Source organism: Myotis lucifugus, unplaced genomic scaffold (genome assembly GCF_000147115.1).
Source record: "Myotis lucifugus unplaced genomic scaffold, Myoluc2.0 scaffold_212, whole genome shotgun sequence".
NCBI lineage: Eukaryota > Metazoa > Chordata > Mammalia > Chiroptera > Vespertilionidae > Myotis > Myotis lucifugus.
Genome location: NW_005871260.1, coordinates 1,660,919 through 1,733,007, shown reverse-complemented (window position 1 = coordinate 1,733,007; position 72,089 = coordinate 1,660,919). Strand labels below are relative to the sequence as shown.

At 39.9% G+C, this 72,089-nt stretch overlaps 3 protein-coding genes across 3 annotated transcripts; 2 read left to right on the top strand and 1 right to left on the bottom strand.

Annotated features, from left to right (window-relative positions):
* Positions 1–30,966: 30,966 nt before the first annotated feature.
* Positions 30,967–35,251, top strand: IL22 (interleukin 22). The gene is made up of 5 exons (XM_006097883.2): positions 30,967–31,191; positions 31,594–31,659; positions 31,787–31,930; positions 32,824–32,889; positions 35,174–35,251. The coding sequence occupies exons 1-5, from the start codon at positions 31,006–31,008 to the stop codon at positions 35,249–35,251; spliced, it is 540 nt and encodes a 179-aa protein (XP_006097945.1). The 5' UTR covers positions 30,967–31,005.
* A 3,665-nt stretch (positions 35,252–38,916) lies between these two features.
* On the bottom strand, positions 38,917–39,696 carry LOC102439571 (DNA-directed RNA polymerase I subunit RPA12). Its single transcript, XM_006097882.2, has 2 exons — positions 39,642–39,696; positions 38,917–39,514 (listed from the first exon to the last, which is right to left on the bottom strand). Exon 2 carries the CDS (start codon positions 39,493–39,495, stop codon positions 39,124–39,126), a length of 372 nt encoding a protein of 123 aa, XP_006097944.1. The 5' UTR covers positions 39,496–39,514; positions 39,642–39,696; the 3' UTR covers positions 38,917–39,123.
* Positions 39,697–51,183: 11,487 nt separating this feature from the next.
* On the top strand, positions 51,184–67,654 carry IL26 (interleukin 26). Its single transcript, XM_006097881.3, has 5 exons — positions 51,184–51,380; positions 51,466–51,522; positions 51,696–51,824; positions 67,410–67,475; positions 67,563–67,654. The coding sequence occupies exons 1-5, from the start codon at positions 51,210–51,212 to the stop codon at positions 67,647–67,649; spliced, it is 510 nt and encodes a 169-aa protein (XP_006097943.1). The 5' UTR covers positions 51,184–51,209; the 3' UTR covers positions 67,650–67,654.
* Positions 67,655–72,089: the final 4,435 nt, after the last annotated feature.

The following is a 72,089-nucleotide window of genomic DNA, read 5'->3' as shown; positions in this document are numbered from 1 at the left end:
GTTGTGTTTTCATTGTCATTAGTGTCCAGGATTTTTTAATTTCTTCTTTGATGTCATTGGTAACCCAATCAATATTTAATAACATGCTATTCAGCTTCCAAGTGTTTGAGTATTTTGAGTTGTTTTTATTGTAGTTTATTTCTAACATTATGCCATCGTGGTCTGAGAAGATGCTTTTTATGATTTCAATCTTCTTGAATTTGTGGAGACTTTGCTTGTGACCCAATATGTGGTCTATTTTTGAATATGTCCCATGAGCACCTGAGAGGAATGTATATTCCATGGCTTTGGGGTGAAGTGTTCTGAAGATGTCAATTAAGTCCATCTGATCTAGTGAGTCATTTAGGATTGCTGTTTCTTTGCTGAGTTTTTGTCTAGCGGATTTATCCAGTGATGTCAGTGGTGTATTAAAGTCCCCTACTATGATTGTATTGTTGTCGATCTCTCCCCTGATATCTTCCAGGAGTTTTCTTATGTATGTGGGTGCTCCTGCATTGGGTGCATATATGTTTATCAGGGTTATATCCTCTTGTTGTATTGATCCCTTTAGTATTATGAAGTGGCCTTCCTTATCTCTTGTTATGGCCTTCACTTTGAGGTCTATTTTGTCGGATATAAGTATTGCTACCCCAGCTTTTTTTTCATTTCCATTTGCCTGAAAGATATTTTTCCATCCCTTCACTTCCCTTCTAATGAGGTGGGTCTCTTGTAGACAGCAAATGTATGGGTCATGTTTTTTTATCCATTCAGCCACTCGATGTCTTTTGATTGGACCATTTAGTCCGTTTACATTTAAAGTTATTATTGAAAGGTACTTGTTTGTAGCCATTTCTATTTTTTTGTGGCTGCTTTCTTTCTGGGCTTTTTATTTCTTCTTTTTACACCAGTCCCTTTAGCATTTCTTGCATTGCTGGCTTGGTGGTGATGAACTCTCTTAGCCTTTTTTTGTCTGTGAAGCTTCTTATTTCCCCTTCAATTTTGAATGATAGCCTTAAAATTGCTCTATTTTTCAAAAGGTGAGGGATTCCAGGAGGAATAAAAATTATTTTAACTTAGTATTTTAAGCAAGTGAGACAGGAATTTAGGGCAGTGGCCAAATTGCCAGGAGGGCCAACCCTAACAGGTGTGTTACAGCGTTGGCATCTTTTTGTCCAGACCTCAAGCATTCACTCCACTGACTCCATCTTACCACCCACCTGAACAGGACTTGAAAGAGTAGTTAGAGAGAAGACAGAGGATGCTTTTCATATTGAAAACAAATACAGCAAATGCATCTACTCTGGAGATTAATCAGAGAGGTATCCAGTAAAGAGGTGTATTATTAAACCGGCTACCATGCTGGCTAACTGGAGCGTAGTACCGCTGAGAACACTCTGGGAGCTCATATCTCAGCACCGAGGGTTGGGGAGCCTGTCAGTCACTGGCTGAAGGATGCTGGGATGGGGAGGGAAGTGAGAAAGCATTAATAGCGTAAGTGCCCTGGCAACTGCTGCCGGAAGAAAGGGATGAGAAAGCCCTCAGGCCGAGGAGAGCAGGGGCTGCAGTTGGAGGTCAGCAGAGGTGCGCTATGAAATCTGGGGGGCAGAGGGAGGGGCACTCCTAGTGTCTGAAGTCAAGTTCTAAAAGTCTGAGGACTATCCCATATCTACCGGCCTTGTGAAAATTGGTATATATATTTTTAAATATTGTATTAGCTTGTTAGGGCTGTCATGACAAAGTATCATAGACTGGGTGGCTTAAACAACAAAAAATTATTTTTTCACATTTTTGGAGGCTAGAAGTCTGAGATCAGCTAGTTTGGGGCAATGGTGTGCTGGAGCTGGCTGCATCTGCTCGTGGGAGCCAACTGTGGCACCTTCAATATTCTCACTTTGAGAGCTTGAAATTGGCCATGGAGGGAATCTTTATACTGCAGACATTGGAAAGTTTAACAAATCAAGACTTCTCCTCTTGGAGAACTGATTGATAAACATTTACCAGCACACCACTGATTTGGGAACTATGAGAAGAAAGGGGATCTCTGTTTCACTCCCTAGGTAGAGTCTAGAGAAGTGGCAACCCCTTGGAAATCTGTCTAGCTAGCCCATGTTTGGCAAAAGGTAGGAATGACTGTGGCTGATTTCAGTAGAAAGGTTGTAAGACAATTAAACAGTACCCCAGAATTTCCCATGGCCATCGATGGCATGAGAGAGCACTCAAATTTATCCTGTGCTTTTGAGAAGGGCTCAGACGTAATTGAAATGGAGCCATGTCTGTGGGCTTTGATGATCACCAATCAGTGAGGAAGATGTATATCTCAGCAGATAAAAGAGTGGTGATGACAGAGGACTTAGTTTCCTCCTTGCCCTCACTGGTGAGCAGGAATGATAGAGAAGTGAGAGAGATTCATAATTGATTGTGATGGCTTGGACTCCATTCTACCACCCACCTGAATGGGACTTGAAAGAAAGTTAAGTCCCATTATAGAGAAAAATGAGTGAAATATTATTTTTTGCACACATGAGTTTGTAGCCTGAGCTTTAGACTCACCACTTGACCTGTTAAGAAAGTCATAAGAGCCCTAACCGGTTTGGCTCAGTGGATAGAGCGTCAGTCTGCAGACTGAAGGGTCCCAGGTTCGATTCTGGTCAAGGGCATGAACCTTGGTTGCGGGCACATCCCCAGTAGGGGGCGTGCAGAAGGCAGCCTCTCGATGTTTCTCTCTCATCGATGTTTCTAATTCTCTATCCCTCTCCCTTCCTCTCTGTAAATAAATAAAATATATATGTAAAAAAAGAAAGTCATAAGACCCCTTGGGGTTTCTTTGCATCAACTAGTTGAGAACCACTTCTCAAAGCCTTTTAGTTGATAAAGTTCTAAACATTTGGTAAGTAAAAGCAACACAGTATTAATAAACTTGGGATATCTTTTTGAAAAAATCATTTCCTTGAGTGATGTGGTGGTTTAGCATATAGGCTGTGGAGTTTGACTTTCTGGGTTTAGGTCTTCATTTTGAAATGTTGATGTCATCTCTTAGGCAAGTTATTGAATAGTTCCATACACGTTATTGAATAGCTCCCATGAGTAGTTCCATACACAGTGCCTTGTACACAGCAAACTCTAGCCATTATTAGAAGAGAAGTAACAGTAATCAAGGCATTTTATGTGACTTGTCCTTGGCCTACATTATTTAATTAAATTTTCAGAACAATCTTATGAATGTTGTCTCTCTTCTGCAAGTAAAAATTATTAAGGCTGACACTGTGGAAAACAGTATGGAATTTTCCAAAAAAATTAAAATGGAACTCCCATTTGACCCAGTAATCCCACTTCTAGGAATTTATCCCAAGAAATCAGAAATCCCAATCAAAATGAATATATGCACCCCTATGTTCATAGCAGCACAAATAGCTAAGATTTGGAGAGAGCCTAAGTGCCCATCAGCAGATGAGTGAATTAAAAAAACATGGTACATCTACACAATGGAATAATACGCTGCTGTAAAAAAGGAAGAACTCTTACCATTTGCAACAGCATGGATGGAACTGGAGAGCATTATGCTAAGCGAAATAAGCCCGTTAGAGAAAGATAAATATCACATGATCTCATTCATTTGTGGAATAAAATGAACATAAACGGATGAACAAAAATAGAGCCAGAGACATAGAAGCATCAAACAGAGCATCAAACCTCAGAAGGAAGGCAGGGAAGGGAGGAGGGGGTAAGGGTAAGAGATCAACCAAAGGACTTGTATGCATGCATATAAGCTTAACCAATGGACACAGAAAATAGGGGATGAGAGGATGTGCTGGGGGGTGGGAGTGGCTGGGGAGAGGTCAATGGGGGGGGAGGAGACATATGTAATACTTTAAATAATAATTTAAATTAAAAAATATTGAGGCTGAGAGATATTGAAATCCAAACTCAGACTTTTAAATTACAAAACCATGTAGGTTCCTCTCCACTGCAATGAAGAAATAAATGGACAAGGGGCACTTACATCTCACATCAGTGACAAATTGATAATTAAATTGTTGTTAAACTGCCCTAGCAGGTTTGGCTCAGTGGATAGAGCGTTGGCCTGCAGACCGAAGGGTCCCAGGTTCAATTCCAGTCAAGGGCACATACCTGGGTTGTGGGCTCGGTCCAATGTGCAGGAGGCAGCCAATCAATGATTCCCTCTCATCATTGATGCTGCTATCTCTCTCTTCCTCTCTGAAATCAATAAAAATATATTTTAAAAATTGTTGATAAACTAACTGCAAGACATTCTGATTCTAAAGTCATGAGGAGCTACATAAAATCTTTTTAACTTTTGAAATATAAATGAAAAACTAAAAGGTTTTTACTAGAGAAGAATATAGAAACCAAGTTTATTCTAAACAAAGAAGCTCAACCACTCAGTCTAAGAGAGGTGTTACCACAGACTCATGTATTCATTTTTATTTAAAATAAATATCATAAAGCTTACTCTAAATTATATACTACTTTGTTTTTACAAAGAATTCATAAATTAGTGAAGATAGCCACACTAGGTATTGCATATAGCTATATTTTTGCCATGCCTGGGGAAAGCCCAGCTGGCTGTTCTGTGGAGCCTGAGACTAAGACACCACTACTCACCTGGTAGCAGCTACATGAATGCCAAAGGAGTGACATCCATAGATACATAGACACACCCAGGCTGAGGGGCTTGTCCTTAAAAGTACAATCCCATAATATTACCCATATCTAACAGGGAAAATTCCACTTGCTTCTCTGAGACAAGGTTTAAATGAAAGGAGGTATAAGTTAAATAATTAGGTTGCACCGTAAGAAATTGCCAGTTTTTCAGATCCCAAATCAATTTGTGTAGTTCAAACTACTGGTTAGGTTAGCACTTCAAACCCAGACTAACCCCTCTTCTTCTGCAAAGTAGGACTGGATTATAATTACGTATCATAATAGGACGAGGAGTCCTTGTTGCTGTAAGCACTTATACTAACTGAGCTTAAGGGTTTTATATATATTAATTCACTTAGTACCACAATAACCCTATGAAGTAAGAACTATTATTATTTCCATTTGAAAGGTTTATCAGGTTGTATATATGGTAGCTTTGAGCTTTGTATTAAATGCTCTACATGAGTGAACTTATTACCTATAAGATAAATATTACTGTTTTCCTTATTCTTCAGAGGAGGACCCTGAGGTGAGAGAGGTTCAGGAACTTTCTGAGGTTCTCCAAACTAGTAGGGGGCAGAGGAAGAATTTGCAATGAGGCTGATTCAGTTTCGGGCCTCAGAGTGTGACCATGAAGCTATTCTTGTTCATTCCGTTGCCTTTCTGTCCTGCCTCTCCCAATCAAAGCAGCCTCCCCCATCCTCTCTGTGCTACCACCAGTCTCACTACGGGGGTGATAAACATCCTTGCACACACATACATTGCAAATGCTTTTTGAAAACTCAGCATTTCCAAACTGCTTGGAAAACTAGGTCAATCAAGGGCATTGATTCCAATAAAGGGCTTACTAAGTTTGGCCTCCTTGCAAAACTGTGAAAGGGCCATAGACATACCACTGGAGAGAAGTGTGCTAAATGGGATTCCCAGATAAGCACCAGCCTCTTAGAGCTTGTGATGTCTCAGACGATAACAGATAAACGCCCCTGCACTGGTGTGTCAGTGAAGTGATTTCTCTGGGTAATGGTTCAATTCTTAGTCACAAAGTGTGGTATTTACTGAGTTACCTCTAGGATACAGATATTACTGTTACCATAAACAATGGAATGAGATAATTGAAAAAGCAAATTGAAGAACAATGCAACAGCTAAAGCCAAACTGCTCATAGCTGTTATATGACTCGTATTAAAAAGATAAGAGACAAGTGTTTGTCAGGCCATGCAAAAAAAGGGAACCCTGTGCACTGTTGCTGGGAATAGAAATTGGTGCAGCCACTATGGGAAACAGTATGGGGGTTTCTCAAAAAGGTTAAGTTAGAACTACTATATGATCTAGCAATTTCACTCCTGTGTATGTATGTAAGATGAAATCACTGCCTTGAAGAGATATATTGTACCTCTAAGTTCATTGCAGCATTAGACACAATAGCCAAGACATAGAAACAACCTAAGTGTCCATAGATGGATAAATGCATAGAGAAAATGTAGTGTATATATACAATGAAATATTATTCAGCTAACAAAAAGCAAATCCTGCTTTTTATAATGATTTGAATGAACCTTGAGGGCATCACACTAAGTGAAATAAATCAGAGAAAGACAAATACTGTATGATCTCACATATGTGGAATTTAAAAAAGCCAAACTCATAGAAATAGAGAGGAGAAGAATGCTTGCCAGGGGCTGGAGGGTGGGGGAAATGGGAAGATGTTGGCCAAAGGGTACAAACTTTTAGCTGTAAGATTAATAAGTCAGGGGACCTAATGGACAGCGCGGTGACTATAGTTATCAATACTGTATTATATACTTGAAAGCTGTTAAGAATGTAGATCTTAAATGTTCTCACCTCAAAAAAAGGTGAAGTGATGGAGATTTTAACTAATCTTACTGTGTAATCATTTCACAATATGTACATGTACAAAACATCACATTGCATACCTTGAACATACATATGTTATATCTCAATAACGTATTAATAAATCTGGGGGGTTGTGGGGAAGCCAAGCTGCTATTTGCACTTGTTCTTAAAAGATTTTCTTTTTTTCACCCAACTCTCAACCCCCACCAGCAAAGAAAAAAACAAAACAAAACTCATAAACACAGACAATAGTATGCTGATTACCAGAGGAAAAAGGAGGTGGGGGAGGTAAAAGAAGGTAAAGGGGGGATAAATGGTGATGGAAGGAGACTTGACTTGGGATGGTGAACACACAATACAATATCAAAATGATGTATTACAGAACTGTACATGGGAAACCTATATCATTTTATTAACCAACTAGTGGCCTGGTGCATGAAATTTGTGCACATTAAAAGGGAATTAATTAGAGGAAATATTTTAATATTGCTATTTGTCCTTTCTCTATCATAGAAGTGTCAGAGATGAAAGAAAATGTATATGAAAATCTTTCTTCTGTCAGAGTCTGGGGCGTGCTGCAGGACCAGAGTCAAGTCCCCGTCCACCCACGCATGCCTCGAAATTGCACAAGACCCAGACCTGGCCGGCCCCACCCCATCAAGCCCCACAGGGCAGGGGGCTCAGCCTCAGGACCCCATCAAGCCCCGTGGGGTGGGGGGGCAGCCTCAGATTCCCCGTCAAGCCCTGCCAGGCGGGGGCGGAGGGCACGGCCTCAGGTCCCCTGGCCCGGCACTGGGGTGGGGGGGGCGTCACCTCAGGTCCTCTGGCCTGGTCTCAGGTCCCCTGGCCCTGGCGCTGGGGTGGGGACGCAGCCTCAGGTCCCCAGCCCCAGTGCGAGGGCGCGAGGGTGTGACAACCATTTGCATATTAGATCTTTATTATATAGGATGTCACCCTGATAAATTCAATAAAAAATAAAAAATATATAGATCTTTGATAAACTTTTTTATGATTGATAACTTGACTGGAATGTGTTTTGAGATTTGATCAGTTATTAATAAAGTTGAAATATTTAGTCTTTTTCTTAAAAAAAAAAGATTTTCTGAAGCCAAATGATTGAACTGCTTTTAAAGGCTTAACTGAGTTCAAAGATGTCTATCCTCCATTGAGATTTTCTCCCACACATGGTTAAATTGCTGTAAGTGGCTTACTCCTCCTTAACGGAGTAGCCTTCTAGGCCCGAAACATAAAGAATAGGTTTCTTTGAAAGAGTTGTCACACTAAAAACCATATCTTCAATCCAGAACTGTGCAAATGAGGGCTTCACTCTCTTCAATTTAAATCTAGGTTGACATGAAAAATGAAATGACAGGGAGATTGTGAAATTTTCGGTAGCCTTCTTTCAAAACTGCATTGCCTCTGCATGATATTTTACCTGACAAGATAGAGGACAACAGGCCCCCTGGAGCACAGGCCAAATAATATTGATGGTTACTATTTACTAAGTCCTGACTATGTAGCAGGCATTGTGCTAAGTGTCTGTATGTGCATAATTTAACCAGTTACCACCTTTATTTTGCAGTTGAGGAAACTGAGCTTTACAGATACTGAGTAACTAAGCCAAGTTCACATCCTATAATTAAGTCTGAAATTTAAGCCCAACTGACTTTGGGGACCTCAGTCTTGGGCAGCATGGTATATTGCCTCTCTTAGAAAAACATAACCAGTAAACAATTAGACTGAACCCACCAGACTGTAGAGTTCTGCTTTGTTCAGCATTCCTACCCAATAGAACCTAGATTCCTTTTCTTGGGTGAGGGATTGCAAGCGCAAACCCAATACTCCCATATCCCGACTTCCCTTCAAATATGGAGTCTTCCTTTGATCACAGTCCTGTGCTTGAAGATCCTTGAACAAGCCCATCCTACAAGCAGGGACTCCTATCTATCTGGCATGTGATAACCCCTCCTACAGTGGGAAAAAGAGGTTTTTAGGGGCTTGGTTAGAAGTTTACCTGAGGATGTGATTTTCATTTGTTGCAATAAAGGAAGAGACAGAAGCATGGGTTATTTTTCAGTCTCCATATTTTATTCTGTGTCAATATTATATTTCTTTTTTATTTTTTAATTCTTTATTGTTTAAGGTATTACATAAGTCTACTTTTTCCCCCACTCCCACCCCCCAGCACATGCCCTCACCCTCTTCCATCTGTGTCCATTGGTTATGCTCATATGCTTGCATAAAAGTCCTTTGGTTGATCTCCTACCCCCCTCCCTCACCCTCCTCACTTTCCCTCTTAGGTTGGACGGTCTGTTCGATGCTTCTATGTCTCTAGCTCTATTTTTGTTCATCAGTTTATGTTGTTCATTATATTCCACAAATGAGTGAGATTATATGGTATTTATCTTTCAACTGGCTTATTTCACTTAGCATAATGCTCTCCAGTTCCATCCATGCTGTTGCAAATGGTAAGAGTTCTTTCTTTTTTACAGCAGCGTATTATTCCATTGTGTAGATGTACCATGTTTTTTTAATTCACTCATCTGCTGATGGGCACTTAGGCTGTTTCCAAATCTTAGCTATTGTGTATTGCACTGCTATGAACATAGGGGTGCATATACTAGTATTCTTCCTGATTGGTGTTTCTGATTTCTTGGGATATATTTGTAGAAGTGGGATCACTGGGTCAAGTGGGAGTTCCATTTTAATTTTTTGAGGAAACTGCATAGTGTTTTCCACAGTGGCTGCATCAGTCAGCATTCCCACCAGCAGTGCATGAGGATTCCTTTTTCTCCACATTCTCTCCAGCACTTGTCGTTTGTTGATGATAGCCATTCTGACAGGTGTGAGATGGTACCTTATTGTTTTGATTTGCATCTCTCCGATGATTAGTGACTTTGAGCATGCTTTCATACGTCTCTGGGCCTTCTGTATGTCCACTTTTGAAAAGTGTCTATTTAGGTCCTTTTCCATTTTTTGATTGGATTGTTTATCTTCCTTTTGTTAAGTTGTCTGAGTTCTCTGTAAATTTTGGAGATTAAACCCTTATAGGAGATAACATTGGCAAATATGTTCTCCCATGGAGTGGGCTCTCTTGTTGTTTTGTTGATGGTTTATTTTGCTGAGCAGAAGCTTTTTATGTTGATGTGAAGAGAAAGGGAGAGGCAGATTCAGAAACATCATTGATGACAGAGAATCATTGAACCGCATCTCCCCCACCGGGGATCAAACTTATAACTGGGGCATGTGCCATGACCGGAATTGAACTGTGACCTCCTGGTTCATAGGTTGATGCTCAACCACTGAACCATGCTGCCCGGGCATATTTTTGTAATATATTATTTTATTTTATTTATTTTTCTTTTTAGGACACAAAGTTTTCTTTAATTATTTTTTTGGGGTAAGGGATGCCATACTTCTACTCAATTAAGGGAAACATTTTTATCAGCACAGAAGTATTTTTCCCCGCTTATCATGCCATGAATTCATAGGGAATGGGTTCCAGCAGCTCAGGCTCCTTTCCATGGGTTCTCACACAGTGTGCTTCTCTGGGTGGAGCAGGCTGACGCTTCAGTTGAACCCAGGTACCTTTCTCTTTGGCTTCCTTCTTTTTCTGATCATTTTCCTTCACACATTTCAGGAAGCTATCTCAGCTCTTAATGTGCTTAATATGCTCAATATGTACATTAATTCTCTTGGCAATTAATGCCCTTAACTTGCTTGTTCACAACAATGCCCACTGCCATGGGAACACTTGTGGGGCATTCCTTTTTGAGCAGTGGCCATTCCCCTGATGTCCACAATATCACCTTTCTTCTGGATTCACATGTATGTGGCCAAAGGAACAACTCCATGTTTTCTAAAAAGCCTAGAGAACGTACACTACCCAGAGCTAGTGCAGACTGCATAGGCTAAGGGCCCAGTCCTGCAAGGCTGCCCCCATTTCAGATGCCAGCTACAAGTAGAGGGGTCCCAGGTTACCCAGAACACCCTCTGTTCATTTTGGCTACAAATAGAGTTCCCATAATGCCCTTCTCAGATTCAATAATTTGCCATTATGGTTCACAGAACCCAGGGAAACACTTCACTTATTACTAATTTATTGTAAAGAATATTATAAAGGATACAAATGACATGCAGAAGAAGAGGTACATAGGGAGAGGTCTGGAAGGGTCAAGCATAGCAGCCTCTGTCCCTGTGGAGTTTGGGTAATGCCATGCCCTCAGTAGGTGGACACAGTCACCAGCTTAAAGTTCTTCAAACCCCTGTGTTTATATGGAGGCTTTATCACATAGGCACAACTGGTTAAATCATTGGCCTCTGATGATTAACTCAGTCTCCAGCCCCTCTTCCCTGCTGGAAGGTCTGAGGGATGAGGTTGAAAATTTAAACCCTCTGATTCTGCCTTGATCTGGTTTCTCTGGAAACTAGCCCACACCCAGAAGCCATCTTTGAGCCCAACTAGAGGCATCTTATGAGCATACAAAGAAACATTTGTTCTTATCACTTCTGAGATTTCAAGGGTCTTAGAAGCTCTTGTGTCAGGAACCTGGGACAAAAACAAATAATATAACAAAAGATGCTCCTGTCACCCTTATTTTTTAGGAAATTACAATGGTTTTCAGTGCTCTGTTCCAGGTACCAGGGACCAAATATATATTTCTTACTATATGACAATATCACATCTGGTGATGTTTCTGTATCAATATGTAGAAAGCATACACTTTTTATTGTTTACATCTGCATAGTATTCTATTTGTGTGGCTATGCCATAGTTTATCCTAACTAGTCCATATTAGTGGGCTTAAGGGGCATTAGGATAATGTTAATGGACATTAAGTTTGTTTGAAATATTGTAATTACAAACAGCATTGCAATGAATAAACTGGTACAAATTATGTTTTCCTTATGCAGCTATATCTGTAGGATTAATTCCTGGAAGTGGGATTGCCAGGTTGAAGGGCAAATGCATTGTTGATGATTGCTGTCAAATTTTCCTCCACAGGAGTCTCCACTGCCCTCCAGCAGTGTGCTGTCACACTCTTGGATTGATGACAATCTAACGGGTGAGAAATGGCTTCCCAATACAGTTCTGACTTACAGTTAGTTGTCTTTTCTGTGACTGAGGTTGAGAATCATTTCATGTGTTAAAGGACATTTATAGACCCATTCTGTGAAAAATATGTAGTGGGGAGATTACGTTGCCTGAGATATGAATTATAAATATCTTTCCTAATTTTTCACTTATCTTCTGACTTGCTCTTGGTGTATCTTTATTATGACTATTATTTTGCCAGTTAGAAGGCTTTTGTTTGTTATATAGCTGAGTGCATCATTATTCTCTCTCATAACCTATGGACTTTGAATCACAGAAAATTCTTCCTTACTTCAAAGGAATTCACCTGCATTTTCTTATATTTTTGAAGTTTCTTCTGTTTACCCCCCATGTTTAAATCTTTGATTGATTTACAGTATTCTGATGAGTATTATTTTATTTAAAAACTCTTTTTGCATGTGACCCTCTGATTGCCCTAGCCCTGTTTTAGTAAAAAGTCCACCTTTACTCCACTGATTGGAGATGCTACCTTTATCATATGTGAAAGCCCAGTAGGCATCTAGCTCTAATTCTCACTCTATTCTTTGTTGTTGCTCTATTCATCTAGTAGTACTACACTGCTTCAATTATTGACAAGTTATAGCATATTTTAATAATTTGTGACATTTCTTTTAGGGAAGAGAAGAAGACCTCATCTTAGTGCTTCAAATGGGAAAGTTGTTCCTATCAATTATATTAAGTATAAAAGTCTCACCTTTATACACATCAACATATTAGTTAGTACCAGGGTGCCTCCACCACTAACTTCTTGGCAAGGGAGGCAACAGTTGTTGTGTACCTGGAGTTGGGTGCTCTTTTACAACTTCTAATTTGTAGGGGTAGGGGAGGGGTGGTATGAGAATTGCATGGGGTTGAGGGTGAGAGGGGAAGTGATCTCCTATTCTACCTGGTACTTGGATGTTTGAACAATTCCCGAAAAAGCAGTTCAGAGAATATCTGTTGCTATCCAATGATATCTAAGTTGAAAGTCTTATGCATGATGCCTGTCTCTTAGAATTCTAAACTTTTTGCTCACTTTCTGCTGGGAGCCGGTCCATCCTTGCTGCTTGACACAGTCGCTGCAGAGAAGAAACATCTGCACAGCATATGTTTCAAGGGACATGGCCTATATAGCATACTGTTCTTAATATGTTTGCTCCCCTTCTTGGCGCTATGTGTTTTAACCAAGGTCACCTCTCCGAGAAAGGTTGTTTCCCCAGGTAGGAATTTTTCCCTGAAGTTAGGGAGGGAATAAAACCCCTTAACTAAGTGCCAGGCGGGTAGTTAATCACTTTAACTAAGAACAATCACGCTTAAGCTACATAATCTTTACTCCCTGGAATGGAGATAAGAAACAACGCCCTAACCTTTGGAATGGAAATTGATGGGATTAGGGTCAACTGGTATAAATACAGATGTAACAAGACAACAGGAGACAGAACCTAGAGACAGAACTTGGCTGGAGATCCTGGCTAGGCTGCTGATCAACTGAACGCTGTCTCCGTGTCATTCCTTCTTCGCCAACTCCGTCCACACCTTGGGGAACCCCTGGACCTGTTGGGGTTGGACCCCAACAACTTTCAAAACGATGTTATTATTTTAGAGCCTGGAAAAAAGGGGAAGTACCCCCTGACCTTTGGCTAACAAGCCCCCTAAACCATCTTTTGTCCACCATGTTCTCAAAAAACAGAACCACTGTGTAAGAGACTCTCTAGCATCGTCTTCAGGTAGACACGTGTACACCCAACTTTTCCCAATTCCAAATGATGCTACAGAATGGCGTTGAATGAAGAGAAAATGTATGAGCAGCAGAAAACAAATCTGTGAATCTCCCCAAGGTGCAGGCAATATGAAGACCGCCGTTGTGTTCAGCCACCATGATAATAGGCTATTATGAGCCTGCAGCCTGCTTTACTTTCTGTACACCTCAGCTTGTTGGATCCTCAGGCAGCCCTGATGAAGAGAGCTCCAAGGGGTTTAGTAATTTACAAGCTGTGCAGGCAGCAGGAGCACAGCGGGGCTGTTTTTGCTTGTATGTGTGAATGTGAGCTGGGCAAGGAGGTGGGTGGGGGTGGGAGTGGGCAGGAAACCCTCTGTTTATGATACTACAAATCTCTAAGTCATTTTCTTTCTCAGTAGGTGCCCATGTTATTAATCCCTGGATTATTTGTGTTTTGTTTTTAACATCTCTTGCTTCCCGCGCCCCCTCCCCCGCAGTGGAAATGCCTCTCTATTTCTTCCCACCACCTTCTCTTTCTCCTACTTTGCAGTAGTAAGTTCTATCTTCTCTCATTTTCCTTCTAGATCCCTATGGCATTTGAAGAAAACTTCCATGGCTGTTCCAGGCAGTGGCAAGCGTCCTCACAAAGCTTGTTCTACATATTGGCCAAAGAGCCACTGATCTATGTAGACAACATTGTACAGTTCTAACCGTGGTGGACTCTTCTCTGTGGCTGTCAAAAGTATTTCTTTTATTTATTTATTTCTTAACAAAAGTAATAGATACTTAGATACAATCCAAATAGTGCAGAAATATGTACTGTTAAAAGTGAAGGTTTTTTTTTTTTTTTTTTTTTTTTTTTGGAATTCTACCCTGCAGAGAAAACCACTTTAACAGTATAGTGATCCTCAATTTTTTTTCCAAAGAGTATGCTGCCTGAATTGTTCTTATTTTACAAAAATGGAGTCATGCTATATATACTGTTTTGCAATACTCTTTACTTAGGAAGCCTGCTAGCCCCTCCATATACTGAAATCCCTGTTGTTAGTGAAGTGGCCAAATACTTTTGCTTCCTCCCATTTCCACTCTCCTATTTTGGGCTCCATAGTGTAGGGAAAATGTACACTGAAGTAAGAGTGAGGTCTTGAGTTTCTAGCCATAGTTCTGCCACTGGCTAGCTGTGGGCTGTAGACAAATTGTTCAGCCTCTTTGGCTTTGGATCTTTTTCTTTGTAAAGTTAGGGGGTTGGGCACATGATGTCAAAGGTCCCTCCCAGCTCTAACAGACCAGGGCTATTGGGAACAATTTGTATTGAGCACCTACTATGTTCCATGCATTGTCCCTGGCACTGTAGAAGCAGGAATAAACACAAGAAAACCCTACCCTTATAGAGCTTACCTTTCTTTTTTCTTTTAAAAATTTATTATTATTATTATTTTTATTGATTTCAGAGAGGAAGGGAGAGGGAGAGATAGAAACATCAATGATGAGAGAGAATCATTGATTGGCTACCTCCTGCATGCCCCCTACTGGGGATCGAGCCCACAACCCAGGCATGGGTTCTTGACTGGAACCCAACCCAGGACTCTTCTGTCCGCAGGCTGACGCTCTATCCACTGAGCCAAACCGGCTAAGGCTAGAGCTTACATTTCAATGTTGAATGTCTTCCCTTCTGAAGAGCAAAACCAAGGTTCCTCAAATGATGCCTCCCCTCCTTTCATTTCTTCATCCCCCACCCCAATTATTCTCCAACTCATACCAATCATACTCTTGCTTCAATCACCCCCACAAATGTGCTCTAGCAAATGCCAACAATTACCTTATGTTCACAACATATGGGGGATCCTTATTCAGTCTTTGTTTTACTTGAGCACTATGTGGACTGTGAAACTGTTTTTTGTTCTCTCCTTTTACTAGCAACTGATTTCTTTTGAGAATGACTATTTCTTCTTTTGAATATATATTAAATCCTCATTATTTGCAGATTCTATATTTGAGAATTCACATGCTTAAACATTTTTGCAACCTCCCAGTCAATACATGCATTGAATGTTGGTCATTTGCAGGCATATGCAGAGTAATGAAATTTTGAGTTGCCCTACGTGCTGATTCTCAGCAGAGGTCGAACAAGGTGAGGGACTCTCTGCCTTCTTTCAGCTCTCACACTGTAAACTGGTTTCCTTTTTGTGGCCTACTTAGTGTCACATTTTTTTTTGCATATTTGTAGCTTTCCATCGATGACTTTGCTATTTCAAATGCTCCCCCCCTCCCCCAGGGAACTGCTGAAGTGCTGTCTGGTGTTCCTCCTAAGTGCAAAAAGGCTGTGATATGCTTAATGGAGAAAACGTGTGTTACATAAGCTTTGTTCAGGCATGAGTTACAGTGCTGTTGGTTCTGAGATCAAGGTTAATGAATCAAAATATATATTAAGTAAGATATCTTTAGGCAGAAACACACATAAAACAAGGCTATGATTGATAAGTTGATAAAAATGATATGACCAGAGGCTTACAAGAAGCCAATCCTGTAGTTTCCCTAGGAGCAATGGTTTAGTGTTTGCGAATTCATGTTAATGGAGACTTTATAGAACACAATTACAGCCCTCTATGGACAACAATATGGAAGTTCTTAAAAAGTTAAAAATGTAACTACCATATGATCTAGAAGTCCCATTGGTATATATCTGAAGGAAATTAAATCACCATTTACAACTCCCACCCTCTGTGTCCATTGCAGCATTATTCACAATAGACAAGACATTGTGGAGATGACCTAAGTGTCCATCAGTGGATGAATAGATAAAGAAAATGTGACACACACACATGCTGAATATTATGCAGCCATAAAAAGAAGAAAATCCTGCCTTTTGTGACACATGGATGGAACTGAGGGTATTCATCATGCTAAGTGAGATAAGTCAGACGGAGAAAGACAAATGCTGTATGATCTCACTGGTATGTGGAATCCTAAAAAGCCGAACTCATTGAAATAGTAGAATGCTGGTTGCCAGAGGCTGGGGGTGGGGGTGGGAAGATGTTGAGGGTACAAACGAATCAGATGAATAAGTTCTGGGGATCTAATGCACAACATTGTGGTTGTAGTTAATGATACTGTATCCTATACGTGGAGGTTGCTGAGAGAGTAGATCTTGACACACTTTCATAAATGTCCCAGAGCCAGACCTTTAGAAACCATATGAAACTATGGTTCATCAAACTAAAAAGTTTTTGCACAGCAAAAGAAACCACCAACAAAATGAAAAGACAACCTGCTTAGTGGAAAATCATATTTGCCAGTTCCACATCTGATAAGGGGTTAATACCAGAAATTTATAAAGAATTTATACAATTCAACACCAAACAAACAATGCAATTAAAAAATGGGCAAAGGACCTGAAAGGCACTTCTCCAAAGAGGACATACAGATGGGCAACAGATGAAAAGATGCTATCATCACTAATCATCAGAGAACTGCACATTAAAACCACAATGAGAAGTCATCTCACACCTGTCAGAATGGCTATCATCAATAAATCAATAAACAACAAGTGCTGGTGAGGATGTGGATAAAAGGGAACCCTCGTGCACCGTTGGTGGGCATGCAGACTGCTGCAGCTACTGTAGAAAGCACTATAGAGTTGCCTCAAAAATTTAAAAATGGAACTGTTTTATGACCCAGCAATTTCATTTCTGAGGATTTATCCAAAGAAACCCTAAACACTAATTCAAAAGAATATAAGCACCCCTATGTTCATTGCAGCATTATTTACAATAGCCAAGATTTGGAAGCAGCCTAAGTGACTATCAGTAGATGAGTGGATAAAAAAATGTGTAGTACATTTATATAATGGAATATTACCCAGCCATCAAAAGAAGGAAATCTTACCTTTTGCGACAATATGGATGGACCTGGAAATTATTAGGTAAGTGAAACAAGCCAGAGAAAGACAAGTACTGTACCATATTATTTCTCTTATATGTGTAATCTAATAAACAAAATAAACTAACAAAATGGATATAGAGAGTAGACTGACAACTCTCAGGGGGTGGAGGGTGGAGATGGATGAAGGGATTAAGCAAAGAATAAAAAGGAAGACTCTTGGACACAGACAATAGTATGGTGATTGTCAGAAGGAAAGGGGTGGGGGAGTAGAAGAAGGTAAAGGGGGGATAAATGGTGATGGAAGAAGACTTGACTTGGGGTGGTAAACACACAATACAATATACAGATGATGGACTTCGGCGCCGTGGCTTAGTTGGTTAAAGCGCCTGTCTAGTATACAGATGATGTATTGTAGAATTGTATACCTGAAATCTATATAATTTTATTAACCAATGTCACGCTAATAAATTCCATTAAAATAAATAAATAAGTAAAAATTTAAAAAGAGCTAAAAATCATATGAAATAACAAATGTTTTTTTTTAAACTGCTACGTTTTGGGGCCATTTGTTACATAGCCCATATATAATGAATACAAAAATAAAATAGTGAATATATATGCTGGGTGGTGTTGGCAGTTGCCAGGATGGTTGGGGAAGGGCCTTATTGAGAAGGAGCCTTGCAACAAACACCTGAAGGACTTTGGGTAATTTGGGGTGATAATGATATGTCTATGTAGGTTCATCAATTATAACAAATGTACCATTCTGGAGGAGGGTGGTGGTGTTAATAATAGGGAGGGTACGCATGGGTGAGGGCAAGAGGTATATGGGGAATCTCTGGATCTTCTCCTCAATGGCTGAGAACCAAAATTTACTTTATTTTTTTAATATATTTTATTGATTTTTTACAGAGAGGAAGGGAGAGGGATAGAGAGTCAGAAACATCGATGAGAGAGAAACATCGATCAGCTGCCTCCTGCACACTCCCCACCGGGGATGTGCCCGCAACCAAGGTACATGCCCTTGACCAGAATCTAACCTGGGACCCTTCAGTCCGCAGGCCGACACTCTGTCCACTGAGCCAAACCGGTTAAGCGCCCAAAATTTACTTTAAAAGGAGAGGAGATTGGAAGAGAGAGAGAAGTCACCCGAAGGAGGCCAGGGAGTGGGTCACGTGCCCATTGGTGACGACTTCTTGTTGCTCTTCCTGATGCAATGAGGTCATATAGAACTTAACATCAGGTATTTGATTGCACTGTTTTCATTCTCACCTCCAGGCCTTCTCACATGTTATTTCCTCTACACATAACCTATCCCTCCTCACTCTTCCCTGCCACCCCATCCCACCCCACTTCAAATACCAGCCTCCTCATCAATTCCTCCCTTGTCAGTCAAGTCTTAAGTGCCATTTGTCCCAGAAAGGCATTCATATCTGTATAGCCTGGAACAATCAAAGAGGAGTATTTTACGAATAAATTTGCACATGTACTTGTTTCTCACCCTGATCTGAATCTAGATCACAATTAATGTCCACACTGTTTGTTACTTTAATGCTCCCTAATTGAGTCTTTGTGTTTGTCTTACTAATTTGACTCTGAAATGAGGAATCTTTTCTTATGCTTCTTTCCTCCTACACAATGAGGACTAGCACAGGGCTGGGCACACAGAAGTCACTAGTAAATGCTCTCTGAGAAACTGACTTATGGGAAAAAGCAGCTGTTGGTAAAGTTGTGGAAAGGTCTTTTGTGACTAGATCAGGATTTCAGGACAGAACTTGTATTAGAATAAAACTCTTAATTTATTATGATGCATGAAGCTCTTGTCAGCTTGACTGTTGTTGAACTAATTCATGAAATAAATCACCCAGATACACAGTGTGACGAATGTGGACATCTGGGAAAGCAGATTATCTCAAAAGATCAAGGTAAATTTTTGGTTCTATCTGTGGGTGCAAAAATGAAAGAAGGAAGCATTTGTGGCTCTTGAGGTAAAGTGATGCTAGCTTCCAGTTCTTTCCCCCAATCCTCTTCACTTCATGTCATTGTCGAGAATACTAAACCACCAGGTGGTACAGGGGAATCCCATAGGCAAACATGATATTAGACTGTGTTCTCAGAGGGGTCTCTGGACATCCTGGGGAGGTTAATTAACGGCTACCTGGTAGTAATATGTGGAAGGTCCCTGAAGTCAACCTTGGATCCTACGCAAAAATATCAAAATGCTCTCTATTCTTCCTCAATTACAGTGAATGCAACCAACCACAAATATTTCCAAAGAGGTCACAGAAATGTTAAAGTTATGGGAAAGTTAGAGGGTCCGGGGTAAGGCTTAGCTCAGTGATAGCAAACCTATGACACGCGTGTCAGAGGTGACACGCAAACTCATTTTTTTGGTTGATTTTTCTTTGTTAAATGGCATTTAAATATATAAAATAAATATAAAAAATGTAAGTCTTTGTTTTACTATGGTTGCAAATATCAAAAAATTTCTATATGTGACACGGCACCAGAGTTAAGTTAGGGTTTTTCAAAATGCTGACACGCCGAGCTCAAAAGGTTCACCATCACTGGCCTAGCTCAACACATGTAACAGGTGCAGGAAGTTGCCAAGAGACATTCATCCAAAAATCTTTCCTCTACAAGCCTGTCATTTTGGCCAAATTTCCCATTGGGCACTCCTTTGAGCTAAGATGTTAAAGAATCCTGCAAAATGTCTATTTGCATTTAGAATGTTTTTTTTCAGCTCTTAATGCCTAGGTATGGATTGACTGGCCACTAGTCTCAGTGACTTGGTGCCACCTTGTGTAGTAGCAACAAAGGCCAGGAGCATTTTTGATAAGGTTGAGGCAGGATGTAGGGTCCAAAGCATGGGGTGTTATCCCTGAGGCTGTGTCTCTGTGGGGGAAATGTTGGAGACCCTGACTGGCATGGGAGTCAACATAGAATGACCAGGGCTGGTGGAACAAGAGGTAGAGAACTGAACTAGTAAAGATGATGTGTGTGGTTGCCATAGTGGTTTCCATGAGAGTCTTCAACTGGTGTGGAGAGGGCAGAACAGTGGTGAAGTTGGGTAACCATTGCCATTGAGTCACACTAGAGGCATACATGCCTGTTTGTGGGAGGAAGAATGGGAAGCTCTTGAGAGAGACACATCTTCCTTTCCAACCTGACTTTCCTTAAGTGAATCTTCCAGGCCCCATCTTAGCTCAAAGGATGGGCCACAGAGAGGTTGCATGGGTCATGTGAGTGCTCACAACATGAGCAAGGGGGTGGTTTGCTCCTCCCTTCCCCTTGATGCCACATGGCACTGTCCTTCTTAATAATGATCAGAATTGCTGTTTCAAATGTAAGGGGGAGATTTCTTATTAAAAAACTCTTCTTGTTCTGTTTGAATAATCATGTAATTTATTGGAAATTATGTACAGTAGTCACATTCTTACTTTATGGTCTCTTCATTTTACTCGAGGCCATCCCCAGGCAAAAGAAAAAGTGGTGTAGTGTGTGTGTGTGTGTGTGTGTGTGTGTGTGTGTGTATGAGAGAGAGAATGATATTTAATGGAATTATAACAGAAGCAAGTAAGAATTTTCCTGTCCATCTTCCTGTCATAATGGAGCTAGTAACCTATAGTTGGGAAGTTGAAGTAACCAGGGTATTTTAATTCAGATTGATATGTGCCATATAGGAGTAAATACAGGGTACTATGTGACTTAGTGGAAGGGCAAGTGGTATGGTTTCATGAATTCCAGGAAACCCCTTTTGTTGGCCAAGTATTTCCTTTGTCTGGATATCTCTAATGGCTGAAATCTTATAATTGCAGATGCATTTAGCTTGACACTTCACTCTGAAATAACATGGTGAATGGAAAACATGCTTTATTAGTCCTGAAGTTGTCATTCTGTAGCAATGTGACTTGGAGAAAGTTACTTCACCTTTCCGAGTCTCATATTTCTTATCTGTAGAATTGGAATAACATAATTTGACAGGTTATTATGAAGATTAAATGAGATGAAATCTAGGGGAGCAGCTTGAAAATTACAGATATTAGTTTTATAATTTATGACTTGGTATGAATATAAAACAGACTGGGTAGAAGGTGGGAAATGGAGAGCAGGAGAGAGCCAATGGTGAGTAAAATGGTGTACAAAGAAAGAGATGAAGGTCCCAAAGCACTCTTATTTTATTCCACAGTTTTGTTTCAAAACAATCCTAACTGAAGGTAATAGTAATTGACAAATGCAAGTAATTGACCTGGTGTTAATGGAGAAAAGGAAATAAAAACTAGAAGTATATGACCCAGTCAGTGTCATAGTTGTGCTGACAGGTAAACCACCTCTTTTCCTTCTAAAAGAAGCCATGCGGACCTTACCTCACTTCCTTCTTATTGCTCAGCCCCAAGGATCTGGCGGAATTCCTGAAAGCCCATCAGGAGCACATTTCCAGGACTGGCTAAGAACAGCATGAGTCTGTAAGTCATACTCAGAACAGTTTGGTTCAGAGACCAAGATGATGTCAAGTGTGGAAAGAATGTTAATTAAGCTCTGAGGGAACCTGAAAAGAGAGGTCCCTTTGGGGCTGGAGAATTGGGAATGGGGAGAAGAGACCAAAGGTGGACTGCAATTGGTGTGTTTGTGGGAAAGAGAGTACAAAAGGTCATGTCAAAGATACTACTAAAGGAGGAACATTTCTGATTACTTTCTTGATGTTTTTGGATAAAGTCTTAACTTGAGTTAAAATTCAGCATAAACCACTTTCCTGTGGCTTCTCTCTACTGGCTATGTGTGGCGATGAGGGGAGTCGACATTGAAACTGAAGGAATCAGTTTTCATCACTCAGCTGCCTCTATATATTGTTTGAATCTCTGATAAAGAATAGTTAAGTTTTGATCTTACTCAACACATGATCTTGCTCAGACTGTGTGAAGTTGTCAAAACAACTAGCTGAGAGCACAGCACCCTTCTCAACCAACATATTATTTTGTCTTCACTAGTAGTTTTCCAGCTTGGATGCACAGACCATCTCTACGAGGGCAAAATCCAGGAGCCACCAATTTCCTTTTGCCTCTCTTCAAACACATGATCTCCCTGGCCCCCAGCATTCCCATTCTTTGTGGTAAGTACAGACTGAACAGAGGAAACCTTGAAAATTATTGCTTAAATTAGAGAAAATGTAGACAGGGTCATAGCTGAAAGATTGAGTTGATTCAGAGGAATAATGACATTAAGAAAACTTTTATTAAACTATAAAACACATACAGAAAATGAATAAATCATGAATGTGTAGCTCAATATATTTTTACCGGCTAAACACACATAATCAGCCAGATAAACAAAATATTACCAGCATTCCAGCTGCCCCTTTTATCTCATACCTGTGTCTGACCATCCCTACAAGTGGGTACTCTTCCAACTTCTAACATGATAGACCAGTTTTGCCTGTTTCTAAACTTTATATGAAAGGAATTACATGAGTTGGATATTTCTATGTTTGGCTTCTTTTGTTCAGCATTTGTTTGTGAGATTCATCCATATTGTCTGGGTAGCAGTATCATGTATATTAGCATTGCTGTATAGTAGTCTAGTGTATAACTATACTGTAGTTTATCCATTCTTTTCCGCCCTCAGTCATGTTTACAACTTATTGAAAGGCTACCATATCTCTCCTGAATTCAGTAAACTAGAAATCAACTGAACAAAAGAACAGTATTTCACAAATCTTATAATGACATTAACAAAATAAGTATTAACTATCTCACAAAAAAGACCAGAAACAAAAGGAATGAGTGGATAGACAAAAAACACACAAAACATTTATAGCATTTTCCTACCCAGTCTGTGGCTCTTCCACAGCAGGTTATCATATCTTGAAAAGGGAATATCCATCACCCCAAAGCAGTGATTAATTAGCTGTAACTTACAAAGAAAGCTGAAAAGTTGGACACCTTTGAGAAAGGGTTTTTATAAATTCACTATTAATATCATCATGCTAAACTGTAAACTTTTTTTCCCATATGTAAAGATCTTTTCTCAGTCTTTGTAAATTATTTTCTGACCCCTCTCTATAGATATGCTATTACTTTTTTTACTGTTGGCATGATTTTCTGAGAAGCCCTGCAGACACAAATTCCTATCCCAAAAGTTTTTGCAGTGTGAAAGAAGTTTCTCCCAAATATTTAGTTATAGTGCATTTCTTGTAAAACTGTATTCTACATGGTTTAGTGTAAAAAGAATTCACATTTATAAATTGTGAGTTCATTCATCAATGACTCAGTTCAAAAGAAATTATTTACAGACATCTCTTTGACACTGTAAGGGGGTCCAGTGTACTTTATCCAGTCTAATGTTTTTGGTTTGACATTACTCTAAAGAATGCTATTATGCATCTTTTTTGTAAATGTCTCTTGTTAACAAACTCATTTCTGTTGAGCATGTAGCTAGGATTTAAATAGTTGGGCCATAGAGTGTGTATCTGTTCAGCTTTGGTAGATATTGCAAAACAAATTTCTAAAGTGATTATAGCAATATATACTTCTACAAGCAATTTATGAAAGTTCCATTTGCTTTAAATGTTTTCCAACAGTTGGTATTGTCTTTTAAAAAAATTTTAGTCATTATGGTAGGTGTGTGGTTTTAGTTTTGTATTCCTTATTCCTTATTCCTAACTCTTCTCATACGTTTATTAAATATCTTCTTTAGGAAAGTGTCTTATCCATTTTTTCTTCAGGGTGGTCTTTTTCTTTTTGATTTGCAAGAACTCTTTATATATTCTGAATTAGAGCTTTTTGTCTGATATACTACAAATATATTTTCTGGGATTGTTTTTAACAACTCACACTTATAGTGGTTCTAATAACAGATAGTGTCAGTATATATTTATTTATTGAAGATGGAAAGATCTAAATAAAGAGTTATTTCAAAGGAAGAAACAAAAAGATTTAGGACAGTTTGATGACAGAAGATGAAGGAGTAGGGAACCTCATTAAAATTTCAACTCAAGATTCATTAATTCATTCAACAGATTTGGTCTGTCCAAAATAAAATATCTAGTTATGTTGCAGAATCTTTATTTCCCAACTTGTGACTGTTTTCATTTTCTCTTGGTTGCTCCATATTTTGTCCACAAAGAGGGTCCTTATTGTTAATAGCTAATGACTCTTGAACAGTTATTATATCAATAACTCTATGTAGTTGGAACTATTATTATTCTATTTTTACAGAACCTTTAGATAGCTTAGCTAAGGCCATCCAGTTAAATAAGAGGCAGAGCCAGATTCAAATCTAAGCAGACCGACTAAAGGGATCATAGTCTTAATGGCTATCTCCCTGCTACAACACAGGTGGGGCTCATGTTGACCATGGGACTTCAGTTCTTTAATTCAAACTCAGTGCCAGCCATATCAAATCCATGACCCCAAATGATTTTTAGTAATAAATGTGAAGAAGAAATAAGACTGTGGAGGATGAAAATGGAAAGAGCTCAATAGGGTGTAAAGGTAGCCATTGTTGAGTCAGAAGACCTGAACTCAAGTTCGGCTTTCTCAAGATGACTCTGTGGCTTTGGGTAAGTCAGAATCAAATCTCATTGTTCCCAGCTATAAAGAGGGGATACAACTTCTTGCCTTTTCAATATTTGAGGGTGGCTGCAAAGATGAAAAGAGATAAAAATAATGAGAGTTACTTTTTCAAGAAATATTTATTTGTCCCTTCATCTAGGAGAACAATCATTAAATGCCTGCTGGATGCTAGACACTGTGCCAGGAGCTTATAAGAGAAATGGTCAAAAGGTAATTAGTGCAATAATCATGAAGTCACCTTTGCTTGTAATTCATTTAATCATCCAACTAGACCTTATTCCAAGGATTGTGCCAGATATAGGCTGTGCTCTTCTGGAGCTCATGTTATAGTGAATGAATGGATGAGTAAATGAAAGATAAAGCATGTTGCCCCTTTTCTCGTACCCAGCACCCTATGCATAGCTTCAGCTCTGCTCCATTTCCTAGACAAAACTCACTCAGATACATTTCTTATTAGACCATACAAATGGACATTCTAATAGATAATACCACTTGTTTATGGCTTTGTTATTTATAATAACTCCTCCTTTGGCCATCCTGTTAGGGATATCAAGCACTATTTCCATTTGGTTCTTATATTTAATTCCCTTCCTACTTAGTCAAGGACCGGTAAGCACTTCTAATTTCTTTACAGGCATGTTAATTAACAAATATGAGTACAATTTAAATTCCAGTTCTCTAATCAGTGCTTAGGGACATTCAATGTTTTCTCTCAAAATTAATCTCACTTCAGATTAATCCTAAAACTGCTACAACACAATTGTTAACTATTACTGTACTTTTTAAGTATAAAACATGGGTCCAAGAAGCCTTGTGTGGTAAAATATTCAGAAACAAATAGATATTTGTTAAATAGATTGAGATGCTATTGGCTTAATATATTTGGTTGTGAGAATTTGGAAGTGAAAATAGAAGTACTTTTCTTTTTAAAACAGTGTGTTTCAGACTTTCCACTGGTTCAGAGTGACATCTTGTCCAACTGACCTAAATTAGTGATGCTTCAGCCTATTTATAGTACACACTGCTTTTGAATTAGGGCAGTGACAAGGGGAAGGGAAAGGGGACATTTTCTCAGGATTGATGTTTGTGAATTGGTTCTGTGTTTGATCATTTGTATTCAACAGGGTCATGAGAACATGAGGGATGTCTGGTTTACTGGACATTTACTGGCCCACGGTTTTCCCATCAGAAACTGAGAGAGTCTGATAAAATTGCACCAAATATAGAGTTTTGAATATGACTTTTTAAAGTTATGTTTTAAAGTGGTATTTAGCCCATGCAAATGATTATGAGAAATATTAATAACCCAAACTTATTAGAGATTTGGTGTATAAGATTCACTGATGTTAGTTAATTAGCTGTGACTTTGAATATCTGGTGTGATAAGCAAGTGTGAATTATGATATTTTAATACTTACTAGTCAAAAAAATAATGAAATGAGAGACTCAAAAATCTATGACACTGGAGGCAGTCATCAGGAAGCCAATGTCAAATTCTGTTCATAAGCATTAGAACAGTGAGGAATTTGTATAAATATTGCTTTCTTCTACAATTGAAATTGATTTTAGTACTACTTGTTATTAGTAGAGAGGAAAATATAATCATTTATATTATGACACATTCCTGTGGTAGAGTCTTACCTTTAAGATGAAATATAGTACAGATTTACAAGTTTCAATCCTCAGGAAAAGAGTAAGGTGGCTATGGTTAACAAGTGTTTTTGTGGGCAAGGTGTTAGCAGATTGAGGTAGCCATGGGAGAAAGTTATCTTGGGCACTGTCAGTGTTATCTTCAAGCAGCACTGGGAAATAAATAAAGTTTGTATTTGAAAACCCTAGTCTCTGGCTTTGTTCTTTGCTGTGTACCTCTATCTCACCTTTCCACTGACCTTAAAAAAAGACCATGCTCTTCATGTTCTCAGAAGAGGAGGACCCCAATAGTCTCATTCTCCAAGTCAACTTGGTACTCACACACACCACGTTGAAAGTTATTACTAATAGCTTAATATCTTGCTTCTTCTATAAAGTAACTAGGACTTAAAAATAATATACAAGACTTCAGTGGAGAAAAATTTGAAACATGATCAAAGTATATAAAAGAAGATCTTAAGTAGTAGAGAGATAGTAAAAGCTCTTGAGTGGAATGAATTCATATTATAAAGATGTTAATTCCCCTAAAATTAATATTTGAACTAAATGATAGCTGAATTAAAGTTTCTACATTTTCTAGGAACTTTAACAAATTTATATAAAATATATATATATGAAAGTCTAAGAATAGCTAAGGCAGCCCAGAAAAAAGTAGAGCAAAGAGGGTAGACTTTCCTGTCCAGATATAAAGACACTCCTCAGTAATAAAAATATTATAAAATTGGCTCAAGGATAGTAAGAAAAAAGTAAATAAACCAATGCAACAAAAGAGAGAGCTCAGAGATAGAGAGAGATAACTATTTATTATAGGAAACACATACGATAAAGAGCTCACTGTTTAGTAACTGTGTTGGAAAAACTGGCTCATTTCTATGTGGAGAAAATAAAACTGGCTTTCTACTTTCCAACATGTACACAAAGAAATTAAAAACCTGACTGTGAAAGGCAAAACCACAGAACAGGTAAAAGAAAAGATAGATCAACTTTGTGACCTAGGGAGAGAGATTTTTTCCCCACAAAGCTTTGAAAAGTGCAAACCATAAAAAGAAAAATAATGTCTTTAATCCAAATTAAATTTTCTGTTGAACAAAGGACATATAGACAAAGTCATTAGAACACCAACTGGGAGAAGAGCTTGTTATGCCTGCAAACTAAAAGAGTAATTTATAAAATATAAAGGGCACTCTTATAAATCATCAACGACAAAGCAACAACAGACCACAGCCCTCTAGAATAATAGGCAACTGATATTTATGGAAGGGGAAACCTAAGTGGCTACAAGGGTATGGAGAAAAATGTAAATTAAAACAACAATGAGATACCATTTTCTACCTCCAAAAGCTGGCACAATGAAATCTGCATAGTATGAAGTGTGGGTAGGGACCTAAGAAAAGAGGAACCTTTCTTCACTGTTATGAGAGAATATATCTGTGCTGCCTTTCTGAACAGCAATCTGGCAGTACCTAGTAAAAGTGAATAAACTTATCCCTGTGACCCAGTGGACCTACTCCTGGGTTACTATTTCAAAGGTATTTTTTTAAAAAGTAGAATAAAATGTGGGAATAAGTAGAATAAAACGACTTACATGAGTTTGCTTCGTGCAGCAATGCCGGTAGAGTTGGCAATTGGAAGTGGTTTAGGTGCCCATCAAAGGGGAAACAAGTAAAATGTCAATACACACCATGGAATGCCATGTGAGATAAAGGAGCTACATATAGCAACATAGTTATATTGCAAGGCCATAGTGCTAAGTGAACAACTAAGACAAAGAATCATTTCTATAAAAAAAAATTCCTACATGCACTAAACCACAATCTGTTTTACAGGGATGCATACATGTTCAGAAATATATATCAAATGCATTAGAGCAGAAACCTATGGCAGGCATAGAGGTGGTGGTGGGTGTTTGGTATGGAGGGAATGAAAATAATGAGGGTAGAATCACACACACACACACACACACACACACACACACACACACACACAGAAAGAGAGAGAGGGAAAGAGAGGAACCTTGTGTGGAACAATGATCATATGTGTTGTACTGAGGAGTAGGAAGAATAAAGAATATTTTACCTGGGATACCGAAAGTCCTACTTTTTCTAGAGAGATGTGCAGTTCTAAGGGAGGCATTGTGGATTTCCAAGCATCTGCTAACAAGTTGGAGCGTGGTTTTATCATGTGGTCAGTGAATATTCATTCATCATCTGCTCCGTGCTGGGCACTGTTCTGGGTGCTAGGGATATTATAATGAATGAGACAGACTAGCCTCCCTTCTGGATGGTGATTCTGGTTAGTCCTTCCTGGATTTGACTAGGTAAATTGTTTCATGTATCTAAGATCAACCTTGGGTACAGTCTGTATGAGGCCCGGGGGCATGACTCTGGGCTTGCCCTTTATCTGTGTTGGCTTCTGGGAAAGACTTGAAAATTCATAAGGAAACAACTGAAGAGAAAACCTATTATGATCTGAAGTTATGCAACACACATATGTCTTCAGCTGTTTTTTTCATAGGAGCAATTTTATTCTATATTCATAATCTCTCCTAATAACAAGTATTTTTGAGACTCCTTGTATGACTATTCACAAATCCATATATAGCTGGAGAGCAGATTTCATTTTAGTGGGTTTTGGTTAAGTTCACGAAAATCTAAATCTTGGACTCCATTAATGCTATCCATTAATGGTTGTCCACCAGGGCCATATAGTGAATAATAGACATTCTAGTTTTGTTTCACAGCTATTTATTCCCTATTCAGAAATAATACTGAAGCTGGCAACTAGTACTGGGTCAAATCCCAACTTTGGAAGTGCTACTATAATGGCAGTCTCAAAATTACCTCTATGCATGTTCCCACAGATAGTTAGTAAATTATTTAATTACACAGAACTACTTATTCATTCATATGTTCCTACTGAGTACTTCCTGTGTATGTGCATAAAACTGTTTTAAGGTTGGAGGTTAATAAGTTGAAAAAGACAGAGATTCTTCCTTCAAAAGCATATAATTCAATGATGTCACAACTTATTTTTCCATGGGAACAAAATTATGTATACTTCTCAGGTTCTCAGGCAAACCAACAAAAGCCTATTTAATACATATACTCGCTTAACTTTGGTGCTAATATAATTATGTAGACAAAAGTGGTCATATCTTATAAAAAGAAAAAATTGGATAAAGAAGAGTTTCATCATTTCAGGCTCATGAACAACCCCAAGAAAATGTTTGGAACAAGTCTAATTTTTATTTACTCTTCCCTACCCTTCCCTTTTGCATGGTTCTCTTAAGGTCATCTTTCCAAATGCTGTGTCTTCATGCTATTCTCACCCTTCACTGTGGCTCCTCACTTAGGTCTGTGCCACCTCACAAAATGCTCAAGTTTCTACAGTTACTCACTTTCCTTATTCCAGTTCTTCAACACTCCTGATCTGCAGTAGTTGTGAAGAGAAAAATCTATTGAACTAATTTGTTCAAATTCACATTCCTTCTGCTAGCCATAGATCAGTGCACTTGCTCTCTGCTCCCACCCCTTAAGAGGTTTTCCAGTCTAGATTTTAGGTGTTATTTAGAAGTCAGCATAGTTTTAATAATTGAAAGTCAACATATTGCCAGATTCTCTTCTTCAGATAGTCATATATATATACACAAATTTGTTATAAGATTTTGGAAACATTATTTTGAGACTTGCGTGTTGTTTAGAATGAGTGCAGGTAAAATTTCAAGATGAACTACTATATCACTGTATTTTTAAAATACTTGCATGTTAAGAATGATAGTGATAAGATTGTTCAACATTAATATTTACAAAGTTAAATTGATATTAATTTTAATTCAATGAAAAAAATTTAAGATATATTTCCATCTACCATGATTGTTATGATCACTTGAAAAAAGAATGGGAGGAAAATAGTGCTTAGATTAGCCAACACTTTATTTTTAAAGCGTGAGTCTTCTTTAGGATTTAGCATATTAAAAATAAGATAAAAGTATTTAAAAAAATGGAAGTATCTCGAAGATGTCATCATTTTAAAGCAGAAGATATAGGACACAGGTCATTATTTCTGATCAACTCGAACGAGATAAGAATCTATAAAGCTCGAAAGGAAAATGAGTCCTTGACCAAAATGGTTACTCAGTTACTGTAAATATTATATGAAACATGGACTCTATAAAGACAAAGCAATTGTATTCTTTGAAAAATATGTCAGGTTTAGAAATTCTAGGATTTACCTGTAAAAGCACCGTCTGGGACCTAATAGTGACGTTTTAGGGAAACACTTGCATATCAAGGTGGGAAGGATAGGAGGTGGCGTTTTGTGGGCTCCTATGGTGGTTAGGTAGTTCTCAGAAGATGACACTGGAAATTAGATAATTGCTGATGTCATATTTTTTCACGGGCTATAAAGCAGCAGCTTCTACCTTTCCATCACAAGCAGAATCATTGAAGCGGGTAAGTGTTTCAAGCAAACTTAGTATGATTGATTCACTTGTGCTACTTCTTGACACTTAATTATTTTCCTTTATGTTCTTGTTTTCTTGATACCAGGTTCTTCTTCCCACCTGCCAATTGCTGGAGTAAGAGTTGTCTTCAATGGCCACCCTGCAGAAATCTGTGAGCTTTTCCCTTATGGGGACCCTGGCCGCCAGCTGCCTTCTTCTCATTGCCCTGTCAGTGCAGGGAGGAGCAGCTGTGCCCATCAGGTCTTACTGCAAGCTTAATGAGTCCGACTTCCTGCCGTCCTATTTCACCAATCGCACCTTCAGGATGGCTGAGGAGGTACTCATCTAAATCTCTCTCTTTCATATCTTATCTACTTGGAACCCAAATAGTTCTTACATTTTTCTGCAGAGCACATCTAAGATCTTTAAGAACCCACCATTTATCTCTACTAGTAGACCAGAAATTATTTTGTCTCATCATAGACTCTTTAAAGATTGGGCTTTATCAGAAGACCTTCCATTTTGGCCTTTAAAATATGTACATGGAGTTTTACCCCCAAAGGAGCCCAGCTGACTATTCATTTTCTCTGGACTCCTCTGTGCATTGTTTTAAACTCATGCACAATCTGAATTCTTTCCTCAGTCTTCATTGGGCTGCTCTTGGGAGAGGGGATAAAGTACATCTCTACTTACAGGTTTTTGTTCTATCTCTTCAACTTAGTCTTTTCTTCTCTTCCAGGTTAGTTTGCTAGATAACAACACAGATGTTTCCCTCATTGGAAAGAAACTGTACCATGGAGTCAATGTAAGTCATAGTAGTGATGAGCAGGGCAGTGTGCCATCCATGGTTACTTGGAGTGGTGGAGTTGGTTTGGATCTTCTGGATGGAACCTAATAGGATCCCATCCCTGCTGTCTTACTTTCGCCTGCAGGAGAATGAGCATTGCTATGTGATGAAGCAGGTGCTGAACTTTACCCTTGAAGAAGTGCTGATCCCTGAGTCTGATAGATTCCAGCCCTATATGAAGGAAGTGGTGTCCTTCCTGAAAAAGCTTAGCAACAAGCTTAGCCAATGCGTAAGTTCTCTCAGCTTAATTTCACCCACTCCTAGTCACCTGCCTTCTCTCCTTTCATTTAGAGCCCTTTCCCCTCCAGTCCTTACTGCCTCCTTCTATTCTGGCAATAAGAGGTGCCTCAGTGACACCACTATAAGAGTCATTTAGAATCACAGAGTATTTGCTTTAATTGAGTCATATTTTGAATTTATGGTAATGAATAGGGTCTGAAAGACAAGTACATAGAAGGCTCATTTGTCCCCGGGAAAAGCAACTCAGGTTATGTGAGATGCAAAAGGTCTTTGAACACCTAGATGTGGAAATGGATCCACTAACTAGAAATTGATCAAGGGAAGGGATGGTAAAGAGAGAAAGGGGGAAATGGGAAGGTTTAATGTTCCATGGTGGGTGGGCAAAGACTCCTACCCTGTTGATGTCATGGGAAGTGATAAAATCAAAGGTGTGTGAATTCTATGCCCCTGAACATTTAAAACTATGAAAAAACTTTGAGTGAATTGGGCAGAGCAAAAGGGACCTAGTACCTATTGAGGAGGGTCCACTGTTCACAGACGATGTTTTATGTCTGTTTCTTGCTCTGAGCATGCATTTTTGATGAGGTACAGATAGGGTTTTAATCTTGACCGCATTTGCATAAACCACTCTACTCTTTCCACAAACTTAAACCTCAGTAAGATTTCCCAAAAGTGAATAAGGGAAATGACTGGATTTTGGTGTCCAAGGAATTCAAAAGCTCAGAAAATTTAGGTCACTAGTGAAATCTAGGTCATTGTGGGCACAAATGCTAAGAACTTTAACTCCAGGTGAATTGTAACATACCTCAGTTGGGGACGCTGAGGTTCATAAAGTATCAGTACAACAATGTTAAAATAATTACCCTGCTTTTCATTTTCTAGCACATTGAGAATGATGACGAGCATATCCACAGAAATGTACAAAAGCTGAAGGACACAGTGAAAGAGGTACTACTAATAACTATTAATGCTGAATCATTAAGTAGGAGAGACAAAGGTTTTTCTTATCTTTCCTTTCTTTTATCCCCCAAGTTATGATTTTTTTTCTTGATTCTTCTACCTTTAGGTTGATAATTTAGGTATAGATGGATATAGATGTGCGTCTATATTTCTAAATCATTTGCCAAATTTTTCAAATCATAGAATTCTAGAACTGTATGGAAAGTTAGGTTGTTTAATCTCAACACCCATGCTCTGGGGATGACCAGTGGCAGAGCCTGGGCTAGAACGCAGTTCTCCTGAATCCCATCCAGGCTAGCACTCTTTCAGCAGCAATAGGTATTAGTTTTAGTATTATTAATTCTTAGGGAAATTTAAGATTCCTAGTAGTTCATGTAATCTGAAAAATCACTTGTTCAAAACAGAAAAGGGCCTGGGAGCATATTTATTTGAAGTGATTTTTAAAGCCATTAAATTTGGTGATTTAAAACTTGGAGAAATAAACCCAGACCAACTGTAACAAAAGAGCTTGACGTGAATGTAGGCTGAATTTCTGGAATGATTAATACTTATATTTAGTTACCATAATATAATACCTGACGGCTATTGATTTGAATTTAAAAGCAACCCTCAATATTTACACAGTTTCAAATAAATAAAAATATTAGTAGTAGATTTATTATAGTAACATGGAAGTTAGAATTGGAAATCTTTTCTTCCTCTGTCCCTTTCCCTTCATTTCTACCCTCTTCTCCACCACAATAAGTCCTCAGATAGACAGTGAGCATCTATCTGGTGTAGGCTAGTGTATATTTCTACAGTGAATGATACTATCATGTGGCCTGTTTGGGGGAAAGAACAGCAGTAGAAGGCTCAGACTACCAATTGTGACTAATCTCAAAACCAGAAGAATGATTAGTTGCAGCGAAAGTGATGCTCTTGTAAGCAGGTACAATTAAACCTCAGAAACATGAAGGCTCTAGCTGATGAAAATTTCAGCAACAAGCATAATGACAATTCCCTTCTTTTTCCATCTTGATTTTTTTTTTACAAAAAGTCTTTCTTCCTGAGCATAACTTAATGAACATAATGGTTGTGGCCTTTGTAGTTTTTGACTGTGAAGCTCAATTCTCTTGTCATAGAATTACAGTATTACCTAGATGTGAAGGGATGACTATTGGCATGCCATAGCCAAAAAGTGCTTTGCCCTTCTGGTTTGAAAAATCTCTGATGTCAGTTTACTCTGTGGTCTTTAGAAGAGTGAAGTGTGTGAGAGAGAAATCTGATGGTGGTCTGTGAGAAAACAGATATTATAAAGCTTTTCTCTATTTTGAGAGAATCAACTTTCACAGGTGCAATAGGTTGCCACGTGGAAGAGTGGCTATGCTTTTTTACCCTGTCACTCCAGAAGGCATAGGCAGAGCAGATGAATGTTGTTGAACATGAAGAAAAATTGGTCAGCGCTGTCTGAAAAGGGAAGGAAGTCTTGGGAGGTAAAAGCAGAGAGCAGGCTGTAGTAGAATGGATGAAAAGACAGTAGGACAAGGAAAACTAATTTTTTTTTTCACAAATATCCCTTGGCCTTAATACAAAGGAAGAGTGGAAAGGTGGAAGAAAGCAGGAAGAGAAAGGAGAGCAAAATATAGAGGACAGATGAATTTCAGAGGAGGGTGCTTTGAACTTGAATTTGGACCCTCTTCCATTGGGTTTGAAAGCCTCATTCATATACTACTTGGAAGAAGAAGAAAGAAAGAATGGTAGAACCTGTATTTGGCTTTCTACTAATTAAAAGCAACTGAATAGGACTTATTTGATATTTTCACAAAAGTGAAAACCTGTTTCTTTTCTTTTGTCAAGAAGGTGAGAACAGAAAACCTCATGTGTATTGGTCAATGTATAGTTTTGATTCAAGGCAACTGTTGTAAATAATTTATTGGTCGTAGACAGTTGTAGGGCTGTGGGGTAGGGAAGGCCTAATGGGTGGCACTCTGGGTCCCCTGTCATAGCTCCCATTTGGCTGCTCTGGTAAGGAAGTGGTTTTACAACTTCATTAGTATGAGGTACCACAGAGATTGATACCTCTTGGTGCACTCTCAGTTCAGATAGCCATAATTGTAAGGGCTTTGGCAAGTCATATTATATTATTGCTGAGGGATTTATTTTTAATTTTTTTACAAAGGCTAAAACTTGGTTTCTTTTCCAACAACCTAACCAAGCCACTTTCTTCTAATTTTTCCCTCTCTTAAAAATAAGGTGAAAGTACTCAAATACTTGTGTTTTCTTATTTTCACAGCTTGGAGAGAGTGGAAAGATCAAAGCAATTGGAGAAATAAACTTGCTGTTTATGTTCCTGCAAGAAGCCTGCATTTGATCACGGAAAAGCTGGAAAATGGAAAATAACTCTTCTTGCCTGTGGGAAATAACAATAAGATCCCAAAGATTTTCTTTTACCAAAAGGAAAATGGGAGGTCAAACTCCATAATCAAGGATTTATAAATATACAAACTCCTACTTAGTTTAAAAAAGAGAACAATGTCACTTGTGTGCATAAGACCAGAAGGTAGCTCTTCCAAGCATACTGAGATTTATTGCTAATTGTAGTTGGCATTTTATACACAGAAATTCATTTTTAAGCAATTGAATGCTGAATGGTCCATTCTTACAAAAAATTTACTTCCCGTTCCTTTAGGGGGAAAAAACAACCTAAATAACTTTCTTTTCAGAATTAAGACTTTATATTTATAAGTTTATTTATTGTTATAAATATTTTATTTATGTCATTTTACTAATATGGATTTATTTATAGAATCATGATATTGCTACTTAAGTATAAGGCTAATATTAATATTTATGACAATAATTATGGCTCACTGATATGTTTATTTAAATTCAATAAATACTTCGATATCTTAAGTTTTGTGGCTTTGTGATTTTTTCTTTAATATGATCATTGTTATTGTCGTCATTGTCATCATCATCATATTCCCGTTTGCTAAATGAGCCATTTACTCTCCTTTATCTTCCTGCTTTCTTCCACCATTCCACCTTTCCACTCTTCCTTTGTATTAAGGCCAAGGGATCTTCATGTTAAAAAATTTTTAAGTTTATCTTGTCCTACTCTCTTGTCATCCATTCTACGACAGCCTGCTCTCTGTTTTTTCCTCCAGTGACAGTAAGTTCATACATCTCAAGGTTTTCTTTCCATTTCAAACAGCACTGACCAATTTTTCTTCATGTTGAGCTTTCTCTGAACAACATTCATCTGTTCTGCCTATGCCTTCTGGAGTGACAGGGTAAAAAAAGCATAGCCACTCTTCCACGTGGCAACCTATTAAACATGTGAAAATTGATTCTCTCAAAATGGAGTAAAAGCTTTAAAATTTCTGTTTTCATATAAAAGACTTTATTCTTGAGTCTAAGCAAATGAGGTGGCCATTAGCATTATCCCCATCTTACAGATGAGAAAACTGAATCAGAGCCATGTTTAAAACATTGTGTAACTATACGTAGTTGATCCTGATGAAGCTCAGTCTATCTGATTTTTGGGATCTCTGCTCTATTGCCTATATAGATTTATTATGTTGATTCAGCATGTGATTCTGAAATAAAAAGGTAAGAAATGGAAATGAACCCATCTGTGTTGTTAGCAATTTGCAGATAAAAGAAAGGAGTGATGCTACTGGGGGAGAAATAGATGGAACCTCTATTGCTGTAGGTGAACTGCTTTAGTTCTAGTTCGAGCCTATGAGGGAGGGTACTCTCTAGTTTTCCTGTAAATCAGGAAATAAAGCAAAGGGGAAGCTTACTGAGCTGGAGGAGTCTATCTGCTAGTGGAGTTTAGCACTCACAGGCAAGTCTTGTGTGTAGAAGAGGAGCAAGATGTTATGAAGCACACAGAAGAGAGAGAGAGCGAAGGCTGCACATCCTCAAACTTTGTACAGAAGAGAGCAAAGAGGTAGAGATAAAAGTTGGATTACCTAGAAGAATGAACAAATACACCAGCACTGAAGAATCTATAAGTCTTTCCACAGAAGGTGAAAGTTAGTGGGCAGCTGTCTAAAGTGTTTCCTTTTCCAAAAAATCAGGAACCTTGGTTTTATCCTTTAATTCATTCACCAATTGTTTGCCAAGTTCTTGTGGGATTAGGCCAAGCCTGGTGATAATTGGTGAGCATTATCAATTGTAGGTTCACTTGTAGATAAAGTGGAGCTAATATTTTTGGGCATGGCCTTTGAATGCTGAGAGGTATGAGAACTAAACTTTAGAGATGATAGAAATAAAATTACTCTGGGATAAGTTGGGTTTAAAACTCTTTATTCTTTCAAATAAGTCTAAGTGCAACGCCTTGAGCAACATTTGATATTGTACTTGTTTTTGACCAATATTCTAGAAATAAAGACATAAATGGAAGAATACTACTCTTAAAATTGGATTTGTGACTACTTCCATCCTAGGGCAAGGAGGCTGAAAAACAGAGATTTAAATACTGAATGCCAATGAACATAAGGCATAAGGTGCTAGGATCTTCATCAGTTTGTCTTCATTGGTGACAAATTTGGCAGTGATGTGAGATAGTCCAAGTTCCTCATAGGTCTTTCCACAGAAGGTGAAAGTTAGTGGGGCAGCTGCAAGGGAGTCTTGACACTATCATTAGCACCTGTTGTAGCATTCTTTTTGTTAAAGCATCAGTGGCAGTGGCTAGCATTTGGCTGGCACTGTCAGCACTGCTCATATTCTTGCCATTTGTGGAGGCCTTGGGTGTCGCCTCTCCCAGTAGCAGATGGCAACATCCAGGTATTAAAGAAGACTAGCCTGTGAGGCTGCGTGAGACACAGCACCCCGAGACACTAACCATAATTTAGGACTGATGAGAAGCTACTGGAGGGTTTTGAGCATGGGAAAAACTTGATATGACTCATATTCTATAAAGATCACTATGACTATTGGTAGAGAGGAGGCCTACTGTATGTGTTTGTGGGGTGGGGAGTAGGGTTAGAACAGAAGCAAGGTCAGAACAATAGTCCAGGGAGGGGGAGGCAACTGCACTGGAGTAGATGGGAGTTGAGTCAGAGAAAACGTGTGTGTGACTTACTGTGGCACTCAGCTTGGGCTGCCTGGGAAATGAGAGCTATGTATAGACCAAATGCACTAGCAGGAAAAATAATCCTTTTGTTTTTCTTCTGACCCTTCACTTACACTGTAGTATTCACTAGCATGCAGTGCTGCATGTGGGAATTAAAGATAGACAGGTGATCTTGTTCTGAAAGGACAAGATTTGAGTGAAGACACTTCCATCAGAAGAGAAGAATGCAGAGATCGACACTGAACTGAGGTCCTCTTGTTTCAGAGGCAATCACAGTTATAGCAAGTTTATCTCTGTACTCTCCTGTCAAGGAATGCCTATTTTTGAAAAACAGATAGAGAAGGCTGAGATGACTGATGACAGGATCTCTAAGAGGAAATTGCATTACTGCTACACCAAGAGGCTAGATAGACTGTAACCGGACCGGGTGGATTTGCTGGATTGTCTTGTCAATTTGCTTGATAGTCTTGCTAACAGAAAACTGCATCAATCCCAAAGAGACAGGATCATCAAGAACTCCATTTCCATTTTGTTGATATATATATATATATATATATATATATATATATATATATATATATATATATAACATTAACCCCTTATCAGATGTATCATTGGCAAATCCCTTTTCATTTTGTTGATTTTTTTATTTTTTGCTGTACAGAAACTTTTTATTTTGATGTAGTACCATTTGTTTATTTTCTCCTTAGTTTCCTTTTCCCTAGGAGATATATCTGCAAACATATTGCTATGAGAGATGTCTGAGATTTTGCTGCCTATGATTTCTTCTAAGATTTTTTTTTTTTAAATATATATATTTTATTGATTTTTTTACAGAGAAGAAGGGAGAGGGATAGAGAGTTAGAAACATCGATGAGAGAGATCGATCAGCTGCCTCCTGCACGCCCCCCACTGGGGATGTGCCCGCAACCAAGGTACATGCCCTTGACCGGTTCGGCAAAAACATAGCTTTAATAGGAAAACTCAACTAGGAATAGGAGCAACCTGGGGACAACAGTACTCCCCACATGGTGATGTGCTTCTCGGGGAGCAAATACTGCAACCAGGGGATGGACAAGGGTCTAGGAACCAATATCCTTCAACTCCCAAGGAAGAGGATGGGGGAGGGATTGTTGAGTCGCCCAGAAAAAAAAGGAAAATCAAGAGTCTTCCTTCTCCTGGAACTTGCAGCGGGTGCAGGTGTAGAAGACCGTCTGGCCCTCGTCGGCCGAGCGCATCTGCCGGGTGCGGTAAGCCATCCCCTCGTGACCGCAGCGGGCGCAGCGCCTGTCCACCACGGGCCCCTGGAGCTCGGGGCCGGCCTCCATCGACACGGGCGTGGCTGTGCCCGGCTTGTGGAACACGACTGCGGTCCTCACCACCTTCCCCTCCAAGTCTCGCACGTGGATGGAGAAGCCGCAGCGGGTACAGGTGACTGCATCCTGAGTGCCTGGCAGAGGCAGGACCGAGCCGCAATCCGGACAGAAATCCAGATCCGACTGGAAGCTGGAGCCGTTGCCGGCGAGGTCCATGATGGACGGTGGGCGAAGGCTGCGAAGGGAGGAGAAGGTTAGGAACAAAAGACAGAGAGCGCTCTTCCCCACGCAGGGGCCATTCTCATGCTGTGTCTGGATCTCAGCCAGCGGAACCCGAGCCGCCTCCCACGCGTGTGTCGTGCCTCTGCGACCGCGGAGCCCGAGCGCGGCTCCCACGGGGCTTGCGGGCTTCCCGGAGCCGGCCGATTTCTTCTAAGATTTTTATGGTTTCATGACTTAGGTTTAAGTCTTTTATCTATTTTGAGTTTATTCTTGTGTATTATGTAAGTTGGTGGTCTAGTTTCATTTTTTTTCATGTACCTGTCCAATTTTCCATTTATTGAAAAGACAGTATTTACTCTACTGTATGCTCTTGCTTCCTTTGTCGGATATTAATTAACAAAAGGAAGACAAATAATACAATTAAAAAATGGCAAAGGATGCCAGGCTGGTGTGCCACAGTGGTTCAGTGTCGACTCAGAAACTAAGAGGTCACTGGTTTGATTTCTGTTCAGGGCACATGCCTGGGTTTGGGGCTTGATCCTCAGTAGGGTCATGCAGAAGGAAACCAATTGATGATGTTTCTATCTCTCTATCCCTTTCCCTTCCTCTCTTTCTAAAAATCAATTAAAAAACAAATAAACAAACAAAAATTGGCAAAAGTCTTCAATAGACACTTCTCCAAAGAGGACATACAGATGGCCAAGAGATATAAAAAGATGCTCATAGTAACTAATCATTAGAGAGATGCAAATTAAAACAACAATGAGGTATCACCTCACCCCTGCCAGAATGGCTATCATCAGCAAATCAGCAAACGACAAGTACTTGTGAGGATGTGGAGAAAAAGGAACCTGAGTACTCTGCTGGTAGGAATGCAGACTGGTATAGTCACTATGGAAATCACTATGGAGTTTCCTAAAAAAATTAAAAATGGAACTGCCATTTGACCCAGTAATTCCATTTCTAGGAATATATCCTAAAAACTTGAAACACCAATATATGCATCTCTATATCCATTGCAGCACTATTTACAAGAGCTAAGATCTGGCAACAGCCCAGGTGCCCATCAGTAACTGAGAGGATAAAAAAATGTGGTACATTTACAGCATGGAACACTATGCAGCTGTTAAAAAGAAGGCTCTCTTCCACTTTAAGACAGCATGGGGAGTATTATGCTAAGCGAAATAAGCCAGTCAGGAAAAGACAAGTATTACACAATCTCACTTATATGTGGAATCTAATGAACAAAATAAACTAACATACAAAATAGATCTAGAGACATGGAAGCATGCAGCAGACTGACAAATCTCAGAGGGAAGGGGTGGGGGAGGGAGAGATTAACCAAAGAACTTATGTGCATATATGCATAACCCATGGACACACACAATAGTGCTGTGAAGGCCTGAGGAGAGGATAGAAGTGGGCTAGAGGGGATAAATGGAGGGAAAAGGGGACATCTGTAATACTTTCGATAATAAAGATATATTAAAAAAATAAACGTGCTCCATTTCCTTAGGAATGAGGGTTTAAGTAACTTTACCAGGTAAAGGATTTCATCCAATGGAGGTGCAGGCAGAGTGTAAAGGGAAAATGTAATGGATAATGGAACAAGGAATTTATGATTATTTAATTTAGATTCTACAAACAACTATAAAAGTAGGAACTATAGCAGATATAGTCTCTGTTAATAAATTATTTTCCTATTTTTTCTTCTTTCCCCCTCTTTATCTTTTATATGAAAAACTAGAGGCCTGATGAACTAAATTCATGCACGGGGGGGGGGGGGTCCCCTCAGCCCAGCCTGTACCCTCTCCAATACAGGACCTCCCGGGATTGGGCCTAAACTGTCAGTTGGACATCCCTCTCACAATCCTGAACTGCTGGCTCCTAATTGCTCACCTGCCTGCCAGCCTGGTTGCCCCTAACTGCCCCCTCCCTGCCAGCCTGGTCGCTCCTAACTGTCTCCCCCCGCTGGTCTGGCACCCCTTACTGCCACCCCTGCCGGCCTGGTTGCCCCCAACTGGCCCCCACTGCCGGCCTGGTCACCCCTAACTGCACTGCCCCCCACCGGCCTGGTCGCCCCTAACTGCCCCCCCCCCCGTTGCCAGCCTGGTCACCTCTTACTGCCCCTCCTGATGGCCTGGTAGCCTCTTACTGCCCCCCCCCCCCCGCTGGCCTGGTCACCCCCAACTGCCCCCCACCCCCCGCTGGCCTGGTCACCCCTCACGGCCCCCCCACTGGCCTGGTCACTCCACACAGCCTGCTGTTCAGTCATTTGGTTGTCCCTCACTAACCCCCCTGCCGGCCTGGTTGTAGGCAGCCATCTTGTGAGGGTGTGAGGGTTAATTTGCATATCACCCTTTTTTTATTATATAGGATACTTGTGGGGGCTAATATTTTAGTTTTCTGATGGGCATAGCACCACATTGACATTATCCTAGAATGATACAGTAGTTAATTAGATTATAAGTATTTTCTGTGTTGGATACATTTTTCACCTAAAGACAAGAATGGATGCTGAGACAAAAATGATGAATAATTTCAATCTGGCCCTCTAGATCCATCCGCTGTTCTTTCTCACTCCACTTTGTGCTCTGAGAGTCTGACATGCATGAGTTGCCTCACATATGTGCTTGCTCTCTGGCTTTTGATAGCATCTAACAAGTGGGAAAGCTAGTAGTAGTTTGAAGAATGAAAATAAGGTCAGAGTGATTATTCCTCTGGAATCTTCCTGCCAGATTGCCATAAAGGCCAGTTGTATATTTCTACAGAGAGCTCCCTGCAGACAGCCCTTTTCCATAGTGTTCTCTTTCCTGGTTCTGGAAAATTCTCTCAATCCTGTTCCCTAACAGGCTTCTGGCTATTGTTAGTTTCAGAACATTGCACTACTTCTTGTAGGGTTCCTTAAACTCTTTCCACACCTTAAAAAAAATCAATGCCATAAACTCTTCTCCACGACTCAGTTTGAATGTAATAGAAATTTTCTGCTGGGATTCTGACCTATGTATTCCTTTTCTCACTTTTATTCCTCCCCGAATCCTGCCCAGCAGCAGGATGGAGTCTGTTAATTTAGCTGAGATCATTTATAGACCATACATAGAGCCAGTTTTTGGCATATCTGAGTTGTGTGTGAATTTTTTACACAGCAATAAAGTACTAGTAAAATCAGAAACAATGGTAATACGGCTTCTAAAATTAAAACACATTCTTTTAAAAATATTTTTATTGATTTCAGAGAAGAAGGGAGAGAGAGAGAGAGAGAGAGAGAGAGAGAGAGAGAGAGAGAGAGAAACATCAATGATGAGAGAATCATTAACCAGTTGCCTCTTGCATGCCCTCTACTAAAGATCAAGCTGCAACCTGGGCATGTGCCCTGACTGGGGATCAAACTATGACCTACTGGTTCATAGGTTGATGGTCAACCACTGAGCTTCACCAGCAGGGCTAAAATACATTCTTTAATAAAAAAAAAATCCTATTTCTCCAAAAGATTTCTCCATGGGAAAATAGAGGTGCTTAAGTCAACATGCAAGTATCACCTAAAGGAACTAAAGAGCCCTCTTCTTCCCTTTGAATCAGGAATCTCTTGTTTCTTTCTGAGGTCCTCTCCTCCCCCTGCTTTGGGAATCTTTGTTTCAGTCCAGCTTCCATGCTAGCTGGAGGATGGGTAGAATTATTACACCTGAATAATTCTGACTCCTCTAAACCTGTGGTTGCTTCTCTTGTGTGTGGCCCTTCTTTCTCCTTATTTTTCTTTTAATAGCTGCAAAGGATATTCAGGGGGACTCTACATGCTTCCTTATTTCTATGAGGTTTAACCATCGGGGTGATTTTCTGCATCCCATCTCTTACTTTAGCAATCAATGCATTGCGTGCGGGTTAACCTCAGTACCACCTAGAAATCCACCAGTTGTGTCCTTCCTAGCAGGCGCTGTTTCTTTTGAAACCCGCATGCTGTGAGATGCTTTTATGAGCTGCTGTTTCATTTGTGACATTTTCATCTTGCTATTTTTAGGCACAATGACTACCCAGGAACCTTATGAACTTTACATTGCTGCTTGACTCAATGACACCCTTGGAAATTTTAATGCAATTTAGATCTTAGGGTGTGCAAGATCCTGTGATGGGGGCTATGAAAACATAAGGTTGGATATCTTTTGGATGCTATCCTCAGGGAGCCTGCTGTCTGGTGAGGAGGACAGGAAAACAACTGCTTGGGGCACAAGCAAATTGAAATGTACTGATGACAATCGTCGCTGCGGATGACACCAAAGCTGCATTTGAGGTGATCTTTTGAAGGATAAGAAGGATTTCAACAAATTCAAATGTCCTCTCCTCTATGAAATCTTCCTGTTTTCTTCCCCTTTGCAACTTAGGCATAGTTAGTTGCCCCATCTTCAGGACTCTCAAAGAATAATTTACATCTCTTTTAGCATTTATCACATCACAGTTTGATTATTTGTTATGTGTCTATCTCAGGAGCTTTTCAAGGGCAGAAACTATTGTTCATCTTTGGGTTCCAGGACCTAAACATACCAGGAACTTTACAGATGCTTAGTAAAGGTTTGGTGGATCAATGAAGACAGGACTGAACAGCATTCTGGGCCCAAGGATCTGGATGAGCAAAGGGTTGGAGACATGAAGGGGACAGCATGCTCAGCGGAAGGCCAGAGGTCATGTGGCTGGAGCTCAGGTTGTGTGGACTGATGCAGTGGGAGATGACCAGCAGTGGTAACATTAATTCTATACAACTTCCTATTTCTAGTCTCTGGGAACTCAGTATTCATGGGACTATGTAAAGAGAGCCCAGTGAACAAACAGAATTTGGCTCACACTATGCTTTGGCCCTTAACCTGATGTGGTAAGGCAATTGCATCTATGCTCTGTATTTTAACTTTCTCCTTGAGTTTGGGCAGCTGACACCCACTAACACTTTCCACCAACAATGCCTCACAAAAACTATGGGAAATGTGATATTGCTGATGGTATGGAGTGGAGTTCTTTCAAAATGCAATGAAATAGTTTCTGATGCAGGCAGACAAGAGATGTTGCCTCCAGGAGGACGTTCACACTGTAGGAGACCCATCCACAGCCTATTTGGCCCACTTTTGTTGGTAAAAAGTGATGTGTGAAGGCTGCTGGGAACCCCCTGGTCTAAAGCCACAATGGTGGTAGCATTGTCTGAGTTCTCTGTCCATGGTTTTGTCAAAGTCTCCATGCTTTTGTCTTCAGAAGGTGGTTCCAATGTACTGGGGTTCGTCACCAGAGCATGTGATATCTGCTCTTTACTGCCTCATAACTTTGAACTGCAGATTCCTGGTCCTTAAAATGAAGAGAGAGACACCTACCCCTCATGTAAGAATGAAATCACTCCATCTTGGCTGAAAGGGAAATCTTCTCAATTCAATTTTAATGATGTTTAAAAAGTGAAATAAGGTGCAGCATCCCCAAGTGGCCCCCATTTCAAGTACGGAGTCCAGGGACGTGTCTGTTTGCCCTATCCAAAAACAGACCCACCCCATTCCCAGGCAGACCTCATCTCATATCTTTTTGGCCAGAAATGACACATGTGCTCATGGCAATCATTGGCCTAGATTTGGGATGGAAAAACTTTTCTGTATGGGGCAAAATAGTAAATATTTTAGGCTTTGGGGTCTGCCTATCATCTCTCTTGCATTTTTTTCATATTCTTTTCCTCCTCCTTCTCTTCCTCCTTCTCAACCTGTTAATTCAGTGTAAAACTCCTTCTTAGCTCTTGGGCTTTACAAAATCAGGCTGTGAGCCAGATTTGGGCTATAATTTGCCAACCTTTGGCTTAGATTATTAAATTCATTTTCTGGGGCTAACCACATCGACACCCCAAAATCTTCTAGGGAATTATTTTGTGAGCGGCTAATAAGATCTACTATGAGCAGCAGATGACAAATGTATTTAGCATTGAGTATACTCCAGAGTTAACAAATGCTGCATTAAATTTCCCTATAACCACAAGTTGTCATAGCAGAACCATGAAATGTAACCATGACTATATTATCTCATCTTGTTAGCAATTTAAAAAATAGATTTTATTTTCTTAGAATTTTAGTTGACAGCAAAACTGAGAGGAAGGTACAGAGATTTCCTATACATGCCCTGCCCCCCACATATGTCGCCTCTGCCACTATCAACATCCCCCACAAGATGAATCTAGCCTGGCTCTAGCTATTTTTGATGACAGTGAATTTTTTATTACAATAAAAAGTGAACTTCTGTATCACATCTTATGGACTATCTCAAATTCTCTTGGCTTCTCTTGTTCCCAGCTGCTACTGCAGTGGTCATTTCTGGCTCCTTCTGTCACTCTGAACTCAGAAAAAGGGCCAGGGGGCAGATGGTGGAGTCTGTCTTCCCTTAATTGCTGAAGGGCCCAGGGAATATTTATGGGTGCGAAAAGTTAACTCCCCACAGGGCAAACCTTCATTGGAGAAAACTGGGGTATACATTTTATCCTCTTTCCTCCTTCCCTTGGTTTCTGTACAGCCTGTCTGGAGACATCCTAAGTGGCCAAAAGACTGGCTGCCTTTCTTCATAAAACACTGGCCAGATTACTGATGTATCACCAGGATCTGTTTGTTAGATCTGTTTCTCCTTTCCTTCACTCTTACTGATCCCTAATAAAGCATTGACACTCGAGCTTTGCCTCAGGCTCTTTTTTTCTGGGTAACTTGGGCTAAGACATTTCATTACTAGAATCTAAGCTCTTTGAGGATAAAGATTTTGGTTATTTTGCTTATTACCTGGAATACTGCCTGAAGCATAGTAGGTGTTCAAGGTATATAAGATCTGTATATATTTGGTGTTCCAAAATGTTACACATTTTAACAGCTGATAGCTCAATTTTGAAAATAAAATTTATTTTAATAAAAACTGTCTTCATAATTATTCAAAGTATGTGTATACATTTTCTTGGGTCTCTCTCTCTCTGTGTATATATGCACATACACATATATACCTTACATAAAACATCTGTTATGAGCATCAGAGTTTATATATACATGTACAGATATATATATAATATACATAATACATATAATATATAATATATATAATACATATAATGTATATTACATGTATATATAATATAATTTGCATTTAATCTTGAAAGACTTAATGAATGCATCGATTCACGGCAGAACCCTTGGCAGAGATGAGCACCAAAACAAATTTGTGTAAGGATAAGAGACCTCTTATTAGCTGATTCCCTCCACTGAGAGCACCCAGGTCTGCAATACAAAAATCCCCAGATGCATTTAGCTAGTGTATAGGAAGTTATGAGAAAGACAGAGATGAAAAGCAGTAGCCAGCATTGCATAGCACCAAGTTGCACAAGAGGTTCCCATTAAGCCTGATGCATAGCTGATCTGATCTCCTATATTCTGGTCTAGTTTGAAATACAAAGGAGAGGCACGAAACAATACTGAAGGCAGGGGAGGGGAATACCACTGTGGGCTCTATAGATCTTACAGACCAAATGAGAAGATAAAGAGCTCTTGTGGCTGCCCAACATAGCTCAGAAGTGAATTAGAAGGAACACCCAGAAAGGCTCTCTCAAAGCAGAACTGATTAGTCTTTCTCCTTCCTCCATAGAGCTCTAACTGCCCATTGGTCTTTTCTCACCTTACAGAGCATTCTGTGGTAATTGTGGGGTGTATTCAGTAATTCAACATTATTTATTGAGCACAGACTATGTGCTAGTCATTGTTTAGATCTAGAGTAACAGCCATGGACAAGCAGACAAAAATCCCTGCTTGACGGAGATGGACCGTTAATAAAATGTGTAAGTAAATATAGAACATGTTAAATCACAACAAAGGGGTTGGAAACAACAAAGGGGTTGGAAAATAAAGAGAGAGAGAGAGAGAGAGAGAGAGAGACAGGGGAGTTGGGAGTGGGGTTGATTCTAACTAGGGTGTTGTATTAGTTTCCTAGGGCTGCCATAACAAAGTAACACAGACTAGAGGGCTTAAGCTACAGAAATTAATTTCCTCACAGTTTGGAGGCTAGAAGTCTGACATCATGGTGTCAGCAGGGCAGGTTTCTTCTGAGGTCCCCCTCCTTGGCTTGTAGATGGCTAGCTTCTTTCTGTGCCTACACATGTCTTCCTTCTGTATGTTTGTATTCACATCTCCTCTTCTTATGAGGGCACCAGTTATATTGGATTAATGCTCACCCAGATGACCTCATTTTAATTTGTTAACTCATTTAAAGACCCTATCTCCAAATATAGTCACATTCTGGGGTTCTGGGGTTTCAGACTTCAACATATGAATTTTGTGGGGGATTTAGCTCATAACAAGTATCTTGGAAAAGCCTTGCTGAGAAGATGATATTTGAGCAATCTTATTGCCATTGGAAGAGCTGGCCATGCAGATATCTGGGGGGAAATCATTTCAGGAGAGGGAACAGCAATGCAAAGGCTCTGTGATACAGGCATGCTTGGTGAGTTCAAAGAGCAGCAAGGAGGTACCGTGACTAGAGTAGGTAGGTGATCAAGGGGGAGAGCAGTAGGAGAAGAGGCCAGAAAGGTAAGAGAATGGCAAAATCATGGCCCTTAGGTCACTGGACGGACTTCGGCTTTTTATTCTGAGTGTGAGGGAAAGTCCGCAAGGGAGGAAATCATGTTGCTAGTGGTCTGCAAATTCCAGTTCAAATGCATTGCCTTGTCTGAGTAAGTCTATTAGGTGCTTTATGCTGACTGCCCCAAGGTCACAGGCTGAAGAGATGGACCAATGATTAATACATTTTGATAGAAAAATACATTGATTTCTAGGACTCTCACTGTTGTGATTTCTAAGTTCTGTCTCAATTCTTGCTGTTATAACTGTGCACCTTCTTTTTGATGCACTTAGAAAATGAGGTAGAAAGGCTATTTAAACGCTTATGTGCTTTGATAAAACTTTGGAGGATGCTTGGATTTGTGCGTTGTGCATCCTTTCTTTCCTCACCAACTGTCTTCTTTGTGATGAGTTCTCATCTCATTTCAGAGGGTGTGTTCGTTACCAGCAGAGGTGCTCTGGTGGAAATGAGGCTTGGGCTCTTCAAAGAGATTCACTTACTTCTTGAAACATCAGAAAATGCTCCCAAGTGTTTGGACATTTCATGTGATACTTTCTCTTAGCTCTATCGCCAGCCCTGGCTGCCTTGATTTAGAATTTAGTCTTAGGTTCTGGTGCTTGTTACCGACTCTGCCTAGTTCTGATGACTCTCTTCCTCACAACCAGATTCCTAGTGTTGACTTGCCCGGGCATTATTTTTTTTAAAATATATTTTTATTGATTTTTTACAGAGAGGAAGGGAGAGGGACAGAGAGTCAGAAACATCGATGAGAGAGAAACATCGACCAGCTACCTCCTGCACACCCCCCACTGGGGATGTGCCCGCAACCAAGGCACATGCCCTTGACCGGAATCGAACCCGGGACCACTCAGTCTGCAGGCCGACGCTCCATCCACCGAGCCAAACCGGTCTTGGCGGCCCGGGCATTATGTTACCTCTGTTATTGCCAGGCTTTGGTGACTCCGCTCTGCTTTTCAATGGTCATGGACTATGTTTACTTCTTTTAAAAAAATATATCTTTTTGTTTAATTCTCATTGTTGAAAGTATTACATATGTCCCCCCTTTTTCCCCATTGACCCCTTCTAGCCCACTCCCACCCTCCATCCCAGGCCTTCACCACCTATTGTCAGTGTCCATGGGTTATGCATATATGGATACAAGTTCTTTGGTTGATCTCTTGTCACCCACCCACCTTCCCCTGCTTTCCCTCTGAAGTTCAACAGTCTGTTCTTTGCTTCTATGTCTCTGCATCTATTTTGTTCATTAGATTCCACATACGAGTGAGATCATGTGATACATTTACTTCTTATCTTGCGGCTACTTCCCAAAATGAACCACACTTATTGCCATAGGAAGAATTGGGGCAGAGCTGAGGATGGAAGTCCATGGAACATCTGCCTTCATAGCCTCTAGTACCTAGCAGTAGTCTTTGTATTGGCAGATCCTTTTTTTAAAAATCCTCACCCGAGGATATTTTTCCATTGATTTTTAGAGAGAGTGAAAGAGAGGGAAAGATAGAGAGAAATATTGATGTGAGAGTGTTGGGACTCAGTTCCTTCATCCTGCTCCTCTACACCAACTGTCAGGTATTCGATGCAGAAGCCATGACATATTGTGGGTATAAAAGAGAGTCTTCATTATAGGAGCCAGTGGCCATGTAGCCATTGTTAACAAGGAACCACTAGACAAAGCAGTTCTTCAAAGCAAAGTCCCATACAATAGCTGCACACCAGCTAGGTAACAATACATCTTTCCCACAAAGCAGTAGCAACCTCTGTGTCCACAGCTGTAATACATCTTCCCCATAATACAGCCCCGTGGTGGCTGGTCAGTAACAACTTTATACTACTTAGACAAAAGAGGCTTCTCACCAAATAGTGACCTTTTGGGTGCTTGCGCAGGGTACATACAGATGACTGTGTCCATGCTCTTGTACCTGTGTATAGACTTTGGACATCCTGATTAAGATTCCCACACTCAGAGTGGCCTTGAGTATCTGGTGTACTCTGAATAGGGTCCCCCACAGAGAGAAACACATCGATTGGTTGCCTTCTGCATACCCTCGACCAGGGCCCTGGGCCAGGGAGGAGTCTGCAACCAAGGTATGTGCCCTTGACCGGAATCTAACCCAGGGCCCTTCAGTCCACTGAACCAAACCAGCTAGGGTTGGCAGATCCTTGATAGAAGTTTTTGATGGAATAAATTTATTTAAATTAAGCAGTTATAGTAGTATCTCATGATGTGGAAAGGAAAGTGGTTACTCAACTAATATTAGATGTGCTTCTTTCAATGAGGCACCATGGTAGGTACTGAGGATTCAAAGATAAAAAGACAGGGTGTCTTTCCTTAAGAATTCATATTCTACTGGAAGTCTAGAGTTAGAAGAAAAGTTCGTGTGGTCAACTTGGCTAGAGATAATAAAAAACTTTAAAAATTGTGGGCCTTAATCCCAGGTTCAGTTCCAAATAAATCTTGAATATATTAGGGGCGTTATAGTTTCTGAGCTGGAAAAATTCTTGAGAAAAGTTGGAAAACTTCTCTCCTGGATTTTGATGCTGGCTGCAGAAGGATGGCTTCTGAGGGAAGAGGAGCCCGGGGAAAGGTGTGGCCAGGGATAAATAGAACTCCATATGCCATCACGAGCATGTTTCCCGGGCTTCTCATTCTACTCTGCTGTTCAGTTTTTCCAGGATACTCCTTAGAAAAGGAGATTTTCTTTTCACTTGGGAATTAAAAGAATTTACACACCTCCTGGAAATCAGGCTTTTACATTGGCATGGCATGACTTTTAAAAATAATGACATCTGTTGTGATATGCAACTCAAGTTTTGACTTTTTTTGTGGGGCAGGGGGCTGAGGCCCCAATCTTACCAGTAAATTGAAGCTTTTGCTTAATGTCACAGATGGTGTGGTCAACGTTTTTTGATTATGAAGCACTCTTAAAAAAAACCAGCCTAAGTGATTTTCCTCTATATAAACTGTATGTAATCTTTCACAGCATCTCACTGGAGAGGCAGCCTTGAGGGTTAAAGTAAGTAGGTTATCCTCTCATCTATGAACACAAGCAACTCTCTGGCTGCTGTGAGTGACAGGCCGGGTGAGGTGGAGGGAAATGCAGGGGAATTGCATTTTGACGTCTGGGTTGCTGTTTGCCACTCTATCTCTTGCTATTGCCAAGCACAAGCAATCTTCCTTCGCCAAGAGCTGTCACCCAAGAGGAACACTGTCCCAAGCTGTTGACATGCTCTATGTCAAGACAGCAAGACTCAAAGCAACAATTCCAGTAAGTACTAGGCTCTGCTTACAATGATGACGTAGAGGACATTTATAATTCTGGAGAAAACTTACTTCTCTCTGTTTTATTGTAGGAAGACAGCATAAAAAATATACGATTATTGAAAAAGAAATCAAAAAAACTATTTATGGTAAGCCAGAGGGCCTTTCTTCTCCCTCAGGTTTCTAATTGTTTGATGTTTCTGCCCCTCCGTTTAAATTTTCCCAGATGGTCATTAAGTAATAAGCAGGGGGATGTTTCAGTGACATTTTACAAAAGCGATGCATGGTTTCCCTTATGCAATTTCTTATATCTTATTTGTAGAAAAACTGCAGATTCCAAGAACAGCTTCTGTCCTTCTTCATGGAAGATGTTTTTGGTCAACTCCAAGTTCGCAAGGAAATACAGTTTGTGGAAGAATTTCACAGCCTTAGGCAGAAATTGAGCCGCTGTGTAAGTATGCACAACAAACGTGGTGAGTTTGACCCCACAACCCTACCTAGAAAACGGCATGTGTGAAGCTGTCTCCACATCAAAGCGTGAGTAAAAGGGCCTTTCTAAGTGTTGGCTTGTAGTCCACATGGAGAGTTCATTACTAGGGGAACAGGGTCAAGTAACCATGCATAACTCAGAGCACCACTGTTTAGTATAGCTCAAGGAATGGCATGTAAAACATATTGAAGCAAGCTAAAATAACATGGAATGCTACTCAAATACAGGGGTGGTCAAAAGCAGGTTGACAGTTGGTCATATGGAAAAGAATTAATAAATGATAATAGACCATGTGTTTTGTGTACTCACAACTGTGAACCTACTTTTTCCCACCCTTGTATTTATTTAATTTTTATCATTCCCTCTTTATGATTCCCAAGTAGTTCACTCATTCATTTGATAGTTCTTAAGTACCAACTATGTAAGCTGCTTTCTTTTTCTTTCCCATATTGCTGAGAACTTCTAGACTGCCATTTTCTTGTTTATTTACTTAAGTTTTTTTAGTTATATCTTTTTTAAGGCATGGTCTCAATCAAAACCAAATAAAGGGGTGTGATATGTCTTCTTTGGGATCTAAATTATTTGATGCGGTGTATGGTCTCTGTCACCTTAAGCCAGTGGTTCTCAACCTTCCTAATGCCGCGACCCTTTAATACAGTTCCTCATGTTGTGGTGACCCCCAATTTCATTGTTACAAATTGAACATAATGAAAGCATAGTGATTAATCACAAAACAATATGTAATTATATATGTGTTTTCCGATGGTCTTAGGCGACCCCTGTGAAAAGGTCGTTCGACCCCCAAAGGGGTCGCAACCCACAGGTTGAGAACCGCTGCCTTAAGCAATGGGGAATTAATTAAGAAGATAAAAGTGACGATATTTCTATAAAAACATCCACAGTTATAAAGACCAGTGTAGAAAAAAAATAAAACAAAACACAATATTAAGGTATCCGTGCAATATTAGTTGCCTTGCCTCTGTGGGGAGTGTGGAATATTTTCCAGGACTGGGTTCCAAGCATGCTTCCTGTGGCTGTGCCTTGCAGGTGGTGCGAAGGGGGGAGTGATGATGGCTGCACTGCAGCCCTTGGGATGGCAGGTGGAAACGAGCCCTCTGCTCTTGGGCAAGATGGTTACTGAGACCTAAATGCTGGGCAGTTGGAGGTGGATTTTTATTTTTCAAGAGTTAGGATATCTTTGTCTCGTGGTTCGTGAAAGGGTCAGGAATCCAAATTATAGCCCATCATACAAAGGCGTTTTGTGAGGGTGAGCTGGTCATTAGGTAAAAAAATTCAATGAATCTATGTTCACTTTTCTTTGGTTAGTTTGTATTTAAGTCATGTCCTTGTTTGGGACTTGGGTGCATGATTTTTAAATCAACTTTGTCATTTCACTAAAATAACAATAATGATTAAAAATTACAAACTGGTACCTCTTTTTAGAACACAGAGAGATTGCTCTGGGCCAATTCCTTTCCCTGAAATCATGGAAAGGCCGTCACTCATCTTTGGTTTATTCTATATTTAATCTATAAACTCCTTTAAAAAATATATATTTTATTGATTTTTACAGAGAGGAAGGGAGAAGAAGAGGGATAGAGAGTTAGGAACATTGATGAGAGAGAAACATTGATCAGCTGCCTCCTGCATGCCCCCTACTGGGGATGTGTCTGCAACCAAGGTACATGCCCTTGGCCAGAATCGAACCTGGGGCCCTTCAGTCCTCAGGCCGATGCTCTATCCACTGAGCCAAACCGGTTAAGGCTAATCTATAAACTTTTATTAAGGCAGTGACTAGTATAGGTTCTTAAATTTAAGTGGAATTGTTATATAATTTTATATTTCTTTTAGCTTCCCTAATTAGATGATTATTCTCTTAAGAAAGAGAGTTTTTACCACTAAAAGACTTGAAGAGGGGGAGAATAATCCACTGCAGCACCCGCTATTGGGGGAAATAGAGACCCATGGCCGTGACTGTAGGCTCGGGTGGGGTCATCCAAAAGACCAGCACACTGTTCCCATGTCAGTATCTGGAAACAGGCATCCTCTTCAGCTTTTTTTTTTTTTTTTTTTTTTTTTTTTTTTTTTTTTTTTTTTTTTTTTTAGTATCTTCTGTTTTTCTTTTTTGCTAGAGAACCTCGGCTCCTCTGCGTAGGTGCTATCGTTTGCATTAGCTATCCGATTTAATTCAATGTCATTCTAAATGAAGTTTGTTAATGATAGTGAGGCGCTAGAAGAAATCCTTGCCCAATACAGTATAGTGTTATCTGAAAATCTGGACGATCTCCCCTTCCCCGCGCCGCCCCCACCTCTCCAAGCCTGTCTGTTTTTACCATTAATTCAGTCTCCTTGGCTCAAATAGCTAGAAAACAGATAATGACAGTTATAACCCAAACCAAGCTGAAAAACTTAGAAAACACAGAACTGTCTAGGAACTCTGGTTTTCCTTGATTTTTTCCTTGGTTTGTTTTTGAAGTGTTTCCTAAAGGGACCTCAGTCTGTCAATGGAGATGCCCTTTCAGGGACTTGGGGCCACCGCAGCACAGCTTGGCACTTTTGGCGGATTGTGGCCGCTTACCTAAGTGGCTGGCTCCCCCTTATGGCCAAATGGCAATACAACACCCAATCAACCTCCCCAAGAGCCATCTAACTCATTTACTTCTTACATTCTCCCACCTGTAGCCAACCATTGTTAGCTTTAGTTAATTTGTCTCACGCGCTCTGGACTTTATGCCCTGGGGTGTATCTGCCACGTCCAGGAAACTGAAAAAGAAAGTCAGAGGATTAGCCTGAGTTTTGGAAAGCCTTCTCAGACTTTTACTTTAAGAAATAGGTACTTGCCTTGTGTTTAATCTTTTGGGCAACCACATTTTTTTTTTTTTCAACAGAAGCTGGTATCAGTGTAATAAAAATTTATTCAACATCTGATCTTGGTGGAATTCTAAATTAGTGATTGGGGCAGGGTTTAAGCAGGGAGAAGTTATAAAATATAAAGTAGGTAGGCAACATGAACCTAAATGTGATATTAATAAAAAATGGGCACTAAATATAGTCAATATATAAACAGCCAATATAGAAAGTAATTACACTTGCTGTATTTGTCCAGTTGTCCTTGCTATCAAGGTTATTATGGGAAAAATTAGTTAAAACACAAACCTTTCACTTCAGGAGTTTTGCAGAGTGTGTGTGTGTGTGTGTGAGTGTGTGTTGGTGGAAGGATCCTAGTGAGGAAGGGAGAGCATGATCACTATACAAACATTTATAACAAGAGGGAGAAAGAAAAAGCACCATAGTAACAGTACTAGTCAAGCTCTGGGGATTCAGAGTAGAAATCTGCGTGTCTAAATGGAGCAGGGAAAGTGTCAAGGAGGGACTTTGAGAGGGACCTTGAGTTCTGTGGGTTTTATTTCTGCGGAACCTCAGCATATTTCAAAGCTGGCCCCAGGCTTTCCCCATAATCCAGAAACAGAAGAAAATGGCCCAACCTTCGTTTCCGGGACCCAGCACTCTGAACTAATGCTTAGGTTAGTGTGATGCTATAATCTAAATAGGAGCTGGAGGTGTTGATCTTTTTTCAACCAACACCGCACTTATGGTGTTGTTTCCAGGATTAAATGTTGTCTGAGTTCAAAACAATTGACTCACATGCAGAATTTTGGCACATAATCCACTTGCTTAATGTGAGTACTTGGAGTTTGAGTTTATGTCAACCATAAATCATTGGTATGTGTTCTTTTGAAAATGCCCCCCTCCCAAACCTGGAAATAACAAAAAAAGCAAAATATATGATATAAATTGCTTTATGTAATTTAGAGAATCCAACAAGTATTTATTTTGTATCATAATACATTGAAATAATAGTAAGAATTACTACAACTCTTTATAAACTGTTACCTTGTAATGGTTATTTAAAATGTATTGGTTCTATGTGATTGTTTTATTTCTTTTGACACTTTCCCCCCATCATTAATATTTATTAAGCATTTATTGACATTTTAAAATAATCATCCAGGATTGTTAAAAAACAATTACTCTGCTAAAGATGCAAAGATATTTTAGTTCTGATAATGTTTTAAAATATCATAATCTGCCCTATTTTGCCAGTTGGAATTTGACTCTGGATGAATTAGTTAATTATATGTTGAGCTAGGTAAAATTTTTCACTTATTAAGAGCAAAGTACTAAATTATTCCTTTAAAATTGAGAGTAAATTCCTTGGTATTTTTAGGAGCGTTTGTGTTGGGGAAATATTACAATTTCAGTGATGGAATACTCATATATTACATTACCAAATATCATTATCTTGGGTTATATCTGAGTTATCCTTCATGGGGGTTGTTTTGAGTCACCAGAGAAACACTTAAAAATGAAGTCTAGTACAATCAGGAATTAGATAGTGGATCACATGTTGTCAGCTGGAGATGCTCAATATCTCTTTCCATTATGCAGCTGACATGGAACTTTAAGGTTACTGGTTATAGATAAGGGTAGAACTCTTTTAACATTATTATCATGAACCAACCATTGAACATTTCTAGGCTTTAGCTTTCTTAGTTCAAAATTCAGATACAAAATTAAAATGTCCCTGGCAAATAAATAGTCCTGTTTCCCCCTTCTTACTTGTTCTTTCCCAGGTAACATTGTGCCACTTACTACCATGTGATGAAGGCAAGGAAACAATGATCCACATTTTGAGGGTTTATGGATTTATACTTGACTAGAGGCCCAGTGCATGAATTCGTGCACAGCTGGGATCCCTCGGCCTGGCTGGTGATCAGGGCCATTCGAGGCTGTGGGAGGTTGGCCAGTCGGGAGGAGGGGCCACAGGAGATTAGCCAATCAGGGGGAGGGGATGTGGGATGTTGGCTGGCCCTGGGAGGTTGGCTGTGGAAGCGCACTGACCACTAGGAGGCCGCTCTTGCACTGAATGTCTGCTTCCTGGTGATCAGTGCACATCATAGTGATTGGTCGGTCGGTCATGCGGTCGTTTGGTTGCTTAGGCTTTTATATATAGAGAGAGGCCTGGTGCATGAAATTGTTCATGGGGGGGGGGGTTCCCTCAGCCCAGCCTGCACCCTTTCCAATTGGGGACTTCTTGGGGGATGTCTGACTGCCTGTTTAGGCCCGATCCCACAGGGGTCGGACAGGCAGTCGGACATCCTTCTTGCAATCTAGGACCACTGGCTCCTAACTGCTCACCTGCCTGCCTGCCTGGTCACCCCTAACTGCCTCTGCCTGCCTGCCTTATCGCCCCTAACTGCCCTCCCCTGCCGGCCTGATCTCACCCCCAATGGCCCTGCAGACCTGATCTCACCCCCAACTGCCCTCCTCTGCTGGCCAATTTGGTTCTGATTGGTTGGTTTCTATGCCATTCAGCATCAAAAGCTCCATCTGCTAGGCAGCCATTGGCTCCCCACAGCACCCACATTTGGTTCTGATTGGTCAGTTCCTATGCCAGTCAGCATCTCTGGGCCTATCAATGGGGCCTGATCAGAAAGGCAAGGCTGATCAGCAGTCCCGGTGGAAGCCTGGAGAGAAATGGAGGCTTGGCTGCTGGCCAGACTAGGAGAGAAAGAGAGAAGCAAGTGCTGATCAAAAGCTGCCACAGAGGCAACGGATCAGTCCCTGCTTCTCTTTTCAGGCTTCTCTCTGGCCTGATTCGCACCCCCCCTCAGCAGTCAGTGCTAACTGCAGGACTGATTTCTGGTTAGTTGAGCCTCCATTGTTACTGGTCTTTACGACCCAGGGTTTTTAATATATTAGGATAGATGTGTAACCATGGAGTGGCTGAAATCAAGGGTTTTTGTTCCCTTCCTTTTTTCATTTTTTCTTCTTCCTTCCTCTCACCTATCTCTCCTTTCATAAAATATTTTCAGAATATTTTATGTACCTGCTCTGAGTCAATTTGCTGAATAGCTGATTTGCAAAATGAGCAACTTTTTGAATCTGTTGTTTCTTTTCCCTCTCTTCTTTTTCTTCTTTCTCCTTCTTGCAATTAATTTGTTAAATAAATTTAGTCACTTGTTTAAAGAGGTTTTCATAGTCTATATTTTGCTGATTGCATTTTCATAAACTGATTTAATATATTCTTTTCTTTATTTCCCATACATTAGTAATTACATATAGAGACTTGATCAGGTTCAGGCTTGATGTTTTGGCTAGATTAGTTCATATGTAGTGTTGTGTACTTTCATTAAGAGGCACATAATATATGGCATCCATTTTTATCACTTTTGCTGTCATTGGTAATTATTGTCTAGATATATTCATAAGGCATTGCAAAATGACATTTAAAAATTCTATTATGCTTTATTTATTGGCAGGGATGTTCTATAAACAGAACATAACTATTACTAATTATTTGACTGTCCTGAGGAACTTATCATGTAAGAAAGGCAGAAAAATACTTAATTATTTTTCTTTATTTACCAGATTTCAATATAAGGAATTAATTTTCTAACATTTTTTCAAGCTTGTCAATGAGTTGTTATTTTCTCTTCATTTCATTATTAACTCATGGATTTAAATTATTTTTTTATTTTTGAGAAGCCTTTCTAATTTCTATAAGCATCCTGCCTTTTGGGTTTCTTTGCAAGTCTACTAAGACTGGAATCTTCTTTAACTACTCTTAAGATACAGTACCAAAAAAAGAAAAAAAAGATATGGTACCATAGCCTGGCCGGTGTTGCTCAGTGGTTGAGTGTCAACCTCTGAACCAGAAGGTCATGGTTCGATTCCTGGTCAGAGCATATGTCCAGGTTGCAGGCTCGATCCCCAGTGTGGAGCATGCAGGAAGTAGTTGATCAATGATTCTCTCTCATCATTGATATTTCTATCTTTCTCTCCCTCTCCCTTTCTCTCTGAACTCAATAAAAATATATATATTTTTAAAAAGATATAGCACCTTGATAATTATCCTGAGAAACCTCAAGGTCTGAAATCTCCCTTGTATTTGAATGTCATCTCAGTGTTTCTGGTAACATTCTGAAGATTTTGGAGCACCTATTAAAATGTTATATTTTTAGTTAATCTGATTTGGATAACTTAGATAGTTAATTATTAAAAGAAAATAAATTATGGGTAACATAAAATACCTTTATTTTTATCATCTTTGCTAGCCATGGTATTTGGCTAAATGGTATTTGGGAAGTTGACCTATGCATATGTAAGAAGACATTTTAAAGGTTTTTATAGAACTGAAATACTCTGACTTGAAATGGAATTTAATAGTTGCTTAATTGAATTCACAAAATAATTTGCCTAATTGCTAACAATCAAAGTTGAAACTGAAAAAAAATTCCATTAGTTTTCAAGATTTTATCATCTACTTTAATTAGCATTTTGAGAGCCTGAATAGTAATTGGTAATTAGAGAGATGCATGTCTATATATTGTGTGTAATTAACTTAAAGTCTGATAAGTCTTAGCAAATAGAATATTTGTATCTCCATTTCTTGGAGTGTGTTTGATAAGTAATTTTTAGCATTAATTGCAACTAACTTATCAACTTGTGTGAAGCATTACTAATTATTTATCCTTGTAATTTCAAATATTCTTTAATTGCAATTGGTTGGTCAAATAAAGCTAAATGTAGGAAGTGAGACCAACCCTATTTTATTCTTTCATTAATTGCAAAGTCCAAATCCTGTCTTCAAGGACAGCAATAATCTCATCTTGTATTGTTGGAAGAAATAAATGAGATACTATATCAATGTGCCTAGCATTTAATAGTTCTGTAAAATTGTTAATGTCTTTCCTTACTGCTTTCCATACACAGAACACTAATTTTCTTCTAATTACATTTTTTCAACTATTTCCAAGAGTAATTCTCCTAAACAATCAAATGCCTTTCTAGTACCTATTGTTAGTGTTTACTTGCATTATGTGTATAAGTTATAGTAGCACTTTGATTTAAAGATAAATAGATCAAGTAATTGGTTTTAACCTTGGTAAATATATTTTCTTTTTCTTTTTTGGTGCTCATCTATATTTAATTTTAATTTTATTTTTTTAATTGTTGACACTATTACAGATGTCCTCCACTTCTACCCCAACTCCTTTGCCTACTTCCACCCAGCCCCCATCACACACACACACTGTTGTCTGTTACCATGAGCTATGCATATATGTTCTTTCACTAATCTCTTCATCTTCTTTTATCCAGTCCCTCCCACCCTGCTCTCCTCTGACTTCTCTTAGTTTGTTCCATGTAGCCATGCCTCTGGTTCTTTTTTGTTCATCAGTTCATTTTGCTCATTAGATTTCACATATTAGTGAGGTCATCCGGTATCTGTCTTTCTCTGACTGGCTTATCTCACTCAGCACAAGAACCTCCAGGTCCTTACGTACTGTCACGAAGGGTGAGATCCTTCTTTTTTACAGAGTCTAAGGTAACAATAGGTGAGTGAAATTATAGGCACTAATTTATATCAGATGATTCTGTTAGTTATAGAGCATATAGAAATAGGACAATGTTTTGTAACGCTCCTGATATATATTTACACAGGTACTGGATATCTGTCTTGCTTTTTAAAAATTAAATGTCTGATTATGAACTTGCTTTTGAAGAGAGACACTGGCTAAAAGTTTGTTCACCCTTTCCTCCTTTCATGCAACCTGCTTGGTTGCAGATATAGTTATGCTTTCTTCCAATCATATTAATTTAAAATTTTTCTTTTTAAGTTTTCTATAAACCTGTCTGGTCTCAGTCATTTTGTGTTGATGTCCTAATGTTCAACTTTTGCCAAACTGACATAACATTTTTAAAAATCTATTTTCAAGATGGGCTATACTTATATACTGTCCTCAATTGTTATTTTAATGAACCTCAGAAAATATTTGTGATGTCACATAAAAAACTTCAAAAAGTTAATAAGATTTGCTGAAAAACCTATATGCTGTCATATAATAAAATGAAATTAGTTTAATCTTTAATTTAATCCCTTATCATTGACATTCTGGGGGAAAGAAAATTTCAGGAAACCTAGGCCATGGCCAAAGTAGGAACTGCCTTAACCATTAAGGTTAACTAAAATAAATAAAAAAATAAAAAATAAAACAAAAAACCCTAAACAAACAAAAGGAAACAAAAAAGGTTGGTTATAATCCAGGGAGGTAAAAAAAATATAGATCTTACATATAGTTTTACACTCTTTAAATGGTTAGAGAATATGGGATATACCTATAATAGGAGATCCTAATATATAAAAATCCTGGGTCCGTCACATCCACAATGACTGGAGGCTCAACCCAATGCCCAGGCTGCTTGCACAGCAGGCTCTGGGGGGTGGGTGGGGACCTGTGGCAGCAGAGATGGGGACAGGGGAGGCAGGGCCGGCACTCAAACACTCACTCACAACCGCACACACGCACAGACACACACAGTGCCCACCAGCTCACAGCCTTTTCTCCCTTTCTTTCCCTCCCTCCCAGCTCGCTCTCAGAGCCTCTCTCAGAATGAGGAAACAAAACAGACTGGGCCTGAAGAGGTCTGGATGGAAGGGAGGGCAGGCAGAGGGTGGAGCTGCCCCCACTGGCCCCACCCCCTCCCAGCCAGGAAAGAGGGAGACAGGGAGGCAGGGAGGCTTGGAGGACTGCTGAGAAAAACAAAGAGAGACAGAGACTGGGAGAGACTGGGATGGAGAGATGGAAACAAAACAGACTGGGCCTGAAGAGGCCTGGATGGAAGGGAGGGCAGGCAGAGGGTGGAGCGGCCCTCACTGGCCCTGCCCTCTCCCAGCCAGGAAAGAGGAAGAAGGAGACAGGGAGGCAGGGAGGCTGGAGAACTGCTGAGAAAAACAAAGAGACAGAAACTGGGCAAGATCAGGCCAGCAGGGGAGGGCAGTTGGGGGCAACCAGGCTGGCAGGAGAGGGCAGTTGAAGGTGAGATCAAGCTGTTAGGGGAGGGCAGTTAGGGGTGATCAGACAGGCAGAGGCAGTTGGGGGTGAGATTAGGCCGGCAGGGGAGAGCAGATAGGGGCGATCAGGCAGGCAGGCAGGCAGAGGGGTTAGGGGCAATCAGGCAGGCAGGCAGGTGAGCAGTTAGGACCCAGCAGTCCCAGATTGTGAGAGGGATGTCCGACTGCAGAGGGTGCAGGCTGGGCTGAGGGAACCCCCCCCCCCCCATGCACAAATTTTGTGCACCAGGCCACTAGTAATATAATAAAATTCTTTTTGTAGAAAGGATTAGAGGTGTTAGGGGAGGGCAGTTAGGGGTGAGAACACAGTGTGAGCACTTATTTCTTTTTTTCTTTTTTTTTTTAAATATATTTTATTGATTTTTCACAGAGAGAAAGGGAGAGGGATAGAGAGTTAGAAACATCAATGAGAGAGAAACATCGACCAGCTGCCTCCTGCACACTCCCCACTGGGGATGTGCCTGCAACCAAGGCACATGCCCTTGGCCGGAATCGAACCTGGGACCCTTGAGTCCACAGGCCGACGCTCTATCCACTGAGCCAAACCGGTTAGGGCAAGAGCACTTATTTCTCTGAGAGACTATACATGTGTAGCTGTCCACTCACTGACACCCATATTTCATTTTCTCAGAATTTTCAGTGGGGAGGGATTTTTAATTTTTGCTTTAACTATCATGCACAATACACATTTATATGATTTTTCAAATACATGAAGACACTGTGGACACCAATTAAGGACTGTATTACTTGTTCATACAATTGTTTCAAACAAAGCTCTAATGCTCATAAGTGCCTAAGACAAGCTTCACACTTACTAAACCAGTGTCCCAAAGCAGTAAGCTGATGCTTGCATTTCATTCATTGGCTCATTTAGTAAACAAAATTTTGTTGAGTATCTAGTATTTGCTGGACACTATTCCAGATGCTGGGGATTTAATGAAAACTGGCAGGTATCTCTGTCCTCGTAGAGCTCCTTGAAAATGCTTTCAGCCGGTTTCAGCTCCTCAAGGTTGTGGCAGGTGCTGTGGAGGGAGCACACGGGAGGATGTGCTGCAGCAGGACTAATGGATATCAAGCCATGGATGATTGAGTCCGGGGATTTCAGCTGAGACCTCAAGGGTGTTTAAATCTCCTCTGCTCTCTCCAGCCTGGGAACATCATGCTTCCTGTGCCTACTCGTCCCTTGTCCCTGCTCCTTCCACTCCATCTTATCCTGCAAGGTGCAACTCGCTTATTTTTTCCTTCTGGAAGCCTCCTGGGATGCCACAGTCAGATTGTGTCTTTTCTGTCTCCCAGAGCAGTTGTATGTTTAAAACCACAGTATTTATCACATGGTATTGTAATTTTGCGTCACTGTCTGTCTGAATAGATGAACCATCACTTGAACCCCAAGGCAATTTCCATTATGTAGGGTAATTTTATAAATCAACACCGTGTGGGCGGAGATGCTACTGTATGCCTAGCAATACAAATGTACTGACTTGATGAATGGTTAGGCCTTGTGTTTGTTATTCTATGACTATTTCACACCCTTCTTTGATCTGGTCCCTAGTTATTCTAGCCTTACTAATAATTTACCTTTAGTCTAGGTCATATCTGCTTTGGTTGAGTTTGTCAAATCATTCAGCCATTTTTACAATAAAATTGCTTACCCTTTGTTGCACATTCTGTTTCCAGCAAATGTAACTATACACTAAAATATAAGATAAAAGAAACAATTTGTTTATAAAATCCTCCTTTTAAGCAAAGCAATTGAAATCATGACAATAAAATCTGGCTGTCCTACTATGTCTGTGGACATATTTATATCAGGAAAATTAGAACTTTTTAGGTCAGAACTTTTTTTAAAATTAATTTTTCTTTTTATTGAATTCATTGGGACGACACTGGTTAATACAATTATATAGGTTTCGGGTTTGCAATTCTAAAATACATCATCTGTATATTGTATTGTGTGCTCACCACCTCGAGTCAAGTCTCCTTTCATCACCATTTATTCCCTTTTACCTTATTCTACCTCCCCTCACCCCCATCCCCTTACCCTCTGGTAATCACCACACTGCTGTCTGAGTCTATTAGTTTATTTATTTTTTGCTTAATACCTTCACCTTTTTCACCCAACCCTGCAACCCGCTCCCTCTGAAAGCTGTCAGTCTCTTCTCTATCTATGAGTCTGTTCTATTTTGTTTGTTAGTTAAATTTTTTTCATTAGATTCCACATACGAGTGAAATCATATGGTACTTGTCTTTCTCTGACTTATTTCACTTGGCATAATGTTGGGTCAGATCTTTACTAGGGGTCATCCTATATAATAAAAGGCTAATATGCAAATCGACAGAACAGTGGAACAACCAGTCACTATGACGCACACTGACCACCAGGGGGCAGACACTCAATGCAGGAACTGCCCCCTGGTGGTCAGTGTGCTCCCACAGGGGGAGTGCCACTCAGCCAGAAGCCGGGCTCATGGCTGGCGAGCGCAGCGGCGGTGGCGGGAGCCTCTCCTGCTTCCGTGGCAGCGCTAAGGATGTCCGACTGCCAGGGGGCCTAAGCTGTCAGTTGGACATCCCCCGAGGGCTCCTGGACTGCGAGAGGGCACAGGCTGGGCTGAGAGACCCCCCACCCTGAGTGCATGAATTTCATGCACCAGGCCTCTAGTTTATAATAAACGGAGCTCAAGGCACCAGAAAGCATCCCATAAACCAGTACAGCTCTAGTGGCAACCCTGGCACTAGTAAGTGTGTGATTGATTGATTGATTGATTTCCAAACCTTGTTTTTCTCATTTTCTACTCTCTTATTCTACTTAGGGTAGCATATGCCTTAGATGGAGCAAGTTCAGAAGCCTCTTTGTACTTCCCACCCTGCTGTGGGATGCACTGCAGATCAAAGTTTTCTGGGCAGAGGATATAGTCACAGGAATGCCTTAATGATATTTAACTTCTGTAATGTCCAGGATTTGGTTGGCTTCTTTGGTCTCCCACTTTCAGTGTTAAATCTTCAAATCCTAACATATGCGTATTTGATATTGCGCCCTGTAACTTGCATCTTCTGTGCTTTGTGGCTAATCCTTTCATGAAAGAACTTTGATATAGTGCCTTGGAATTAGGCAAGTATTACTTCTCTTCTTTTCTATTGAGTTTTTTTCTAATTTTACGTTAGATAATTTTAGGCTAGAAGGACTTGTATCTGATCAAACTATTCATTTATAAGATAAGATAATGAGCAGACTTTAAATTATCTCCAACCTACTAATGTGGCTGAAACTAGGCTTGCTATTTTTAGAATTTTCTCCAATCTGAAAAACAAATGAACAAAGAAAACAAAACACACAAACACACACACACACACACACACACACACACACACACACACCACATAGGGTTTCTTCTTTTATTTATTATAAATAAATTTTCAGGTTGAAATCTTTCTCTCTCTACCAATCAGCTTAGTCTCTTAAAGCCATTTCTGACATTTCCCCTTGTGTAATATGGAGCAGAGATCTTTGAGCTAATCTCTCTTTGAAACTGGATTTTGAAAGTTTTCAACAAGAGATTGGCTTAGTTGGAATATTTTTTCCAAGTTATGCTGTTTATTTATTTTTTTGAGTTTAATATAGTGTTTTTAAATAAAGACTCTGGAGTCAGAATATTTGGGTTCAGATCTCAGCTCTTTCCCTTACTATGCATGAACATAGGCAGAATATTAACGTCCATGCTTCAGCTACCTCATAGGGTTGTTGTGAGGACTGAATGAATTCATATAATTAAAGCCTTCAGATTAGTGCCTGACATATAAAGCCTTCAGATTAGTGCCTGACATATAACACTAACATATTACATGTTGACTATTTTTACCTAACCATCTTCTCAGTATTTCTGTCTTCACTTGAAGGGGAATTGGATAAAGATGAGAGCTCCAGAAACTGCTGAATTTTTACCTCCTAACAGTAAACTTGCGCTTTGTTAATTTTTTCTACCTACAACTATTTTATCTACTAACACCATCTTGCTCATCATTATGTCTTTAGTACCTAGCAGGTGGCCCAACAAATAGTAGGCACTTTAGGAATGTTTAATGAGTGAGTGAATTCTTTCTGATTATGTTCTCTGACGTTGGCTACGACTGTCCTGGATCTGTCATGCTTTGCCTTTGGCCTCACAGGATTGGTTTGAGCTGAAACATCCTCTTCTTAATTCAGGGCTCTTATCAGAGGGATGTCCAATCCTGTGCTTGTGAAGCCCATAAACTACACCTTAACCAGAACATTCATGTCTGCAATTCTTCTGTGTCTCATCATCAAATCCCTTTCCCCTAAGCAAGGTCTGACTGGAAGGTAGAGTCCCCATCTGTGCAGAGTCATGACACCATGATCACTTTTAAGCCCTGAAACAGCATTCAGGATATAACTGTCAGATCATTTCAGTTATTTTCTCTTGATAGGAAAGGAGCCTGAATGAGGCCTCTTCTCTCCACTTCTCCTCTTTGTATTTTGGTCAACCAACGGGACCTGTTGGTTGACATTGGCCATGTTTCATTTGTTGTAATAGGTGTTGTCATTTAGCTGCCTCCACTTCCTGTGTTTTAATTAAGTGTTATCTTTATTGATGTCCCCGACACTATTTTACCACTACTCTTGTGATACCTTGGGGGAGTGACTTACACATCTGGAGCTTGGTTTTCCTTTCTATAAATTGAGAAGACTTGGCCTTGTAATCTCCTTGGTCTATTCTAGAGCTAAGGTTTTATGGGCAAAAACTAAATAGATAAGTTATGTATTTTCACCTTTTTCTTTCCCTTTTTCTAATTAACTCTATGGAAATTTGTGGGACAATAGAAGGTGAAGTTAATTTCTTCCTCCTTATCTCCTAGGCAGTCCTGTGCTCAGATAGGGTTTGAAAATTCACCTCCTCAAGGGAGACTGGCAGTCTTTACCAGCCAGGCTATAAATCATCAGCCTCCTCCTTCTCCTAATTTAGAAATTACTATTAATTTCTTAGTGCTTTCTCCTGGCAATTGACCCCTGAATATTGTCCAGTGCAATGTGCATAACAGCCATGGTAATTTTTCAAAAAGTAAAACTCTTTTGTCCTCCCACATCTCACATGCTACCCACATCTCTCTTGTTCAGTTGCTCCAGCCAAGCTTTTTTCTTTCAGTTTCTAGAAAGCACTTAGTCTTTCCTGCCTCAGAGCCTTTGCACACCTTTCCCTCTGCCTGAATAATTTCTCCTGTGCATTTTCCTCAACCACCTCCACCTTTCTTTAGCTTCTAAAATAACTGGTTCCTTTTCATTTTTCAGATCTTAATTTAAATATCATTCTTCAAAAGAGCCCTCCCTGACCAATTGAAAGTCCGTCATTCCTATAAATCCCTCTCACAGTCTCGTGCCTTACAAACTCGGCCTTCATTGTAACTTGTAAACTTTAATTTTTGTTTCTTTTCTTACCTATCATCTGCCTCCACCATGAAACTGTATGCTCTGTGAGGACAGAGACCATGTATTATTTATTGCCAGTGCGTATCCATGCCAGAACACAATACCTACTCAATAAGTGTTTTCTGAATAAATGAAAGTACTATTAGTGCCTCTTCGACAATATTATCTGTATTTACTGTTGATTTCTTAGATTTCCTGTGCTTCATCAGCTAGAGAGATGAAATCCATTACCAGGATGAAAAGAACATTTTATGGGGTAAGTATTCCAAATCCTTGCTTTTGAATACTGTGTTTTTTTTAAATCGACAAGATTTCTGCTTTTATATCTCTACTTTATCTGCAGATTGGAAACAGAGGAATCTACAAAGCCATCAATGAATTGGATATTCTTCTGTCCTGGATTAAACAATTCCTGGAAAATATTAAGTAATGCAAGAAATCAAGTGCATTGATTTGATTTTTTGAAATATAATGAAAACCACCAGCAATAAATTTAAAACAGCGTATTTCTTTTTAAAATTTTGTACATAGTACTGACAGCAGGTTAGATTCAGAATGGACTGGAGCAAGCATGTCAAACTTGCCGCCCGTGGGCCGCATGTGGCCCACAACAAATATTCATTAATGATTACTCATTTATTTCAGCCCTTTGTATTCAGCATGTCTCTATCGAAATAAACCTATGTTTCTATGAAAATTGAAGCTGTTATTTTGCGGCCCACATAAACTTAAACCTTGTTTTTTTGGCTCCTGTTAGCCTTTGAGTTTGACATGCTTAGACTAGAGAAATTTAACAAAAATAAAGTTTTGTAGTACTTTCATTCTGAACATGTTTTTGTTACCCCCAAACACATTGAATACATTTAATTGAAAGGTGTATAACCAAAATTAACTAATGTAATATTTGTGGAGGGGAAATGACAGATTTCTAGGAAATACTAGAATGTTATTGGGACTGAAATAAATGATATATGTGATTATTGTCCACTTAAGGGTTTCATGATTCCTAATTATGCCCAGTGTGAACTTAGTTCCTAACAGATTTTGAATTTAATTAAATAAAACTGTTTCTTTCTCCTAAATGTCCTTTTTAAGACAGCATGCTAGAATTTCATTGAGTACAATAGGTAACAACCAGATCAGATAAAAAAACAAAAAACACCCAAGTCAGCTACTTACTTGGAATAGTTTACTAGCTGCCTTTGACAGACAACCTATGCTACAAAGACCACAAATGATGCCAGAGTTTGATAATGCTCAGTACAATTCAAAAAGTTGAGAGAGGCCAAATAAAAGTCTAAATACAGCTTAGATACCACCACAGCAAACTTCTCATACTGTCTAAATACCATACTTGGATACCTAGACCTTCAGTTAAATGAGTAATATGGACTGACCATTGTTTCACATTAAACAGACTCGGCTTCATAGCTATTGGCATACTAAGCATGGGCAGTTTCAGACAGCACTTTGTGTGACAGCCAGGTCACACCCACAAAGCCCCCGCTGCACACAGACAACATTGCGATTTGGTGTTTTGTGACATAAATAGTCTGGGCTTCTGCAAGGCTTTTGTGGATTTTGTCCTTGGCACCTCTTCTCTTCATTGCTTCCCCACCATCCAGTTCTTCTTTTCAATCTTATGGTCATTATTCTATTCATGAGGGCCTACCCTCTCTTGGTTGATCTCAGGTTCCAAAATTACCTCTTTGTCTCTACCCTTCTTCCTTCCTGCCTTCCCCATCAACACCCTGTGGTCTTCTCTCTATCTGGGGCCTCATTATTAGGCAAATCCACAGGAAAGGAAAGGTGGTGAGCAGAGGGGATTGGTGAGGACTCTGCTGTTGATGTAGGGGTTCCCAGTGTAGGCTCCCAGGCCATCCGTAATGGGGCAGCATTTGTTCCTCAGAAACGTTTGGAAGAAGGGATCAGGAATCTATCCTCTGGCTTTGCCATGGGCCTGAGAAGAGGTAGTACACCCACAGCCTCTCACTGCCCCACTTTTAGGGCACTCAGTGTTTCTGGGAACCGGCACCCCCACAGCTGACGCTGGGCTGCACTTCCACAGAACCTGGTGTCTCCAGTCTTGTTACAAACCATTCCTAAAGCTCCCTTGTTACTTGGGGACTCTAGACATCAGAGGGGCTCAGAATTATTTATTTGCTGGTCAGCAAATTTCAGATCTTTAAGGGATAAAATTTCGCCTGTGTTTCCCAATATATTTAGGTGATTGAATTCAATGTTGTTGTTTTTTATTTTTCCCCATATTTTTAGGTTTGCCCAGAATAATCAATAGGCTGTTAAACTCAGTCAGAAGCACTATAGAAATTTAAAAATCATCACCAAGTAAAAAAACTCAATATGCATGTGCTGGTGCCTATTCACAAATAAACTTTTCCAAATGTCAAGGAAAAAAGCATAGTTTTAGCATGTTTGAGTAAAGACTGGTACATTGAAAAGGCAGCTGGGAAGAGATAAGCTGTCCTCGTGCATCGTGAGGAAAGTGTGTTTGGTGGGTCACTGTGTGCTCAGGGTGAAGCCTTCCTTCTGATTCACAGGTCCCACTCTGGGCTTATGAGAACCAGAGATGGTCATATTTTTTGAAATGGGCACATATGCTGAATGTCCATGAGATGATCTAGAAACCTCAAATGATTTAACACTTATAGGAAAAATTCTTTATGGTAGATCCCCCCCTCCCCCACCTCGGGTCATACCTAGGAGACCGAATTTTCTATTAAAGTGTCTTATCTGTCAGCATATAGTTAGAACGAAAGGAGCTGAATCTGCTCTTACCACAGGTAGAGGGTAAGTGGTCTGAATCCCAGTGAGTAGCCTCAAGTGGTAGAAAAAGCCCTCTGTGAAGTCAAGGGACCTGGCTAGTCTCAACTTCCTTGAGGTCCTTGCTTACATCATCAAGAGGGTAACTCATACAAAATATGAATTTCCCTCTCAACTCATCATCCCTCAGCACTTTTCTCTAAACCACTTCTCTCCCACTGGCATGCTTGTATTGACTTGTTTGTTTATTGACTGTCTCCACTATATCAGAATATAGGCTCTGTGTGGTAGGACCTTTGTCTGTTTTGTTTCAGGTAGGGTCCCCAGCACACAGAACAGGACCTATACACAGGACACTATGTAAGTATGTGGTGAGTGTATGAACCCATAAAATAATGGATTGAGCCCGGCTGGCGTGGCTCAGTGGTTGAGTGTCCACCTGTGAACCAGGAGTTCATGGTTTGATTCCCGGTCAGGGCACATGCCCAGGTTGCAGGCTTGATCCCCAGTGTAGGGAATGCAGGAAGCAGTCAATCAATGATTCTCATCATTGATGTGTCTATCTCTCCCTCCCTCCTCCTTCCTCTCTGAAATCAATAAAAATATTTTAAAAAGGAGAATGGATTGAGGCCTTGGCCCTGCTGCTCTTAGAATGTGTGGCCAATGTCAAGTTACTTTACCTCTGGGCTGGTCCTGATTGAATTAGCTACCACAGGTGATCTACACAGATGCCTGCACAATGAGGAAAGGTGGTCTTCTGTATTCCAGCTATACTGCCCTCTCATGGTCTCACACACTCTCCTCTTTTCCCACCACCTGCCTCCAACTCCATCCCCAAGACCTGTTTTGCCTGGATGACTTTTCCTAATCCTTTAAGATTTCATTCAAACATCCTGCTATTAATAGCTTCATACATGTTTTATTTCTTCACAGTACCTATCATAATTACCATTACTTTACTGGGTATATATTTAATGTCTGTCTCTCTCACTAGACTGTCCCTATCTGATTCACTGCAGTTCTGCCAAGACCCTTATAATTAGTAAGTGTCCAATAAATATTTATTGAATGAATAAGTAAATAAAAAAGTAAACTGAATTGGACAGCCTCCAAGGTTTCCTCCAGCACTGGCATTCTCTGCTGCTATAATTTCTCCTTGAGGAATGTAATCTAACAGTGCTTCCCAACTTGAGTCCTCTAAGAGCACCTAATCATTATTTGCCTAACAAGAATTCAAATTGACACATTTTTCGTACTTATCCCAAATAAAAGGTAACTGTAAATAACTGCACAATTCTTAAAATATGTTACTAAACTCAAACAAATACATTCTTAACTAATGTGCATTTGTGTACCATGTAGAATCATCTTACAAACCCCAGGTGGAATGTATCTCATACGTTGGGAAACGCTGCATTATAATGAATTTCCACTGCCTCATTCTGGTCCAACAGAGAAATAGTTGGAAATTAAAACTTGATCATTTTAACCTACCCACAGATACCAGTTTAGAAAAAGTCAAGCCACGATGTTTAGGTTTCGAACTGGTTTCAGCGCCCCTGTCATTGTTTCCAGAGACGGAGGTATGAAAGCACGCTCACCCAGTCAGTCATTCCATGGTGTGACGACGATGGCTCTCGACAGAGGATGGTGGGATGGCAGTACAGCCCTCCGCCTTCCCCCATCAGCCCTCTGGGGGAGCAGTCTTTGCCCAGGTAGTGTGGTCAATGCAGCGCCCCAGAGAGGGAAGCTATAGGAGTCACTGTCTGTCCTGTTAGCAAGGCTGCTGGAGTGGTCAGATGTACATGTATCAGTCGGAACAAAAAGTGAAAGCTCAGTCGGGCTGAACAGGAGTCGCAGAAAGCAGACGCAGAACTGCGCTGTGAATCACACGATTCACATAACGTTTACTCTTATAAGAGTGGAGTCCTTCACTAGGACTGTGAGTTATTAACTAAAATGAAAACCAATCAATTCTATTGATTTCTTTTTATCTCTTAGTCTCAAACCAAAATACAAAGTTCCTCTTTGGTGATTTTTATGAAAGTCAGAATAGTGATTACTTTTGGGGAAAAGGAAAGGCTTGTGG

What these genes read in the sequence shown, in the direction of transcription:
- IL22 (XM_006097883.2), top strand. Translation starts at nt 31,006, where the DNA reads ATGGCCACCCTGCAGAAATCTGTGAGCTTTTCCCTTATGGGGACCCTG. An exon ending in GCAACAAGCTTAGCCAATGC is followed by an intron (nt 31,931 to 32,823) that starts GTAAGTTCTCTC and finishes TTCATTTTCTAG; the next exon opens with CACATTGAGAATGATGACGA. An exon ending in TGAAGGACACAGTGAAAGAG is followed by an intron (nt 32,890 to 35,173) that starts GTACTACTAATA and finishes TTATTTTCACAG; the next exon opens with CTTGGAGAGAGTGGAAAGAT.
- LOC102439571 (XM_006097882.2), bottom strand. Translation starts at nt 39,495, where the DNA reads ATGGACCTCGCCGGCAACGGCTCCAGCTTCCAGTCGGATCTGGATTTC.
- IL26 (XM_006097881.3), top strand. Translation starts at nt 51,210, where the DNA reads ATGCAGGGGAATTGCATTTTGACGTCTGGGTTGCTGTTTGCCACTCTA. An exon ending in GACTCAAAGCAACAATTCCA is followed by an intron (nt 51,381 to 51,465) that starts GTAAGTACTAGG and finishes GTTTTATTGTAG; the next exon opens with GAAGACAGCATAAAAAATAT. An exon ending in GGCAGAAATTGAGCCGCTGT is followed by an intron (nt 51,825 to 67,409) that starts GTAAGTATGCAC and finishes TTGATTTCTTAG; the next exon opens with ATTTCCTGTGCTTCATCAGC.